The sequence below is a fragment of the Macrosteles quadrilineatus genome, unplaced genomic scaffold, assembly GCF_028750875.1.
Source record: "Macrosteles quadrilineatus isolate MER2022 unplaced genomic scaffold, UCM_ALF_1.0 Scaffold_9__3_contigs__length_116548681, whole genome shotgun sequence".
Lineage (NCBI taxonomy): Eukaryota > Metazoa > Arthropoda > Insecta > Hemiptera > Cicadellidae > Macrosteles > Macrosteles quadrilineatus.
The window spans coordinates 61654415-61716685 of NW_026542602.1; the positions used below are offsets into that span (position 1 = coordinate 61654415).

Consider the following 62271-nt stretch of genomic DNA (forward strand, 5'->3'; position numbering starts at 1 on the left):
GTCCAGAATTTTTTTTGTTTATCAAAACTAAACTGTGAACCCATTCTGTAGGTTCATTTTCTTTTACAATAATTCCATTAGCTTCCATTAATTCAAGTTCATTTTTCAAAGGATTTAACAAAGCGAATGGTACTCTACGACATGGTTCAATAATAGGCTTAGCATCTTCACTTAATGACAAATGAACTGTTGTAGGAATGTTACCAATACTACCATCAAAAAGTGAGCTGTATTCATTCAAAATGCTACTAACAGAATGTACACTTTCATTAGGCCTATGCATATTTTGACCTAGAGCAATATTATTTACACTTTGGTTCTTAACATCAGACAATACCTGACCATTGTAGGCTGCTATAAGACCTAACACGCGACAAGAATTTAAGCCTAAAATTGGCGAACATTTCACATCAACTATTACAAAAGTAATACAGAACATTTTCCTGTTGAAAGAGCAATCTAAATCTACAATACCTAGTACCGGTATTTTTTCACCAGTTAGTGTACTAAGATTTATATTTGAGGTGCGTATTAATGCCTTTGATAGGCCTAGCCTATTAAACAAATCAATTGGGATGATATTTGTCTGAGCACCTGTATCTATTTTAAAAGATATTGTGTGTTCCCTAATGTTCAAATTCTCTAGCCATTCATTAGCCCTGGATTTACACATGTAATTTTTAGGAACAGAATCATTAACTGAACATATATTACTGAATAAAAAGTTTTTGTCAATCACGTAATTAGATATAGATTCAGACGTGAGCGATACCGTATCAATTGAAAAATATTCTTGTGCACAAGTACTTTTAGAAGAACTGTCTTGCCTACCTTGCCTTATAGCTACATCTCTCGAATTAGAATCTAAACTTAGGCCTACTTCACAAACCTTTTTGGCTGATTTGCATACACTGGCAAAGTGGTTGTTTTTACCGCACTTATAGCACACTAAGCCATACGCAGAGCACTTGTTAATACCGTGATTTTTCCCACAATTACGGCAGTTTGAAATAAACTTCTTAGCACTTGTACTTTTGTTAGGCCTACCTGTCCCAGTTGATTTCTGCTGTGATGGTGGATGAAATTTGTTCCGTTGGTCCTGATGAACCTGTTTCTGTCTGAACGTTTGTGGTTGTTGGTAACCCCTCTCTCGTTGCTTATGGACGTTTACTGTATGGACATTATGTTCTGCTTCAAGTTCTCTGATGTGTTGTTTAGACAGTTCAGCAGCTTTACAGATTGCTAAAGTCTTCTCCAAGTTAATCTCCGGCTCTCTCAATAATCGTTCCCTGACATTCTGGTTTTGAGAGTTAAGCCCTGATATTAAGACATCGCAAACAAGACTTTCGCGGACAGAGTCAAATTCACAAGCGAGGCTCAAGTTAACTAAGTCTGTATAGAAACTATCGATGGATTCAGATGGCAGCTGTTTCCTATTTAGAAATTTATGTCTCAGAACCGTGAGGTTTTTCTTAGGCGAGAAATGGTTTTCAAATTTACTTACCACCACGTCGTACTTTTTTGCATCTTCGGATGAGAGGTTGAACGAATTGAAAATGTCTATGCATTTGTCACCCAAATTATGTAGTAGTAGAGCAACCTTCCTAGCGTCATTTTCAGAATTTAGGTTAGAAGCCAAGAGATAAATCTCAAATTTCTGATACCAGTGCTTCCAATTTTCGGCTAAATTGCCCTCGAAATTAAAATTCTGAAGATTGCATGGAACCATTGTGAAATTTTCAGTTTTTCTAGACACAGTCCTTTGTTCAGTTTGTTGAAGCACGTTTTCATCTTCCGACTCACTCATTGTTATAACACATTTTTATGTTAATTTATTACTCACGCACTTGAATTTATTTGTATCCCACTTATAAGACACCATGTTTCATGTTTTAAATAAAAACACAATTGAAGTTTCAATACTATTTATTATAAATTGTATTTAACATCGACAGAAATACATTTAGGCTGCAGTTAATGAGCCGACATATTTTATTCTGAATCGGAAATCAAATACACTTAAAAGAGAATACACAAAGACCAAAGAGTAATACCTCTAAACATGGACTTCACTATATACATATATCAACAATAGCTCATCGGGAAGTTAGTATAAAATTGATTGCAAAATTTGTACCGGACAAGAAAGCGAGCTAATAAAAACGTTTTAAAATGGCGAATGGCGAAGTGCAATTGCATTGCAGGTGAGCAATTTTTCGTCTAAAAACGCCGTGCGATTTCGCGACTATCGTTCGTTACTCTATCGAATCACATCATCTATACTACTATACTATCGATTCGATTCTTCGATTGTAGTTGTCGTTTGTTTTGTCGTCTGTTACGGCGGATCTGTCAGAGGCTTTATTTGCATCGAGCGTAGCGTACAATGTTTTGTAAGGACGGATATAATTAGAATTCCTTTTAGGATCAATATTATTTTTTTTTTATAAATTCATCCTGATCACACTTTGAAATTAATCGGCTAGTTTGTTCTTCTCGCCAAATTTAAGAATAATTTAAGCAACTGAATAAATATTGATCAAATCCCAATCATCAAGTTAGGCTATGAAGAGTAGAATGGTAGATATACCTAATTTTCTCTGGCAACCACTCACAATAGTTGGAGTAAGCTCTAGTTGAAAAATTGAACATTTAAAGGAGCCTGGAGAATATGATATTTTGTGTTAGGTCATAGACAAAAAGAATTGTCTATGGTTAAGTTACAAAGAGCCTACACGAGTGTTCCTTGAACAAGGCCAAGACCTAAGTTAAAGAGCAGAACTGATAAATTTTTTTAGTCCACTATGTACTGTTAAAATTGTATTACTGATGATAATATGCTCATTTATTTTTCATTCTATCTTACAAAACGTTAATCTAATATATAAAATTCTCGTGTCACAGTGTTTGTCTGCAAACTCCTCCGGAACGACTTCACCGATCGTTATGAAATTTTGTGTGTAAATTCTGTAGGTATGCGAATAGAAAGTAAACTATTTCCCGTTTCGAAATTCTTAAAAGGGCTCCGCCCCAGTGGCTCTGGAGTTTCCCATGTTAACCTTATGAGAAATGGAATTAATGAATCTTAACAGCTGTTTCAATTAAACAAGTTGGTTCTGTTCTATGATGTTCAATAGCATTAAAGTTACAAGGATTACCAACAGGGTGCAGCACTATTATTTCTTTTACATTTATGACAACAGCTAATTTGCAACCAAAAGGTGAGTGAGCGTAGCGAACGAACTTCAACCTGGAGGCGAGTTAGCGTAGCGAACGAGCTAACCTGAAGGCAAGTGAGCGCAGCGATCGAGCTCCAACCTAAAGGTGAGTGAGCGTAGCGAACGAGCTCCAACCCAAAGGTGAGTGAGCGTAGCGAACGAACTTCAACCTGGAGGCGAGTTAGCGTAGCGAACGAGCTAACCTGAAGGCAAGTGAGCGCAGCGAACGAGCTCCAACCTAAAGGTGAGTGAGCGTAGCGAACGAGCTCCAACCCAAAGGTGAGTGAGCGTAGCGAACGAACTTCAACCAGGACGTGATTGAGCGATGCGAACGAGATCATCTTGAAAATTAAACTTAACGGTACTTTCTTTCCATCGGTCTGTCTTAGGGGAAACCTATAACTTTGGCGATACGAAGTTCGCCGGGTCAGCTAGTTTAATTATAATAATTCATATTCATTATTATATTTTTTAATTTACCAAAGCAATAAATAAGTTAGTTATTAGGTGGTATCATGCAATAAACTATAGCTGAAAATCTTTAGTAAACACTTTTTAATTATTAGCAGAACCAACATCCATTGCAGGAAACCTAATTCTCATTTTTGAATCCAGTTTTATGTCCATGAATTAAGCTAAGTACATTAGAACCCCAGAAACTCAACACCGTCAGGACTTAAAACAGCGTCAGCTTTTAAAAATTTAAAGTTTACAAAAGTGACAGGTTATAGAGTAACAGCAATATTTTACGATTTTTTCTGTTTTAGTGATGGTTAAGAATGTATTTTAAAAGATAATGCCAGAGCTAGGCCTATACATATTCACTCTACACGGATATTACAGCAATTAAATTTCATTTTCGTAAAAATATTGTACGGTACGTAATAATGTTTTAGTTTAGTCCTTTCAAAGGAAAATATATGTCAGCCTTATTTCGAAACCTTAAGAAAGTGCCAAAGTGTCCCATAATGTACAATCACATATTTTGATTTCCAACCACCTCATTTGTAGAAAAAAATAATACTTAACCAAAGGGTTCCAATACAGTACAGCACATGAATTGATCAGAAACATGTATGTTAAAATCATAGGCCAAACCAAACTGAACCTAACTCCTCAGACCTTGACAAAATTGTTCCATGAACACAATATGCTTTCCATTGGTTTGACGCTTATCACATTCTGATGTATTTTTCATATTACTGAGCATGTATGGAACTTGGTAAATGCAAGATTAATTCTAGACTGTCAAGACTGCTCGACACCCTCACCCTGTACAACAATAATCAGAACAGCGTTCTGGTGATAGGTTGGTGAATAAAATTAAATCTAATTTAAACCAGTTTTTTTATTTAACACATCATTTATTCATTATTATTAACATATTTACAGGGTTTCTACAGAGTTTAACAATAATTCAATTCGGTAGAATCAAAATTCTAGGCCAAACATTAATCTAAGCAGTAAGAACAAATATTTTGAAATCTTAAAATAAGTGATGGAAGAAATTGCTACAGTAGGTACGCCAAAAGGCCTCCTTTAAGACTGTAAGTACTTAAATGATTTACTCAAGTCACACAGTTTCATATACAAAGTTTACTACTAATACAAATTATTCTACTGGATGGATTTACATACATAGCAATATGAAAATGAATTAATTAAAATACTTTTTGAATTATTAAAACTTCAAATTCCCTGAGGGTTTCTACCATCAGGGAATTGAAATTTAGCCAGGGGAAGTGAGGTAAACCTGGTCAAAAGATAGTTTTGTCACTAGTTTTGTTTCAATAAGAAAATGAATATAGCCTACGATAGGAAAACTGTAATCTATGGGTTTATTTACAATTAAGTTTATCATACGGCCTTAATTTTTAATTTATACACCCACAGATTACAGTTTTCCTATTGTAGGCTATATTCATTTTCTTATTAAACAAAACCAGTGACAAAATTATCTTTTGGCCAGATTTTACTCACTTTCCTCAGCTAAATTTCAATTCCCTGATGGTAGAAACCCTCAGGGAATTGAAATTCTCATACACATTAGTTTACAAAATAGTTAGTTTAGCATGTCAATTTTTGTACGTTTTGATGGGCTGCAATCTTGTTCAGTTATAGTAATGATGCGGGCTGCTTTCAGACAATCTGCAGTAGTCCCCACTCTACTGCTCTGACCTGAAAAAAGTATGCCAACATTAAGCATGGAAATTGTTATACTTGAATTAGGGATGGACGGGACAGGATGGCATTTTATTTCCCTAAATCATCAGGAAATATTCCTTCACAAATTTAATCAAAATTACCGTTTACCGTAAATGGTATTAACAACCATTTAATGATACAATCTGATAAGAAACATAAATATCTGTGTTGCAGCAGACCTGCATACTCAGCAAATTTCAAATGCTTCAACAAATAATTAAAATGGAGCCTCACATCAAGTTTTGTCATTTTTTGTTCATAAATAAGCATTCAAAAATATCCTCCATAAGAATAACATGGGAAATGAGTATGCATGTTTACAAAGTTTTCCATAAGAATAACATGGGAAATGAGGATGCAGGTTTATCAAGTTTTATTAAGATATCTTTAGAAATAAGGAAAATATACAACTTTATTTATTCCCCATTTAGGTTAATATTGGGACAACGTACTGTGTTTACCTCTATCAATATCTCGGTAGGTAACCACTGGATATATATAAATTTGAACGAATAGTGTTATTTGTATCTTGGGGCCCCAAAACAAAAAATTATGATGGTCCCGGGTTTAAGTCTTACCATGAGACCTACGGTAATAGCTTCTTCCCTAAAGGGGTATTTGCTAATAAATACCCCTAATTTTTACAATGATCAAAAAAAGAATGATTTTAACCATCTGTTAAGCTAATCAAAAAAATAAATGTACTTATTATTCATTTTACACATTTTAAAGAACAGTGGACTATAATACCATAGATAAAACATACTCCCTTAGTAGATTTCTCATCCTTATGGAACAGCTGAAGACAATTTTATTGTTAGTTCATGTACGGTTTATGTAGAGGTCGTGTTTTGTTTACAATTTGTTTCCCGTTATTACAGTCATTTAAAACCTCGTTTAAACAAATAATACGATCTAATCATAAACAATAACTTGTCCCCTAGTTATATAACCAAACAGTAAAGCACAAATCAAGAAATTAACCCAAAAATAATGGAAACAAAGTTTCATCGACACTAGGGCCTTTGTGTCACGTACATGAACTAGAGACGACAAACGTGCTTCAAAATTTACAATGGGATGAGAAGTCTACTTGTGTTGGTTAGTCTATGATAATACCCTAACTAAGAAAACTCTTACAAGTCAATAAAAAAAAAGTTGAGTTAAAAGTTAAGACAATTCTAAACTTTTCATGGGAAAACTTATATTTGGTTGTTATTGTTATTTATTTGGTTGTGCAGCCAGATCATGATGGGCATGGTACTAGGCCCTACTCGAGAGCTCTTCATTGATTCCAGAACAGCCCTACAATTACAAACAACAACAACAGCAAACTGTATTACCAATGTATTTGTTCATCCCTAGTAGTTAGGATAAAATACTGTTGTCAGATAAAATTTCATATACATATTAGACGGGCAAAAGTTTAACAAAAATATTATAGCCTAAAGAAACAATAACTGTACCTTGTTTCTTATGCAGACTCAATTTTCGGTAATTTTTTCTTTTAATGCTTTTTCCATTAAAGGTTTCTTCATGCGCTTGAATGGGCAAACCATTGCTTTCATCATTTGAAACTTTGGAGGTCATAAATTCCAGACATCCCTGCAGAATCTCGTTTCCTTTCTGTAGGCTTTCCTCATCCAAGTTCCACATCACCGATTCAATGGAGCGCCAAGTTGCCTTTGCTAAATTTAATAGGTGACGTTTGTTACTCCCCCGTCGTTGAAGTTCAGAGTAATGGGTGTTCAATGGAAGTTCTTCAATGTCATGTCTATGGTCCAAGAATTTGTCATGAATGGTACAATTATTACTATTCTCATCCTCATAATTGCTCAATTCATCGTCACATTTAAAAATGGGATTATCAAATAGCAATTCATGAACTAAGTTTAAATCAAACTTTTGGTAGTGAATGCTGATGAAGATCATGTGTTTGCATATTAATCTCTCCTTTCTAAAGTCTGGGCAGGTACAGCTAGATTTCCTATTGTTTAGGTCAAAATTGACATCGTACGTCATGGTTGAGTGGATTTGAAAATGGATTTCAGAAACAGGCACAATAACACAACCATGTAGACTTTCAGCTGAAGTTAGTCTATCCATGACATGAGTTACAAACCACTTAGGACGCCCGTGTAAGTACTTAGGAATTTCTTCAGAGTACATTCTACAGCTTGATGACATTGTTAAGTTTTCCCTAACATATGTCAAATACCTTTCGGGTAAGAACTGGCTCAATAAAACCGAGACAATCTCACTCAGAGAACATCCTTTGTACCCTTCTAGGTACGTATATTTTAATTCTTTATTGAGTCTTTCAACTCCGTTGTTTGAGTTGATGAACATTTCTAATGGTTTGTAAGCTAATGCCCAACGTTTGATCTCGGGATACCATGTGTTCTCAAAATAGTTTTTCAACGTTGACTCTTTATAATGTTTCCACTCTTTCAATGTTTTTACAGCCTCTTCCATTTTTGCAATGTTGGGGGCATTAGCAATTTTCCTTAATAAATTTAAGGCTTCTTTACGTGGAATTGACACATTTTTAGATTTTGATAACCATCGGCTCCAAGCCTGTTCCCGATGGAATGAACAGATGAAAACATTGATATTCTCGAAAACTTCTTCAAGACTGACAATTTCTTCCATGGCGAAATCCACCATTCCATACTGTGGGGTTATGTCTGGGTTGAAGGAGCGGAAAATGTTTAGCCCTTCAGTAATCGATTGAGTCGTTTCAAACTGTGTAATCATCACACCAACGACTTGGTAGTTCACGTTAGTTTCCACAACGATAAAATATAGAGGTAAAGCATACTTGCATGTTCTATAAGTCGCATCTAACAATATCGTGTTCTTTCCATACTTTCTGTAGAGGCGTTTCATGTCTTTATTTTGGAAAACAAAAAGTAAATGACTTGAAGTGGCATCCATTTCTTCTGCTGGGATACTGTTGTCATCATCCTTAAAGCTGTACGGCCGGAAGAAAATGTTATTGCTTTTGTCCTTTTGAAAATCTTCCAGATATTTTAAACAATTTTCCTGATCAATTGGACTCCTCTTAATTTTAAGTTTTGTTGAGGATATTATATTTCGAATTGTTTTCATGTCTGGAAAAAACTTTCTACGGGACCGATCACATTCATTGAGCTCGTTTTCAGCAAAAGCGTTTGCAAGTTTGGCTATTACTATGGAATTCCTTTGGCCTTTGACAACAAGATCAGAAATGAATTTCCTCACTCTTTTGTCGACTGGTTCAACTGCATCAGCTTCTTCTCCAATCAGATGATTTTTGTGCTCATCTTGAGCTGGCAAGTTGTAAAAATAGCCCTCTTCTCCTAAATCTGTCTCATCCGATATTGATTTCTTGATTAACTTGGAGGCAGCTCGTTTTTTCACATCTGTCATTTCATCAGTCACCTAAAAGCAAAAAACACTTAACAATGTAAAATTGTTTAAACCTAACAAATTATGCGCTAGAGACAGTAGAACCCTGCTAACCTGTCACCCAAGCGACCCATTTTTGAACCCTAAGGAGAGGAGGAGGACCTCCCCACTGGAGGAACATAAACCGTAGAAATAACAGTCATCCCGTAAGAATCAATAATCGTTTAACATTGTAAGATTTTGGATTACATTGTTGAATTGGGATAGATTGTTAAGGCTAGCGGTCAAAGTTTAATAAAAATGTATTATTGTTTTGTTTTTTAAATACCAGATGACTGAAACCAGATGAACTGAAAGATGGTGCTAGGCTTATAATTGCTCTAAACAAATTCACGTTGCAAAAATACTCAATATATAAATAAAAAATTTGAAAGTTGTAAAGAATTTATCATTTGGCTAGGCCGGGCTACCACAATTTTTGAAGGTCTTGGTTGAAAGAATTCAGTGCAACAATCATAGAAATCTGCTTAAGATATCTGGATCAAAAATTTCAGTGGTTTATGACAAGTCTGCAGCTGTCAAAGCATGAGACACCTACTCAGTATGTTGATATGATGTTACACTTCTTTTTACAGGATAAAAAATTTAGCATATTTAAATTTATATTTAAAATCTGCTAAAAAAAAGTTTTTAAGACTATACTGAACTCAACCTTTTTCGGACCGTAATATGAAAACTTAAAGGGATAAAATAATTGCAACTGAATAAATGGGGTTGATCTCTTTTTATTAATGACTATTGCAGTAACGGGCTGTACCCTGCCAGTTTAAGTAGTTAGTGGCTTTAAAGATGTAACCTCGCAAGGAAAAATAAGTCTGAAAAGAATAAAAGTTTATTAAAAATGCCTGAATAGTTAAAATTTATGAATAATCAGTGATCATGGATAAAGAACAATATTGTAACAGAAAACATAATTCAAGCCCAACAAGTACGTTCCTTACCTGGTGATTCATAAATCGGACTACTCTCTTGACAGTAATTTTTGCAGGACAGTCTAGTTTTTTTGTTGTCTGAACTTTTTTGTATCGCTTCACAAATATGTGGTCATCCATTGCCTACAAACATAAACAGGTTTCAAATTAGGTATACAAAAAGACTAAGGTATAATACTTCAAAATAGTAATTAAAACATTAATCTATCAGGAATTATGTTGTGTTTTAGTGGTAGTAGTGCAATGTAACTAAATGTGGGCAACAACACTGTGTAATGGGTCCAATAAATAATTAAATAAATAGTAATGATCGAGTAAAAACAAATGATTAATTATCGGAACGGTACGGTAATCAAACAAATTAATAATATTCAATTCAATAATGGACGCTTAGTTAGGTAACATGGTGGTTAAATTAGAGTCAAATGGTTTTAAGAAAAGGATTAATCATAAATGTTCCAAGAGGGCTAGATGAGAGCCCTGATTGTCGTTGACGAAGACGAAGGGCAGGATTAGACACAAATCGGTATTCTGGGCATCCAGTTGGATTGGGTTGAGAACTACTGTAACGCTTTTGAGCTCAAAAACAGAAATTTTCCGTTTTCATAGTATTCACAGTTCCAGGGTTGAGCAACCGACGCGCAAGCTCGATGACGAAGCAAGGCTTCATCACTTCTTCACTGATCTTGACACCGTTAGCATCTACGACAACTTTTACTTAATTAACATCGTTCCGTTACCAATCTTTATGTAATATACCATCTACTGGTGGTTTAATACCTGCAGTTTCGTCCTTTCGTTTTCGTTATTTTTTGGATACCTATAACTTAGTTTTGTTAAGAAAATAATTTTGCTCAGGTCTATATTCAATTAAAAATCTTATGTCGGTTAGAATTTCAAGATCTAACTTTAATATTCTTAACATTGGCCTTATGGAGTGAAAATCAAAATCAACGAATTGGTGAAAACAGCGGTTTAAATTCATCACGAGGTAACTTCAACAATAATTGACTGGAGAGTGTAGTGTTGGTTCAACAAATATGTATCAACAAATTGTTTACAAGCCAGCCAGTTAAATTGACTGTAATAGTAGTACTATTAATAGGCCTAATACAATTTATTCCTTGGTTTTATGAAGTGACGTATTACCGAGAGAATTCTCAGTCAACCGGAGGTACTTAGTTTTATCTCCTTAGTTTACTCTGTGAAATCTGTTACAGGACTGTGAAGTTTTATGTTGAAAGATTTTTTTATGTAAACATATGGTTAGGTAGTCTACCTTTAAATCTCGTTGAGCAGCATACTTCTTTTTTGCACAGGCACCAATGTCTTTTCCTTGATGGCATACGTACAATATGGATTCCAACCAAATGTATGGAATGTTTTCCTGCCATTGAACCCTCGAAGTTGGCTTGGAGATCGCAGCTGTAAAGTTAATGATAAACAAATCACTCTGTAGCATATTTTATAATATGAAAAAGACAGGCCTAGGATGGATCCTGACCTAGCTTTACAGCTTAAAAACCTCTTTATGTTGGTTTCCTAATGTTGGAACTTTATAATTATAAAAAATGTCATGGGTAATTAACAAAATCTTTGTTTATCTCATATAAAAGCTAGGCCTAACTTAATCCTCTAATTGTGTTCAGGGTGAAATGTTACACAAGGTAAGTAGACTTACCAATTAGGCCTAGTTAACTTAAGTTACGGTAGGGAAAATCTTAAGTTTAAAGGCCTATTCCTTACTTCACCTCAAGAGGGCAATTTCTTTACTTCAGTGTACCTTAAAACCTATATATTTGTTTCTTTTAATACTCATAATACTTTTTTATGAAATGGCGACCATACATAGCAGGTATTTTAAGCCAAGTATGAATGGAGATGAGTGTGGGATGAGTGGCGCGATCTTGTAGTCTTGTTAGTGACTATGGCCGAGATTCCTTAGACACAGCTGTGAATTAATAGCCCATACAGCTAATGGCAACTAAGGGACCTACAGTTTATACCTAGTGGAATCCGAACCACATTTTTTTTGCCTTGGTATACACGAATTGGTCTAATTTTCTCTTAGGCTACACACAATATTCCTCAGATTACAGCAAATCTCATTAAACAATCACATTTAAACTCACAACAATGCCTAGGTATTGTAACTTCAGTTAAGTTAGGCCTTACTTAGGCAAACCTTCGGAATTCGTCTCCACCAAAATGAATTTGATTGTTTCTACTTCTTAGGCCTATCGATATATCGATTAACTTACTGTTTGTGCAAAGTGGACTGAAGCATATAAGATGGTAAACAATGTTAAATCTTAAAGGCCTAAATTTTAAGCCACAAGTTTATTAAAGTTACGTCATCTTAGTTGAGTTAAGTTTAACCTATTTATTACGTTACATTACGTTAACTCGATGTTTTGATTAGTTCAACTTAATGAGTTAAGTTAGGTAGTTTAAATAGTTGAGGCCTAGTTAACTTATTAAGTTAGGTACCTTAGTTTTGATTATATTTCGGTTATAGCTTAGATAGTGGATTAAAACAATCGATTTAACAGGGTGTTAGACGAATTCCGAAGTTTTGCCGTAACTTAACTTTGACAAATAGGCTAGGCCTATAATGCTTGATTCACCAACAATGACTTTCAAACAAATAATCTCTGACCTGTTGGTAGTCTTTACGCAATTCTATTACCTATGCCTAACTTAATTAGGCATAGGCCTAACTTATGCAATATGATAAAATCAAAATCATTAAGCAGAACTTAGGCTACGTCAAGTCAATAGCCTAAGTGGGGGCTGCACTTTACTTTAGGTCCTAGCCTACACTCATTCGAATGAAAGTATCGATTATTCGTATTCAATTGTTTCATTCAATATATCGTTTGGTTAGTTAGGTTAGGTGAACCTTACCTAACTAACCAAACGATAGGCCTAACTTATATCGAATAATCGATATATCAAACGATATTTTCATTCGAATGAGTGTAGGACCTAAAGTAAAGTGCAGCCGTAGTGGGTACAGTTTCTTAACTGGGCTATGCTAATATCGATTAAAACTAAGTTATCAAATTCAAAATATTGATTAATCGTTAATTTTAAATAGGGATCTATTATAAAATTAAACTATCATAACCTAACCTAACCAACCAAACTTGCTGATGGTGAAAAATTCGCATGAAGGTTTACTAATCGAATCGATAGTTTCGATCGATATTAGCATAGCCCAGTTAAGGGCTGCACTTTACTTGACGTCCTACACTCATTCGATTGTTTTTTTTCGATTCGATATTTTCATTCGATATATCGTTTGGTTAGTTAGGTTAACCTTACCTAACTAACCAAACGATATATCGAATGAAGCAATCGATTAATCGATATATCGATCGATATTTTCATTCAAATGAGTGTAGGACGTCAAGTAAAGTGCAGCCCAGTTAAGAAACTGTACCCGCCTAAGGTATAACACAAAAAGTTACAAGAGAACCTGGAAGTTAGGCCTAACATAACTCAGTTTTTTAGTTGGGCTTTTTTTGTAATTTTATCGAACTCGAAATAAATAGGCCTAGGCCAACAACTTGTGTAAGTTAATGAGCATTTGGGAAGAGTTACAATAATACCTTCACGTTCGAATTAGAACCACCAATTAGGCCTAATAATTGAGAAAACCAATTAGTCGACTCACCTTTGACATCTAAAACTTTCTTAGTACATGTGCGAAGGTTGAACCTCGTTCTGGTAGTTGTTTCCATTTCAGCTAGCCTCAATGAAAAATCTTCATAGCTATTAGAGATGAAACATTTAGGCCTAACTACATTTTCTTTAATTCCACTTCCCATATCTAATTCCGAGTCCGAATCCATTTTGTCGAATAAAACATAGACTACACAACACCACAACCCCTTACCCTTAGTACTCCGCCATTTAGCTTTACACGTTTAGTAAGTTTTAGTTTACTTACTGTACTTTGTTCTTTTGTTTCGTTTAGCTTTCTCTTCTCTTCTCAATAATCGATTGAATCGAACCCATTTGGTCCGAAATAATATCGATACTTAGTATTTCGATATTTAACCGATAGTGCACGGCGTTTTTAGACGAAAAAATGCTCACCTTCTTAACTGGGCTGCACTTTACTTGACGTCCTACACTCATTTGAATGAAAATATCGATCGATATATCGATTAATCGATTGCTTCATTCGATATATCGTTTGGTTAGTTAGGTAAGGTTAACCTAACTAACCAAACGATATATCGAATGAAAATATCGAATCGAAAAAAAACAATCGAATGAGTGTAGGACGTCAAGTAAAGTGCAGCCCTTAACTGGGCTATGCTAATATCGATCGAAACTATCGATTCGATTAGTAAACCTTCATGCGAATTTTTCACCATCAGCAAGTTTGGTTGGTTAGGTTAGGTTATGATAGTTTAATTTTATAATAGATCCCTATTTAAAATTAACGATTAATCAATATTTTGAATTTGATAACTTAGTTTTAATCGATATTAGCATAGCCCAGTTAAGAAACTGTACCCACTACGGCTGCACTTTACTTTAGGTCCTACACTCATTCGAATGAAAATATCGTTTGATATATCGATTATTCGATATAAGTTAGGCCTATCGTTTGGTTAGTTAGGTAAGGTTCACCTAACCTAACTAACCAAACGATATATTGAATGAAACAATTGAATACGAATAATCGATACTTTCATTCGAATGAGTGTAGGCTAGGACCTAAAGTAAAGTGCAGCCCCCACTTAGGCTATTGACTTGACGTAGCCTAAGTTCTGCTTAATGATTTTGATTTTATCATATTGCATAAGTTAGGCCTATGCCTAATTAAGTTAGGCATAGGTAATAGAATTGCGTAAAGACTACCAACAGGTCAGAGATTATTTGTTTGAAAGTCATTGTTGGTGAATCAAGCATTATAGGCCTAGCCTATTTGTCAAAGTTAAGTTACGGCAAAACTTCGGAATTCGTCTAACACCCTGTTAAATCGATTGTTTTAATCCACTATCTAAGCTATAACCGAAATATAATCAAAACTAAGGTACCTAACTTAATAAGTTAACTAGGCCTCAACTATTTAAACTACCTAACTTAACTCATTAAGTTGAACTAATCAAAACATCGAGTTAACGTAATGTAACGTAATAAATAGGTTAAACTTAACTCAACTAAGATGACGTAACTTTAATAAACTTGTGGCTTAAAATTTAGGCCTTTAAGATTTAACATTGTTTACCATCTTATATGCTTCAGTCCACTTTGCACAAACAGTAAGTTAATCGATATATCGATAGGCCTAAGAAGTAGAAACAATCAAATTCATTTTGGTGGAGACGAATTCCGAAGGTTTGCCTAAGTAAGGCCTAACTTAACTGAAGTTACAATACCTAGGCATTGTTGTGAGTTTAAATGTGATTGTTTAATGAGATTTGCTGTAATCTGAGGAATATTGTGTGTAGCCTAAGAGAAAATTAGACCAATTCGTGTATACCAAGGCAAAAAAAATGTGGTTCGGATTCCACTAGGTATAAACTGTAGGTCCCTTAGTTGCCATTAGCTGTATGGGCTATTAATTCACAGCTGTGTCTAAGGAATCTCGGCCATAGTCACTAACAAGACTACAAGATCGCGCCACTCATCCCACACTCATCTCCATTCATACTTGGCTTAAAATACCTGCTATGTATGGTCGCCATTTCATAAAAAAGTATTATGAGTATTAAAAGAAACAAATATATAGGTTTTAAGGTACACTGAAGTAAAGAAATTGCCCTCTTGAGGTGAAGTAAGGAATAGGCCTTTAAACTTAAGATTTTCCCTACCGTAACTTAAGTTAACTAGGCCTAATTGGTAAGTCTACTTACCTTGTGTAACATTTCACCCTGAACACAATTAGAGGATTAAGTTAGGCCTAGCTTTTATATGAGATAAACAAAGATTTTGTTAATTACCCATGACATTTTTTATAATTATAAAGTTCCAACATTAGGAAACCAACATAAAGAGGTTTTTAAGCTGTAAAGCTAGGTCAGGATCCATCCTAGGCCTGTCTTTTTCATATTATAAAATATGCTACAGAGTGATTTGTTTATCATTAACTTTACAGCTGCGATCTCCAAGCCAACTTCGAGGGTTCAATGGCAGGAAAACATTCCATACATTTGGTTGGAATCCATATTGTACGTATGCCATCAAGGAAAAGACATTGGTGCCTGTGCAAAAAAGAAGTATGCTGCTCAACGAGATTTAAAGGTAGACTACCTAACCATATGTTTACATAAAAAAATCTTTCAACATAAAACTTCACAGTCCTGTAACAGATTTCACAGAGTAAACTAAGGAGATAAAACTAAGTACCTCCGGTTGACTGAGAATTCTCTCGGTAATACGTCACTTCATAAAACCAAGGAATAAATTGTATTAGGCCTATTAATAGTACTACTATTACAGTCAATTTAACTGGCTGGCTTGTAAACAATTTGTTGATACATATTTGTTGAACCAACACTACACTCTCCAGTCAATTATTGTTGAAGTTACCTCGTGATGAATTTAAACCGCTGTTTTCACCAATTCGTTGATTTTGATTTTCACTCCATAAGGCCAATGTTAAGAATATTAAAGTTAGATCTTGAAATTCTAACCGACATAAGATTTTTAATTGAATATAGACCTGAGCAAAATTATTTTCTTAACAAAACTAAGTTATAGGTATCCAAAAAATAACGAAAACGAAAGGACGAAACTGCAGGTATTAAACCACCAGTAGATGGTATATTACATAAAGATTGGTAACGGAACGATGTTAATTAAGTAAAAGTTGTCGTAGATGCTAACGGTGTCAAGATCAGTGAAGAAGTGATGAAGCCTTGCTTCGTCATCGAGCTTGCGCGTCGGTTGCTCAACCCTGGAACTGTGAATACTATGAAAACGGAAAATTTCTGTTTTTGAGCTCAAAAGCGTTACAGTAGTTCTCAACCCAATCCAACTGGATGCCCAGAATACCGATTTGTGTCTAATCCTGCCCTTCGTCTTCGTCAACGACAATCAGGGCTCTCATCTAGCCCTCTTGGAACATTTATGATTAATCCTTTTCTTAAAACCATTTGACTCTAATTTAACCACCATGTTACCTAACTAAGCGTCCATTATTGAATTGAATATTATTAATTTGTTTGATTACCGTACCGTTCCGATAATTAATCATTTGTTTTTACTCGATCATTACTATTTATTTAATTATTTATTGGACCCATTACACAGTGTTGTTGCCCACATTTAGTTACATTGCACTACTACCACTAAAACACAACATAATTCCTGATAGATTAATGTTTTAATTACTATTTTGAAGTATTATACCTTAGTCTTTTTGTATACCTAATTTGAAACCTGTTTATGTTTGTAGGCAATGGATGACCACATATTTGTGAAGCGATACAAAAAAGTTCAGACAACAAAAAAACTAGACTGTCCTGCAAAAATTACTGTCAAGAGAGTAGTCCGATTTATGAATCACCAGGTAAGGAACGTACTTGTTGGGCTTGAATTATGTTTTCTGTTACAATATTGTTCTTTATCCATGATCACTGATTATTCATAAATTTTAACTATTCAGGCATTTTTAATAAACTTTTATTCTTTTCAGACTTATTTTTCCTTGCGAGGTTACATCTTTAAAGCCACTAACTACTTAAACTGGCAGGGTACAGCCCGTTACTGCAATAGTCATTAATAAAAAGAGATCAACCCCATTTATTCAGTTGCAATTATTTTATCCCTTTAAGTTTTCATATTACGGTCCGAAAAAGGTTGAGTTCAGTATAGTCTTAAAAACTTTTTTTTAGCAGATTTTAAATATAAATTTAAATATGCTAAATTTTTTATCCTGTAAAAAGAAGTGTAACATCATATCAACATACTGAGTAGGTGTCTCATGCTTTGACAGCTGCAGACTTGTCATAAACCACTGAAATTTTTGATCCAGATATCTTAAGCAGATTTCTATGATTGTTGCACTGAATTCTTTCAACCAAGACCTTCAAAAATTGTGGTAGCCCGGCCTAGCCAAATGATAAATTCTTTACAACTTTCAAATTTTTTATTTATATATTGAGTATTTTTGCAACGTGAATTTGTTTAGAGCAATTATAAGCCTAGCACCATCTTTCAGTTCATCTGGTTTCAGTCATCTGGTATTTAAAAAACAAAACAATAATACATTTTTATTAAACTTTGACCGCTAGCCTTAACAATCTATCCCAATTCAACAATGTAATCCAAAATCTTACAATGTTAAACGATTATTGATTCTTACGGGATGACTGTTATTTCTACGGTTTATGTTCCTCCAGTGGGGAGGTCCTCCTCCTCTCCTTAGGGTTCAAAAATGGGTCGCTTGGGTGACAGGTTAGCAGGGTTCTACTGTCTCTAGCGCATAATTTGTTAGGTTTAAACAATTTTACATTGTTAAGTGTTTTTTGCTTTTAGGTGACTGATGAAATGACAGATGTGAAAAAACGAGCTGCCTCCAAGTTAATCAAGAAATCAATATCGGATGAGACAGATTTAGGAGAAGAGGGCTATTTTTACAACTTGCCAGCTCAAGATGAGCACAAAAATCATCTGATTGGAGAAGAAGCTGATGCAGTTGAACCAGTCGACAAAAGAGTGAGGAAATTCATTTCTGATCTTGTTGTCAAAGGCCAAAGGAATTCCATAGTAATAGCCAAACTTGCAAACGCTTTTGCTGAAAACGAGCTCAATGAATGTGATCGGTCCCGTAGAAAGTTTTTTCCAGACATGAAAACAATTCGAAATATAATATCCTCAACAAAACTTAAAATTAAGAGGAGTCCAATTGATCAGGAAAATTGTTTAAAATATCTGGAAGATTTTCAAAAGGACAAAAGCAATAACATTTTCTTCCGGCCGTACAGCTTTAAGGATGATGACAACAGTATCCCAGCAGAAGAAATGGATGCCACTTCAAGTCATTTACTTTTTGTTTTCCAAAATAAAGACATGAAACGCCTCTACAGAAAGTATGGAAAGAACACGATATTGTTAGATGCGACTTATAGAACATGCAAGTATGCTTTACCTCTATATTTTATCGTTGTGGAAACTAACGTGAACTACCAAGTCGTTGGTGTGATGATTACACAGTTTGAAACGACTCAATCGATTACTGAAGGGCTAAACATTTTCCGCTCCTTCAACCCAGACATAACCCCACAGTATGGAATGGTGGATTTCGCCATGGAAGAAATTGTCAGTCTTGAAGAAGTTTTCGAGAATATCAATGTTTTCATCTGTTCATTCCATCGGGAACAGGCTTGGAGCCGATGGTTATCAAAATCTAAAAATGTGTCAATTCCACGTAAAGAAGCCTTAAATTTATTAAGGAAAATTGCTAATGCCCCCAACATTGCAAAAATGGAAGAGGCTGTAAAAACATTGAAAGAGTGGAAACATTATAAAGAGTCAACGTTGAAAAACTATTTTGAGAACACATGGTATCCCGAGATCAAACGTTGGGCATTAGCTTACAAACCATTAGAAATGTTCATCAACTCAAACAACGGAGTTGAAAGACTCAATAAAGAATTAAAATATACGTACCTAGAAGGGTACAAAGGATGTTCTCTGAGTGAGATTGTCTCGGTTTTATTGAGCCAGTTCTTACCCGAAAGGTATTTGACATATGTTAGGGAAAACTTAACAATGTCATCAAGCTGTAGAATGTACTCTGAAGAAATTCCTAAGTACTTACACGGGCGTCCTAAGTGGTTTGTAACTCATGTCATGGATAGACTAACTTCAGCTGAAAGTCTACATGGTTGTGTTATTGTGCCTGTTTCTGAAATCCATTTTCAAATCCACTCAACCATGACGTACGATGTCAATTTTGACCTAAACAATAGGAAATCTAGCTGTACCTGCCCAGACTTTAGAAAGGAGAGATTAATATGCAAACACATGATCTTCATCAGCATTCACTACCAAAAGTTTGATTTAAACTTAGTTCATGAATTGCTATTTGATAATCCCATTTTTAAATGTGACGATGAATTGAGCAATTATGAGGATGAGAATAGTAATAATTGTACCATTCATGACAAATTCTTGGACCATAGACATGACATTGAAGAACTTCCATTGAACACCCATTACTCTGAACTTCAACGACGGGGGAGTAACAAACGTCACCTATTAAATTTAGCAAAGGCAACTTGGCGCTCCATTGAATCGGTGATGTGGAACTTGGATGAGGAAAGCCTACAGAAAGGAAACGAGATTCTGCAGGGATGTCTGGAATTTATGACCTCCAAAGTTTCAAATGATGAAAGCAATGGTTTGCCCATTCAAGCGCATGAAGAAACCTTTAATGGAAAAAGCATTAAAAGAAAAAATTACCGAAAATTGAGTCTGCATAAGAAACAAGGTACAGTTATTGTTTCTTTAGGCTATAATATTTTTGTTAAACTTTTGCCCGTCTAATATGTATATGAAATTTTATCTGACAACAGTATTTTATCCTAACTACTAGGGATGAACAAATACATTGGTAATACAGTTTGCTGTTGTTGTTGTTTGTAATTGTAGGGCTGTTCTGGAATCAATGAAGAGCTCTCGAGTAGGGCCTAGTACCATGCCCATCATGATCTGGCTGCACAACCAAATAAATAACAATAACAACCAAATATAAGTTTTCCCATGAAAAGTTTAGAATTGTCTTAACTTTTAACTCAACTTTTTTTTTATTGACTTGTAAGAGTTTTCTTAGTTAGGGTATTATCATAGACTAACCAACACAAGTAGACTTCTCATCCCATTGTAAATTTTGAAGCACGTTTGTCGTCTCTAGTTCATGTACGTGACACAAAGGCCCTAGTGTCGATGAAACTTTGTTTCCATTATTTTTGGGTTAATTTCTTGATTTGTGCTTTACTGTTTGGTTATATAACTAGGGGACAAGTTATTGTTTATGATTAGATCGTATTATTTGTTTAAACGAGGTTTTAAATGACTGTAATAACGGGAAACAAATTGTAAACAAAACACGACCTCTACATAAACCGTACATGAACTAACAATAAAATTGTCTTCAGCTGTTCCATAAGGATGAGAAATCTACTAAGGGAGTATGTTTTATCTATGGTATTATAGTCCACTGTTCTTTAAAATGTGTAAAATGAATAATAAGTACATTTATTTTTTTGATTAGCTTAACAGATGGTTAAAATCATTCTTTTTTTGATCATTGTAAAAATTAGGGGTATTTATTAGCAAATACCCCTTTAGGGAAGAAGCTATTACCGTAGGTCTCATGGTAAGACTTAAACCCGGGACCATCATAATTTTTTGTTTTGGGGCCCCAAGATACAAATAACACTATTCGTTCAAATTTATATATATCCAGTGGTTACCTACCGAGATATTGATAGAGGTAAACACAGTACGTTGTCCCAATATTAACCTAAATGGGGAATAAATAAAGTTGTATATTTTCCTTATTTCTAAAGATATCTTAATAAAACTTGATAAACCTGCATCCTCATTTCCCATGTTATTCTTATGGAAAACTTTGTAAACATGCATACTCATTTCCCATGTTATTCTTATGGAGGATATTTTTGAATGCTTATTTATGAACAAAAAATGACAAAACTTGATGTGAGGCTCCATTTTAATTATTTGTTGAAGCATTTGAAATTTGCTGAGTATGCAGGTCTGCTGCAACACAGATATTTATGTTTCTTATCAGATTGTATCATTAAATGGTTGTTAATACCATTTACGGTAAACGGTAATTTTGATTAAATTTGTGAAGGAATATTTCCTGATGATTTAGGGAAATAAAATGCCATCCTGTCCCGTCCATCCCTAATTCAAGTATAACAATTTCCATGCTTAATGTTGGCATACTTTTTTCAGGTCAGAGCAGTAGAGTGGGGACTACTGCAGATTGTCTGAAAGCAGCCCGCATCATTACTATAACTGAACAAGATTGCAGCCCATCAAAACGTACAAAAATTGACATGCTAAACTAACTATTTTGTAAACTAATGTGTATGAGAATTTCAATTCCCTGAGGGTTTCTACCATCAGGGAATTGAAATTTAGCTGAGGAAAGTGAGTAAAATCTGGCCAAAAGATAATTTTGTCACTGGTTTTGTTTAATAAGAAAATGAATATAGCCTACAATAGGAAAACTGTAATCTGTGGGTGTATAAATTAAAAATTAAGGCCGTATGATAAACTTAATTGTAAATAAACCCATAGATTACAGTTTTCCTATCGTAGGCTATATTCATTTTCTTATTGAAACAAAACTAGTGACAAAACTATCTTTTGACCAGGTTTACCTCACTTCCCCTGGCTAAATTTCAATTCCCTGATGGTAGAAACCCTCAGGGAATTTGAAGTTTTAATAATTCAAAAAGTATTTTAATTAATTCATTTTCATATTGCTATGTATGTAAATCCATCCAGTAGAATAATTTGTATTAGTAGTAAACTTTGTATATGAAACTGTGTGACTTGAGTAAATCATTTAAGTACTTACAGTCTTAAAGGAGGCCTTTTGGCGTACCTACTGTAGCAATTTCTTCCATCACTTATTTTAAGATTTCAAAATATTTGTTCTTACTGCTTAGATTAATGTTTGGCCTAGAATTTTGATTCTACCGAATTGAATTATTGTTAAACTCTGTAGAAACCCTGTAAATATGTTAATAATAATGAATAAATGATGTGTTAAATAAAAAAACTGGTTTAAATTAGATTTAATTTTATTCACCAACCTATCACCAGAACGCTGTTCTGATTATTGTTGTACAGGGTGAGGGTGTCGAGCAGTCTTGACAGTCTAGAATTAATCTTGCATTTACCAAGTTCCATACATGCTCAGTAATATGAAAAATACATCAGAATGTGATAAGCGTCAAACCAATGGAAAGCATATTGTGTTCATGGAACAATTTTGTCAAGGTCTGAGGAGTTAGGTTCAGTTTGGTTTGGCCTATGATTTTAACATACATGTTTCTGATCAATTCATGTGCTGTACTGTATTGGAACCCTTTGGTTAAGTATTATTTTTTTCTACAAATGAGGTGGTTGGAAATCAAAATATGTGATTGTACATTATGGGACACTTTGGCACTTTCTTAAGGTTTCGAAATAAGGCTGACATATATTTTCCTTTGAAAGGACTAAACTAAAACATTATTACGTACCGTACAATATTTTTACGAAAATGAAATTTAATTGCTGTAATATCCGTGTAGAGTGAATATGTATAGGCCTAGCTCTGGCATTATCTTTTAAAATACATTCTTAACCATCACTAAAACAGAAAAAATCGTAAAATATTGCTGTTACTCTATAACCTGTCACTTTTGTAAACTTTAAATTTTTAAAAGCTGACGCTGTTTTAAGTCCTGACGGTGTTGAGTTTCTGGGGTTCTAATGTACTTAGCTTAATTCATGGACATAAAACTGGATTCAAAAATGAGAATTAGGTTTCCTGCAATGGATGTTGGTTCTGCTAATAATTAAAAAGTGTTTACTAAAGATTTTCAGCTATAGTTTATTGCATGATACCACCTAATAACTAACTTATTTATTGCTTTGGTAAATTAAAAAATATAATAATGAATATGAATTATTATAATTAAACTAGCTGACCCGGCGAACTTCGTATCGCCAAAGTTATAGGTTTCCCCTAAGACAGACCGATGGAAAGAAAGTACCGTTAAGTTTAATTTTCAAGATGATCTCGTTCGCATCGCTCAATCACGTCCTGGTTGAAGTTCGTTCGCTACGCTCACTCACCTTTGGGTTGGAGCTCGTTCGCTACGCTCACTCACCTTTAGGTTGGAGCTCGTTCGCTGCGCTCACTTGCCTTCAGGTTAGCTCGTTCGCTACGCTAACTCGCCTCCAGGTTGAAGTTCGTTCGCTACGCTCACTCACCTTTGGGTTGGAGCTCGTTCGCTACGCTCACTCACCTTTAGGTTGGAGCTCGATCGCTGCGCTCACTTGCCTTCAGGTTAGCTCGTTCGCTACGCTAACTCGCCTCCAGGTTGAAGTTCGTTCGCTACGCTCACTCACCTTTTGGTTGCAAATTAGCTGTTGTCATAAATGTAAAAGAAATAATAGTGCTGCACCCTGTTGGTAATCCTTGTAACTTTAATGCTATTGAACATCATAGAACAGAACCAACTTGTTTAATTGAAACAGCTGTTAAGATTCATTAATTCCATTTCTCATAAGGTTAACATGGGAAACTCCAGAGCCACTGGGGCGGAGCCCTTTTAAGAATTTCGAAACGGGAAATAGTTTACTTTCTATTCGCATACCTACAGAATTTACACACAAAATTTCATAACGATCGGTGAAGTCGTTCCGGAGGAGTTTGCAGACAAACACTGTGACACGAGAATTTTATATATTAGATTAACGTTTTGTAAGATAGAATGAAAAATAAATGAGCATATTATCATCAGTAATACAATTTTAACAGTACATAGTGGACTAAAAAAATTTATCAGTTCTGCTCTTTAACTTAGGTCTTGGCCTTGTTCAAGGAACACTCGTGTAGGCTCTTTGTAACTTAACCATAGACAATTCTTTTTGTCTATGACCTAACACAAAATATCATATTCTCCAGGCTCCTTTAAATGTTCAATTTTTCAACTAGAGCTTACTCCAACTATTGTGAGTGGTTGCCAGAGAAAATTAGGTATATCTACCATTCTACTCTTCATAGCCTAACTTGATGATTGGGATTTGATCAATATTTATTCAGTTGCTTAAATTATTCTTAAATTTGGCGAGAAGAACAAACTAGCCGATTAATTTCAAAGTGTGATCAGGATGAATTTATAAAAAAAAAATAATATTGATCCTAAAAGGAATTCTAATTATATCCGTCCTTACAAAACATTGTACGCTACGCTCGATGCAAATAAAGCCTCTGACAGATCCGCCGTAACAGACGACAAAACAAACGACAACTACAATCGAAGAATCGAATCGATAGTATAGTAGTATAGATGATGTGATTCGATAGAGTAACGAACGATAGTCGCGAAATCGCACGGCGTTTTTAGACGAAAAATTGCTCACCAGTTAAGAAACTGTACCCGCCTAAGGTATAACACAAAAAGTTACAAGAGAACCTGGAAGTTAGGCCTAACATAACTCAGTTTTTTAGTTGGGCTTTTTTTGTAATTTTATCGAACTCGAAATAAATAGGCCTAGGCCAACAACTTGTGTAAGTTAATGAGCATTTGGGAAGAGTTACAATAATACCTTCACGTTCGAATTAGAACCACCAATTAGGCCTAATAATTGAGAAAACCAATTAGTCGACTCACCTTTGACATCTAAAACTTTCTTAGTACATGTGCGAAGGTTGAACCTCGTTCTGGTAGTTGTTTCCATTTCAGCTAGCCTCAATGAAAAATCTTCATAGCTATTAGAGATGAAACATTTAGGCCTAACTACATTTTCTTTAATTCCACTTCCCATATCTAATTCCGAGTCCGAATCCATTTTGTCGAATAAAACATAGACTACACAACACCACAACCCCTTACCCTTAGTACTCCGCCATTTAGCTTTACACGTTTAGTAAGTTTTAGTTTACTTACTGTACTTTGTTCTTTTGTTTCGTTTAGCTTTCTCTTCTCTTCTCAATAATCGATTGAATCGAACCCATTTGGTCCGAAATAATATCGATACTTAGTATTTCGATATTTAACCGATAGTGCACGGCGTTTTTAGACGAAAAAATGCTCACCTGCATTGCATTGCAAGCAGAAAGCAGAAGCAAAGCAAGCCACTATCCAACTATAGCAAGAAGAAGAAGAAGGAAGTGGATGGACTGGACTGGACTGACTGGACTAGTGGAATGGAAGTGAGTTGGTGTGGTGTGAGGGATTGAGGGATAGGTGAAGTTGAAGTTGTCAGAATCAGACAGAGACAGAATCTTTATTGTCTGTAACTTAAATATTTTACAATAAATGTAATAGACACCAAGTCAATGGTTGTAGGATACTAATACAATTTAATTTATAAACTTAAAAAAACCGTTGTCGGGCACTGTGGTGGTAGGAAAACGTATAACCAAAATAAGGCATCATAAGTTAATTATCTTTATTTTTGTTGTGTATTTTTAGGCTAGGGCCTACATCAGCGTGAAACTGGCAATAGAACAGCAATAACCCATTCCACTTCTCCTACCGCCCCTCCGACGAATATACGTCACAGTAAAACGTCACAACAATGATGGCGTCACAGCAGGATTCGTCACAAAGCAGCTGACATAACCTCCAAAATATCAAGTGGCGGGAACTTTTTTAGGCGAAACACGGCAAAGATGGTGTTTGGCGGTACACGCACAGCGTTGATTATGAAGGTTGACTAATATGTATGTATAAAACTGTACAATACGCTGAATGAAATTAAACTACTATTTCATTATTTAGAGAATAAAGGACAGTATTAAAGACGTTTGAGGTTATTTAAAGTAGTAACCACCCTCAATTTTTTCCAAATGATAAAATTATTAACTGACTACCATAAAAACCTATTGCTGGCATCTCCCCTTAGTTTTTCTCTCGTTTTTCTTTTGATACATGTTAAACACATGGTTATGAACAAAAAATGACGTATTCAAGGTTAGCCCACTCTTTACTAGTGTAGCTATGTAGCCTGGAATGCACTTCATGTGACCTTGATTGCACGACGACGCTATTACTAAAATTCATGTTTTATATGTCTATTTACATTATGTAGAGCATATTGCACAACACTAAGCACTTTTTAGCTAATTAAGTAGTTACCGCATCGATTTGAATCCAAATGAAAAATTACCTAAAATTACTATTTGACTACCATAAAAACCTATTGCTGGCAATTCCCCTTAAATTTTTCTTCAGTTTTCTTTTGATACGCGTTAAACACATGGTTATGAACAAAAAATTACCTCTTCTAGGTTAGCCCACTCTTTAATAGTGTAGCTATGTATCCTGGAATGCACTTCGTGTGACCTCGGTTGCACGCCGATGCTATTACAAAAATGTATGTTCTAAATGTCTATTTACATTATTTATCTGGTATTGAACAATACTGGGCACTTTTAAGCTTATTAATGTAGAAATCACCTTGATATTAATACAAACTAATAAACTACCTAAAATTACTAACTAATTATCGTAAAAACCTATTGCTGGCATCTCCTCTTAAATTTTTTTCTCGTTTTTCTTTTGATATGTGTTAAACACATTGTTATGAACATAAAATGACGTAGTACAGGTTAGCCCACTTTTTAGTAGTGTAGCTATGCAGCCTGGAATGGACCTCATAATAGAATAATAAATTACCATAAATTTCTATTGCTGGCCTATCCCTTTGGCACGATTTTCTTTATTCTTTCAAAATATGTTTATTACATCATTACGAACTAGAAAACACGTCGCCTAGGTTCGTACACTCATTTATAGTTGAGATAGGTAACTTTGAATTAAACTGGTGTGACCACGGTTCCATATGAGCCTAACTTACTAAAAATCAACTTTTTTCGTTTATACATGTTAGTTACACCTTAATAAACAATACCTAACACCATTTCGATAAAAAATATTATTATTTATCAATTTAATGCATTATTTAAAATCTGCCTCAATAGAACAATAAATTACCATAAATTTCTATTGCTAGCCTAAACATATGATGTAATAAACATATTTTGAAAGAATAAAGAAAATCGTGCCAAAGGGATAGGCCAGCAATAGAAATTTATGGTAATTTATTGTTCTATTGAGGCAGATTTTAAATAATGCATTAAATTGATAAATAATAATATTTTTTATCGAAATGGTGTTAGGGATTGTTTATTAAGGTGTAACTAACTTGTATAAACGAAAAAGTTGATTTTTAGTACATTAGGTTCTTATGGAACCGAGGTCACACCAGCTACAATCAAAATGGCCTATCTCAACTATAAAGGAGTGGGCTAACCTAGGCGACGTGTTTTCTAGTTCGTAATGATGTAATAAACATATTTTGAAAGAATAAAGAAAATCGTGCCAAAGGGATAGGCCAGCAATAGAAATTTATGGTAATTTATTGTTCTATTGAGGCAGATTTTAAATAATGTATTAAATTGATAAATAATAAGATTTTTTATCGAAATGGTGTTAGGTATGGTTTATTAAGGTGTAACTAACATGTATAAACGAAAAAAGTTGAGTTTTAGTAAATTAGGTTCTTATGGAACCGAGGTCACACCAGCTACAATCAAAATGGCCTATCTCAACTATAAAGGAGTGGGCTAACATAAGCGACGTGTTTTCTAGTTCGTAATGATGTAATAAACATATTTTGAAAGAATAAAGAAAATCGTGCCAAAGGGATAGGCCAGCAATAGAAATTTATGGTAATTTATTGTTCTATTGAGGCAGATTTTAAATAATGCATTAAATTGATAAATAATAATATTTTTTATCGAAATGGTGTTAGGGATTGTTTATTAAGGTGTAACTAACATGTATAAACGAAAAAGTTGATTTTTAGTAAATTAGGTTCTTTTGGAACCGAGGTCACACCAGCTACAATCAAAATGGCCTATCTCAACTATAAAGGAGTGGGCTAACCTAGGCGACGTGTTTTCTAGTTCGTAATGATGTAATAAACATATTTTGAAAGAATAAAGAAAATCGTGCCAAAGGGATAGGCCAGCAATAGAAATTTATGGTAATTTATTGTTCTATTGAGGCAGATTTTAAATAATGTATTAAATTGATAAATAATAATATTTTTTATCGAAATGGTGTTAGGTATGGTTTATTAAGGTGTAACTAACATGTATAAACGAAAAAAGTTGAGTTTTAGTAAATTAGGTTCTTATGGAACCGAGGTCACACCAGCTACAATCAAAATGGCCTATCTCAACTATAAAGGAGTGGGCTAACCTAGGCGACGTGTTTTCTAGTTCGTAATGATGTAATAAACATATTTTGAAAGAATAAAGAAAATCGTGCCAAAGGGATAGGCCAGCAACACTAAGGGAGTATGTTTTATCTATGGTAATGGTAATATGGCGTGGTCTGGACTGGACGGGTCCGTACTGAGTTAGGAGTGAGGAGGACTGAGTGAGAAGAGCAAAAAAACTGTTTATACTTGATCTAATGCGGAATGAAATCAAATCAATTCGTTTTGATTTTTGAAACCAAATAATCAGTTCTTATTTAGGCATGTGAGGAAGGTAGGTCGGGTTTTTTTGCGGATTCGTGACTGTATTAAGTGTTTTGAAGTGAGGTTAGATTAGGAAGGTAAAGGTTAGGTTATAATGAACCGACTCATTAATTTATGCAACTTCCAGACTGTTTTTGCACAATTAAATAGTGGATGAAACACAATAAAATAACTTTAGTTAACGATATAAAAAATGCGCAAGCACAACCACAACCCGATGTGGACAATTACTTTTGTTCTCACCGCCTTGTGGGTATTTTGGATTTGTTAAATCGCCGAAGAACGTTTGAACTTCGGCATTTGAGTAAATCGGTTTACCCACAACACGGTCTGGGCATTTCGCTTTGGCCAATGACCGAATAAAATGCTCACTCCGCGACGTGGGTATTTCACATTGTCCACATCGCGAAGTGGGTACAAATTTCGGACATTGTCCGAATTCAGAGTTTGAGTGTAACATATATATATATATCAATTTGGTAGCCCCCTAAGTTATCAAACACTTTAGTTGATGGCCCCAATAGTACGGTAAGTTATCCATAGCTCACAATAAGTCGTTCCAACTTATTAAAAAAGTCTTTCCGACTTTCAACTGAAATCAGTAATGTAGATCATCATAATCTGTCTGGGGCTCAATTTCAATTTTCAATTTCAATTTTGTCATGAGAGCCGAAACCCCCTGACTGCATACCCGGTACCTATCCTTGAGGACATACCCGGGCCCCATGATGTAGGCCGAAGCTTACGCACCAACCTTTGGCACATCATGGGCGGATGACTTAAGGTCATCAACCTCACCGGCTGCCGAAGCAGGCCCTTCGGAAAGAGGGTTGCCCCTCAATCCTAACCAGGGATACCGGCTACTTGTTTAAGCGTCACTCCAGTTGGGTTCCACCAGGTACAAGGCCCTGGAGGGTCATAATGGTCATAATGGAGCGCCCCGACGCATTTAGTGCAAGTGACACACGGGACCTATCTAATCCCTGACAGGCAGAACCCGCCATCATAGCCGAAAGGAAGGGGACCGTCAGCGAGCTGACGGGGGAACCCCAACCTCCCATTTACACCACTACCCGATCGAGGCCTTACCCAGTTGCTGGGAAACCAGAGATAACCAGAGCGATAGATCCCCGGATAACCCTGGCGCTCACATAAACTACTATGATTTTGATTAGGCCTAATAACTGGCGAACACCTTAACTTAAAGGGGATGGAATGTCTAGTGTATCAATAGCCAAAGCTATGATACAGGCCTAGGCCTATTATTGGACGTATGTAATTTTCATTCAATTTAAATATTCATCCAAATATTTCTTTTAATGTAGGCCTATGTCTAGGCCTATTGATTTTCTGATATAATTATGAATCAATTCAAGAAGAAGGCCGCCTGCCACTCTTTAACAGTTTGCCCTGGCGTAGGTCTATATAGGCCTAGGTTAGGTTGGGGCAGATCAGTTTGTGTATGATAATAAAACTTAATTTAAATGGTAGAAATTATGTCTCAGATTGCTGATACTGTTTATTTGTATGTGTTTTAGGCTAAATTTTAGATTGAAATATTTAAATTAATGTATATTTCACTGTACATGCCAACTTATAGTTAACTGGATTAATATTCTGTTATTGTTTCAGGATAATTGTTATGCTCAACCGTTATCAGTCACTAATGCAGAGTATGAGCATGCTTAGTAGGCCTACGATTGTAACCAAGATCATGTAAAAAGATAATAACACAGTACCGTATGCCTAAATAGGTTTAGGTAAATTATTGAACCATGGATCAACAGGAGGCTGACTTAAAACAACTTTTCCCTAATCTCGTTATCTACTTAAGTGCAAAAGAAGATAAGAAGTTGTTTGGGTCATTGTCAGCCAGTTTTAAAGAATTTGGTTATGGCCTTCTCTTAAAAAAGAGAGAGACGTTCTTTGACGAAGTGACAGGCCAAGAAGAGTGGTATGTATGTTTTTATAACTAGGCCTAAGTGTTCTTTTCTTATAGAATAGTAGTAGGTTACCTAAGGTTGTACGTAAGCTGGGGATTCCGTGACTTATTTGGTTTCTTGATAGACTTAGCAATCATGGCAATCATTCCAGACAAAATTGTTATACGCTTAGTCTGCAGGTTTTCTGCAGCAGGGGTATTTTGAGAAACTAATTCTTACCCCATAAACCCCTGATCATGCTGGTTGGCAAGCTCGTTTGAAAGAATGTGGGTTTGCACATACCGTATATAAATTTCAAAATGCAAATTTAATCAAAATTGAATCTTTTTTGCTTGAGTTGATTTTTGTTAACGAACATATTTGTGCATATAAATTTAAAGGGAGCTGGAATTGACAATATACCGCCATCTATGCTTCATCACTGCCGATCTCTCTTAGCTGAACCCCTCACAATGTTGTTCAACGAATCACTTAACAAAGGAATCTTCCCTAGCTCTTTAAAGTTGGGCTTCATCATTCCTTTACATAAAGCAAATGATCCCAGCGACATACGGAACTACCGTCCAATCACTATTCTGCCGGCAATTGGCAAAGTTTTTGAAAGTATCGTGGTAGATAGACTGAATCCTTTTCTATCCAAAATAATCCATCCTTCCCAACATGGTTTTATGAAAGGCAAGTCTACTGTCTCCAACCTCCTGCTCTTTCAAGAATATGTCTTGTCTGCCTTTCGCAAGAACTACCAAGTTGATACAGCCTACATCGATATGGCAAAAGCCTTCGACAAGGTCGACCACACAATTCTTGTGTCTAAGTTGCTGGGCTACGGAGTGGCTGAACCTCTTTTGTCATGGATTTCTAGTTATCTTCAAAAACGCTCTCTTGTCGTGAGGATTGGTTCTACCACTTCCACTCAGTTCTCACCTTCTTCAGGAGTTCCACAAGGTTCTTTGCTGGGACCTTGCCTCTTCAATGTTTTTGTCAATGACCTACTGGACAATTTAACTGTAAAGGCCTTACAATTTGCTGACGACCTGAAGATTTTCACTACTGTGTCTACACCAGAAGACTCTCAAGAAATTCAAAATAGCCTTTCTGAAATTGAGGATTGGTGTGTCAGGAATAACATGTCTGTAAATCCCAGTAAGTGCTCTTGTATAACCTATCACCGCATCAAATCCCCAGTCATGTACGTATACTCCATTTCTGGTACATCCATTCCACGGTCCCAGTGTATAAAAGACCTAGGCGTTATATTTGCCAACGACATGGGATTTTCTGGACATATAGATCACATCAGTAACAAAGCAAACAAGATGCTTGGTTTCATATCAAGATTCTCCAGAGGCATCGACAACCCTTCTGCTCTTCGCTCTCTGTATTGTTCCCTTGTGAGACAGCTCGTGGAATATGCAAGTCCCGTGTGGTCGCCTTACACTGTTGGCAATAGGACGAGACTGGAGGCTCTACAAAGGCGTTTTCTTCGCTTGGTTGGTGTCCGGCTGGGTTTTGCCTATCTTGATGTGCCTGTGGAGGAACTGTCCAGCAATCTGAACTTGTCACCTCTTGCCCTGCGACGTGACGTGGCTGATGTTGTTCTTCTCTGGAAGATAGTGAATGGTCACATGAACTGTCCAGATCTCCTAGCTGAAATCGACCTCAGAGTTCCTACAATCACAAGATCTCGAGATCTGCTGGGTCGAAGATACCACTCAACCAACTTCGACTTCAACAGTCCATTCGCAAGGTTTATTCGCCTGGGAAATCGAGTTGCGTCTGAGTGTGACCTGTTCTTCGATGGACTTCACCAGGTTCGTCGGCAGGCCTCCTCTCTTCTTCTTTCTGGGAAAGACTAGTAGTTAATTATTGTTGTTTGTTAATCTTTATTTTCTGTTGTTGTTATGTTTGAGTAATTATTGTTGTTTGTAATCTTATTTTTTGTTTGTTGTTATGCTTTGGATATTTATGACCTGTTATATCTTTGAAAACTTATATTTATATTATCAAATTTTGTATACCTTTTTTTGTTGTATCGTATTCACCATCATGATTGTCTTTGTAAATTGGCTGCTGCCGTTGGAAATAAAATAAAATAAAATAAAATAAAATAAAATAAAGGCATAGTGTTTTTGTCAACTGGGAATATCAAAAGAAAAAAATCAATTCGGGCCTGGGTCCAGGTCTTTCCATGAGACCTTCCTTTAATGGCTTTTATTCCCTACGTAAGGGATTCACTATAAGAACATTTTCATTACTTTACAATTATTTTTAGTTATGTCTTTGTGTCAATAATTAATGTTTATAGGCCTACACATATTCTTATGAAATATGAAAATTTAATAGTAACTAAACTTTTAACGGTTCTAGTTGGTGTGGTATAATGCAAGGTGGACTACATTCCCCTGAGACTCAGGTCTTACTGTCAGAAGGAACTGGTAGACTGCATTGCGATGCCGAAGAGAAAGCTATTCAACGTTTGTTCGACAAGCTGCTAGACTCGTTTTATGTTATTTGGGTAAGTTTTGCTGGATCGTGGGATGCGGTGGCTCGTAACAAGGAATTAGTTACCAATGTCACATGTGAATCAAATTTTAGCTGACTGTTACGCCATAACAGCAGTTTGAGTATTCTAAATGGGATTTCTAGTAATTTTCGGACATAATCCTCCAGATGACATCATTCTATGGAAATTTCTACCATGAATCACCATTGACTCACAAAATTTTACATTTTGGTTTACAGTATAGACACTGCTAATTCGGCACCTTCGAGACTTTGGCAGTACCAATTTATTGAAAATGCTGTATTACCAATTGTCCTCTCAAAACAGCTGTTATTGCAAGACTAATACAATTTTTCTAGCATCTGTTGATCGACCAAGTGTCTGTCTTGACTTTTTCTCGACTCCACCGATAAGTCTTAACTGTGCCAAACTTGCTAACACGGCTTAAAACTAAATTGACAAATATTTGTAGCCTTTTAGACAAAATCGGATAATTGAAAGTGACGGATCTTCGGATGCTTGGTTAGCGGGCTTTTACTGTACCTAATCTTTCTCACTAACAGGAACGCCTGCGTGGGTGCGTTTGACACATATAGTGAGTCTTGACATAGTGATCGTGTAAATAAGTACTAGACAATTATTTCAGTTCCATTGTGTTTATATAATTTTCATAGTGATCTGGTGTGGATACTGACACAAGTATTTTATCTAAAGTGTTGCTCAATGCACTAACTACCTTTTTTTAAATCTCTAGACAAGAAACATTGCTTGCTGTATGAAAATGTGAATATTTTGTAGGTTTGGTGTACATCACCATTATTCCTGTGATGTCTTAGTCTGAACATTTTTACACTAACAATTCTCCTTTAAGTAGCCTATTTACGACTTCAATTTAAGTTTTAGTTTTAGTTTTAGTTTTTGGAACAGTTAATCAAATAAGTTCATAACCACCTCTCTAAAAGTATGTATTGGGTTTTATTTCAGAATAATCCAGAGTATATAAACAAGAACCAAGTTCCGGACTGTGCTCTCAATCCGGATCCTAACCTTAAACATATTTATCGGTATGTATTTATTTAAGACGAATAGGTTTTAATGGTAATGGTAAAATGTGAATCTGATTTAGGCTAACAATTGTAATTGTGTGTTATTCTTGGTTAACACCCTTTAATACAAAATATCTATTAAAATGTTCATTGTATTAGTGGACGCAGTGTTTAACATTGACCGTTTCACTTTTGTAAACACCTTTGTTATGCAATATTAATATTGTTTATCCACTGCAAAAAATAATAAGTTATTTTCGTGTTTTAGTACAGTTTACTTGAAAAAGAATTCTGAGGGAACTGAGTTCCCCAAGCCAGTGACAGGACCGGTTGACTATGTTGAAAACTACAACAAACTGATGAGTTACATCCAATATCACATCAAGAACGGAACCAAAGCGGATCTTTTTGTTCTGAACATCGTGAAAGATGACAGAGCTGCTATCAGAAAGTAAGTAGGCTACTTTTTTAGTTCAAGAGAAATAATATCTAGAAAATTGTAATTTTAAATAGGCTAATTGGTAGTAGTTTGTTGGTAAAAGGTTAAGTAAACCTATTCTTTGACTGGTGGCATTGAATTTTGCTAAATATATATGAATTTGAAGGAATGGCGTTTTTCGCCTCTGGGGACATCAAACGGGGGAAAGATCGGTTCTGAGCCTAGGTCTCACCATGAGACCTAGGTTTTATGGTTTATTCTATAAAAGGGAAAATTGCTGAAATTAAGTCAACTGAACTTTTTTGTGGTTAAGTGCAAATTTTTTTCTCTGTTTTTCATCTACTCTTATAATAATTCAGTTTTACAAATCTTTGTACAACTAAATCTACAGTTCTACTGGACCGATTGTATTATTAATGGCTCATTGGAATGCTCACTTTCTGTAGATTTGCAAATTACTATGAAAGTTAGTTTATGTTAGTATTTATAGTGAAAAATAAACATGTTTTCCATAAGGAACACATTTAAAATGGGGGTTTTCATATTTTTTATTTGCAACTTTTGGCTGCCTTTATTCAATATTTTCAAGAAACGAATGTAGGACATTTTATTCCCTTTTAGAATATTAACTTCCACTTTGGTCGATTTCCTCACCATTTAAAAGCTATTACATTTGCAATAAAGCTAAGCAACCCCAAAATTAATAGTTGTGAGATAGTACTGAATTAGTTATGTTTTTGTTTAACTTTGTACAGCTAAATCTACAGTTCTACTGGATCGATTTTATTCTAATAGGTCAATGGAAGGCTTTATCTGTGTGGATTTGCAAATAATTAAATGAAGTTTGATTTTTTCTAGAGACTATTGTATTTAACCACAATGAGCCCTGTTTTCCATAGAGTATTGTAATGTATTTTAACTGACATGTTGTGTTGTAGAGTGTGTCAGAAGAAAGGAATGACACTCACCCCTCTAGTGGGCTGCTCCAACAAGGCAGTGAAGTTACATTATGTAACACCAACGAACGCTTTACTACGGGGTCTCTTGAATGACGGTGGCCAGAACATCAAATGTCGTCTGGTCGGACCACGAGACAAGTAAATACTTAATAAGTTGATTCAAAATACCTTTACTATTGTCATTGTAGTTTCCGATTATTTTAGTTTTAAAGCCTCGAATGTATTGTTACTTGAATACTTCGTCTCTGACCGGAATCCCGGTGTGTCACTCATTATCTAATGGTGAATCATTCACTTAGTCATTTCCTCTGTTAAACATTTGTAGAGGTTGTACAGCGTTTAGTGCCTTGTTTTATATTTAAAATGGGTTAACCATCCTGCATATAAGATGAGGCAGTGAAATGGCACGATAAAAAAAATCACAAATAATTAATTTATTTAGAAGTTACGTTTAGTTGTTTTAACATAAATATTAAGTAGCCTACATGATTGTAAATTAATGGTTTAACCAAAAAATAATTATTTTTTGTATAAAATGCCAGACTGTAAAGACACTTAAAAAACATGGATAGTAATTTTTAGTTTAATACTCAGCGTGCTTTCATCTTGAGATCATTCTACCCATGCCATCAATCAAGGAAAGCTATCCTGCATTGGGCAAATAACAGTAGGGTTCCGTAGCCCCTGATAGGCTGACAAAGTATTCTCCATTTAATTCACACTCAAAGCATTAGTTTCTGACCTACTGTACTTAATATATGAGGAATTTATCAATTGAAATCTCAGAAAAAAATAAGTATTTAACATGGAGTATTTTTCTGACCTTCTATCCATTTGTTTCAGATATGCTGATAATTTTGAAGTAATGCAAAAGGTAGCTGTTATACCCAAAGCCATTGCAACAGGTACGATTCGTGTTTGGAGTTGATATAACTTGTTTTAAACATTAGACCAATTCCACTTGAACAAAAATATTATATTTTTATTTTTGTACCTTGATGAGATGCTATAATTGCCAAGGAACGACAATTTCTTGTATTGACTCATCTATGGTTTTGATTTTGAATAACCTTGTAAAAGTAAAAAAAGACTAGGTATTATCAAATTAGCTATTTTAAATTCAATTAGTCATAAGAAATAAAAAATAAAGAAACAACAAAATTCAGTACTCATTGCAAAAAGACACTGACATTAAAATTGAGATCTCAACTATTTCCTAAGATATACCAACAATTTTACCATTCGTCTGTAAAGATTTTAGTATTTAAATTGACAATTATGAGGTATTTACGTTGAATTTTTAAAAGATCTATTTTACTTAAGCTTATAATCCTAGATGGGAGGAACTTTTGTTTGGTAACCAAACTAACTTTCATCAGCTAATTTTATTGCATGAAATGTACATGTTTGTAGGTACCTTAAATGAAGACTCAACCGCAGATGAAGGTGATATCGTGATTAGCCCTTGGATTGCTGATAACTTTATTCTCATGGATTATTTCACGGAATGGAACGAGCTGGTGAACAAGAGAGAAATACTCTTCTGTTCGGTGAGGGATAACCCTGACACGGAGGAGTTTATAATAGAGAAGAAGAGAAACCATGTCGGATTGATGTAGGTGAACTCTCCCTCTTGCCTACGGGCTTTTGACAGACTTTTAACTAGTTTTTCTGTCCGTGCCCTGCCACGGGGAGAGAACACAGAGAAGATATGTTGGTTCTCACCTCGTCCAATGAAAACTGCTGCATTATTAGGCGTTCTAGAAGTAAATTATCATCAATTAAATCAATGTCCATGTCACAAGAGTACTCTACAGATGAAAAATTTTTTAAGTTGAAATAAAAACTATTCTTTCGCTCAATTGTGATTTTGAGGATCACGCTTATGTATTAAACACGTTTGCTACTATAGTTGACACCAGACTTTTAGTCACTACCCTAACCTGCAGGCCAGATTTCCTGTTTGGGAAACAAACCCAAAGACCAATCTTTTCTATTAGTTTTTCTGATCACTTAGAGTGTAAATAATATTTATTTAGTCAACTATAGTTGACATCAGTCTATTTCTTACTTCATAGTATGTATCAATGTCTTTTTCTAAGACACAAAAAAGTTTATAACAAACACACATTAAATCTTTTGAAAAGGTCTGGGTCAACTAACACAACCTGTAGAAATTTGTGTGCAAGAGAAAACTTCCCATTGTACGGGAAAAAATCACCATGCAAACCACAGTAACAGCATATTTAGCGGTTATTCCATTAGACCTACAACTAACAAACAAAATAAATGATCAAATTAACCGTACATTTGTGACAAGCCATAGAGTGTATTAATTTTGGCGTCAACAATAGTTGATGTCAGTCCAGTTAGCTCAGACCACGCGTCAACCATACTTAACACTGGCTTGTGGTGGAGGAATATTATTTTTGAACATGTCTATAGCGAAAGTGTTAATAGACATTTTTGATCCATCACAAAAAAGCGTTGTATATTTATGGTTTGGCTATCATTAACAGTTATGCTAATAGGTTAAAAGCTTGAAGTATGACCAAAATTTGAACGTTTTGTTTACTTCATGCTTAAAGTAGGTTTGTTTCATGATTAAAGAACGAGAAACTAAAAAAAATAAGTTCATTGTATCTTGTAGTATAACTTAAGGCTGAGATGGGTAGAATAAACAATTGGTGATTGGAATAGAGAATGACAGATTATCTGATGTGTACCAAAGGGGGGGGGGGCGGGGGTAAATATCAAGACCCTGAATTACATTGGAAATTATTGCCCTTTTATGGATCCTTTTGGAGGATTGTCCAGTTTTAATAGCACCATTGAACAGTAGATTTTAAGGATGGATCTCGTGTACTATTTATTTTTAACCTGCAGAAGAAGCTATTTTCATTAGCGTACTTTTGATTGTGCAAGCCTACTTTCTAATACATGACTTTTGTTTTTCAGTTTTTTTGAAGCAATGATTGACAGAAATGTCGTTGGCAGAAGTAGAGGCTTTGGACAAAGAGCAGGAAAGATGAAAGCAGTTGAAAATGCAATTGTGAACCTAAGTAAATGCTGTTATTCAATTAAGGTGATTTTACTATTTGTTAACTTCAACCATGTTACTATCAGTGGTTTGTTAGCTTATGAACCTGATTTTGGATACTGAATGAAGGACTGTAAATCTGGGTATTTTTCGTTAAGAAAACGTGACTTGTTTTGAGTCTAACTTTTGATTACAACAAAGTTTCAGTAGGATGATAGCAATGTCTTGGTTTCAAAAGTTATTAGTCAAATTGTTAAGACAGAATAGCATCTAATTGGGGAGTTCTACTGTAAAATGTGTGGCCTGGGACCCGTTAAAAGGAGATAGTTGTAGTATTGTATATTTGTATTTTAGTTTTTTACTTAAATGAAATTGTAATTTCCAGGCAAAGAAATCTTATTTTGGTACAACACGAGAAACACCTGATTTTCTTCTAAACCCAAACGCCAAACGCCAGACCAATCTTTACAGGTTAGTGTTTTTTTTGGTTATTTATAGAAATTTGTTGATATACCAAAATGTATCGATTCCCGATACCTATACCATTTATTTTTATACAAATTTTTCTCTACAGATTGGTTAAACTAAATAGACCAATTCATGTCTTTACAAAAAATTTGAGGTTTAATGGAGTGTTTTCAAAGTTACTAAAATAATATTAATGTAACAATGAAAAACTCAGCCAAAGCCAATTCAAATCCCAATCCTTCTAAACGTATTAAATAAATAATAAATACCACATAAAAGGTAAAAAGGCAAACAAATAAAAAATAAATTTTACTTTAACTAGAGATGATACAACCTAAGATTTTTGATCAAGCAGAGCTCAAGGTAATGTTGTGATCATTTCCCATGATCATGGAGACTTCTTCATCGTTGTCCTTGATCGCTGCAAAATCCTAAATATCTTTCTTAGTCGCAGAAACATTATCACTGCCTTCCGTGATCCTAAATAAACTCTAAAAATAAAATAAAAGGTAAAATAAAGGGTAAGATAAAGGGTAAAATAAAATAAAAATAAAATCCTAAATATCGCTCTTTGGTAATAATAATATCACGATCATTTTCCGCCTAATCCTGATCATCTCCCGTGCTCATGTCCCACGGACACACATATTTATTTTTTTATTTCTCAACGGTTTACACCAGCTTACAAAATGATTGAAATATTAACAAGATTGCTAACTATTCATACAAAAGTGGTAACAGCAGGAACGTAATAAAAGAATAACAAGTAATAAATTAGTACTATATCAATACCCGATCTTCACAGACTTGTCGAGTATCAATATCGATATTGATTCTTGACAACTGATTCTCAATACTGATATCAATGTCTAGTTAATGGATCGACACTTCCTTAGTTACACCTTGTTCACATGAGGACAATAGACGCCACGTTGAGCGCACGTTAGCAAAATGTGAAACCGTATACATGACAGTGGTAGACGCGAGGTGTTATTTGAACTACTGACTATGGAACTAGAAGCAAGCGTGGCATTTAAAGTGAAAACTTTAAGCACTGTGTTTTGGTGACGTTGGTTCAAAGCACACCAAGGTAGACTATTTGGCTAATGTGCGTTTTACAAACGCTGCGACTAACGCCCTCGTGTGAACCAGCTGTTAAATGTATTTCAACATTGAATTTGCATGTGATTAGTTAAAATTAAAGGAAGGCAGTGATTTTAAGTAAGCAGCAACACCTAAAGACTGAAAGTAAATGAATGCCTTGAGGCAAATTTTTTTAGCTGGGTGAGAATCGAGTGGCCAGGTGGTTTGAAGTCTATCTATCTTGAAGAATTCTCTAATAAGAACTTTCCCTATTGGAGAACTACTCCCACTCAAAGCTTACCATGATAATTATTATTAATTACTGTTCTTTGATGAAGGCTATTGTATTTATGAATGTTGAATTTTGTCTTTTGAAAATGTTGATGACTGATCATTAAACTACAGCTACAACATAGCAATAGGCTGCAATTTATATTTTTATATTTATGGAAGCATTTTTATTTAGGATTGCAGGCAAACAATTCGGAACACCTCTCCACATTATAAAAAACTTCAAAAAGTCTTGTCACGAAGATCTGTATTTTAGTGATGAATACACCGGAGAAGAAAGGAAGCAAATTTCTGAGTGAGTAATGCTGAGTGAGTAAGCTGAGTGGTTAATTCTAGGTCGTTTGTTGTTTAACAAATATTGTTTTCAAGGATTTAAGTTGTGAACATCATGTTGTTAGTTTTTGTTGATGTAAAGTACAAAAGATCTAAAAATTCACAAATTTTAGAGGCTGAGATAAATTATGAGATAGATTGATTATGAAGTTGTTTTAAAATTGAACTAATATCTCGATAAATGAGTTTGTTTAGCAAATTCATTACTTACTTAGCCTAACATGTGGAGAAGCATAATGTTGACACCTAACAATATGGATAATAAATTCAACTGTTGTAGTTTGCTTGTCTATGAACACATTTTGATCAAATTTTAGCAAATTTGTTTATTCCATACTAAGCTATCAACATTTGAATAAAAAAACTAGGGATGGTCAAGTCTCGAAATTTCGGGAAATGTTCGGGAAATTTTCAATCTCGTTACACGAGACGAGATTACTTTTTGGCCGAGATTTTTATCGAGACGAGAATAAAAAAAAAAAAAAAAAATTAAAAACGCCTGCAGAAAGTCAATGCAATACCCGCAATACAGGAGCTTGTTGTAGTTGCGTTTCCTTTTCGAAGGCGTTCTTATTTAATTAATTCTTTTAATGTAAATATTACTTTAACTCTTTTAATGTAAATATTACTTTCATTATTTTAATAATATTACTTTAATAACATTTGAGAAGTTTTGTTAAGTGTAAGCAGTGTGAGGAATGTTTTATTACTATAAAAAAAGTCAAAACAAGTAACTATTTTATAAAAATTAATATTGCTTTTATTTTATGATTTATTTTATTTTAGGATAAGTTGAACTCTATCCTAACTGATATCACCATGTTTCCTAATCGTAGGCATTTTTAATAAGTTAGGCGTGATTAATAAAAAAATGTTATGCTGATGTTATTTAATGAAAGATTGTAAATATTCTTGCCTATTATCATTATTTTAGTATTTAAACAGTCATCTAACAATGTTACAAAATCAGGTAAAAATTTCGAACGTGCATTTCCCGTTGTGTATGAGAAGAGAAATCTCGTCTCGATCTCGTCTCGAAATTTTATGAGAAATAAAAAATCTCGTCTCGTCTCGTCTCGAACTAAAAATCCAATCTCGTCCATCCCTAAAAAAAACACAACTTATTATCTTCTCTGTAGCAGCAAACCTAATTACTTGGTAAACTAATGGTAGTAGGGAATAAGTAGGACATTTTCATTGAGATATTTTAGTGAGATATATCAGCTAGTGGCAATTCACTTGGTCTGCAGGTTTGCTTCTGCGGGGGTATTTTTAAATATGTTTGTCAAAGATTTTGGGAATCCATCGGTCTAGCTACCATATAAGGTTCATCGCCATCTTTAAATTGATTGCAATTGCCTTGGCCAATCTCTTCCATCTTCTACAGACTTTTACTAATATGTGCCAGGCTCCGATTTGACACAATTATCAAATATTTACGTTCAAGATGTGCCTCCGTTAACACAGAAGCTGGTATAATCAGGACTCTAGTGCACTTTAAATGTTCAAATTCAAATGCTCACATAATTTAGCACACATAGTTTATAATTTATAGTGATGGACTAAAAAAAATGTAACGCCAGATTAATATGAGGAGGGAGGAAAAAACTATCGATGCTAAGAATGAGATTAAGGGTGATGGAAGCGATGCACAAGGTAGTTACCAATGTTTATAGTGTTGTACTGGATTTTTGTCCTTCTGGGGTTTGTTCAATTGGGTCCCTTTCTGTCACATCAACTGGCTTACCTATCAAGAAGGCTGCACATTAACACTTATCTGGTTTTTTATAAACATCTCACTTGTTTTGGCAACAACAAAATAAAATATGTAGTATCTTTGCATTTTCACATATTTTTAGCTCACATAGGCTATGTTTTCATTTTTAGCATGGCAAAGCAGATGGGTTTGTTCATCAGATGGATTGGAACGAGTCATATTCTGTGTGTCTACAAAAAGAGAAAACCCAAAGACATACTTGAGGAGCTCTTAATCAATGCTAAGATTAATGAGAAATATAAACTCATCAGACCACCATCAAAGTATGTATAGCTTAGCGTTATACTCAAAACGTTTTTATTGAATTTTCAGTTATAAAATTAGCATATTTTGTGGCCATTCTGAGGGTCACAATGTTTGCTGAACCCGGATTGTTACTGTTTCAATAATGATTACAGTAGACTCCTTCTTATCCGGACTACATTCGGCGGAAATGAAATCTCTTTAACCAGACAATTTTTATCAGCACATTGATTTAACCGGACTAGATCGGCAGGAAGTGGGCAGTACTGAAACTACTGTTCTCGTGGGAAAGATTTGAGACCAGTTATCACGTGTCTAAATACAATGCTCTCCTAAATTTAAGTCGAATATCACAGTAAACAGTCCATTTTAACATGTTTTTGGGGACGTCGGTTTAGCCGGAAAATCGTTATCCCGACTGGCCTTGGTCCCAAGGAGTCCGGATAAGAGGGAGTCTACAGTACTACCAAACGTTTTTTTCACTTTTTGAAATTTTGATTTTTAATGGCGACTTTCCAATAAAAACCCATAAAATACTGAAAAAACCAAACCATCTAAAAAATAGCCTGAGCCACTTTAATTCAAATTTATTATGTTATAGCCCTTTAAATTCTGAACAAAGTGGTAAAAACTCAATTCTTGTAAAAATTACTGTTAAAAATTTTTGTAACTTATGTTATTTTCCCCATAACAATACCATAAAGTAAAAGAAAATCGGATTTGAGGAAAAAACCGATTTTGATTCAAATTTAGTATGTTATGGTTCCTTGAATTCTGAATAAAATGGTACAATTACCATTCCCGTAAAAAATACGGGTTAAAAGTTATTATAACTGATGTTATATTCCATTTACTAAACTATACAATTTAAAAAACTGGATTTGTTAAAAAAACCCGGGATTCATTCAAATTAGTATGTTCCTGTAAAAATTATTTCTCAAAAGTTATTGTTACTTATGTTATTTTCCCATAAAAAACACATAAAATGTATAACTCCCACCACTCACCCATATTAAAGGATTGCTGATACCGTTTTTTTAATGTGGGTTTTTAAAATCTTTTTTTATTTTTTTATCTTTTTTTTAGTATTAGTATTTTAGTTTTTTTAATCTTAGCATTTTAAATTTTATTTTAAGTTGCCTCATTTTTGTTAGTACAAATAACACCAATAATAATGGAAATAATATTTTTCCAGATCCTGTAATGGAATTAAAACTACAAACATGGGTAGGCCTATCGAGGAAATGCCTCAGAGGCCACAAGAAATGTCCCAAAGTTCACCAGAATTTTCCCAGAGGCCACAAGAAGTGCACCAAAGTTCACATGAATTTTCCCAAAGGCCACAAGAAGTGCCCCAAACTTCACAAGAATTTTCCCAGGGGCCACAAGAAATGTCCCAAAGACCACATGCATTTTCTCAGAGGCAAGGACAAGGAATGCCCCAAAGACCACAAGGAATGCCCCCAAGACCACATGCATTTTCTCAGAGGCCACAAGGAACGCCCCAAAGGCCACATGCATTTTCTCAGAGGCCACGAGGAATGCCCCAAAGGCCTCATGCATTTTCTCAGAGGCCACAAGGAATGCCCCAAAGGCCACATGCATTTTCTCAGAGGCCACGAGAAATGCCCCAAAGGCCACATGCATTTCCTCAGAGACCACAAGGAATGCCCCAAAGACCACATGAATTTTCTCAGATGCCACAAGGAATGTCCCAAAGCCAATTCTACAATCCACAAGCCAACAGCGGTCAAAATTCTCTCTTTCTTGCAAAAACAGAGACAAAAGTCTCAAATCAACAAACTCCAGGCAGTGATCTAGGAAGTGTGTCAGAGTCACTTGGAAGTGACAACGAACCAAGTTGGGTTATGAAGTTTATAGAGTCGGCGCCACCAGACCCTCCCAAAAAGCCCCAAAACAAATGTGTCACCTTAACAAATCCTCAAAGAAAAAGAGATGACGTGTATAACAGATTTCATTTTTTTGCACCCAAACCAAAAGTTGTTTATACACCAAAATCTAATCTCCAGGAAATTCAACCGGAGCCAAAAGAACCACTGGAAACACATATTGACGATGAAGATCCAGACCAGAAGCTCAGCTTGAGTGAGCGTTTATCAAAAGTGTTGCAAGGTGGTCAGCAAAACGTAACAACTTCAAATACAACCATTAAGAGGGAGCATGATCAGGGAATTAGTGATGAAGAGGGCGGCGAACCTTCAGCAAAATATAACAAGCCATCTCTAGATAATCGTGGCTTTAGTTTTTCTGGTGACCAGAGAAGACTCACTGAGAATCCAAGAGATTTTCAAAGCAATAGTTCTTGTGGAAGGATGAACTCGAGCATGAATAGAGAAACACCAAACAGTTTTTCTGATGACCAAAGAAGATATTCTGGGGATTTTCAACATAGTAATTCTAATGAAACAATGAATTCAATCATAAAAAGTGAAACTTCAAACAGTGTTTCTGAGGGTCAGAGAACTTTATCAAGGGAAACTCCTGGTACTAGTAACGTCAACTTTAAATCCGAGGGACGATCTAGTACTGATGATTACAATAGATCTTATGAAGACTCTTACGTCAAAGATGAGTATGACTCCCAACATAGTTCATACTCGAGATTTGGCGCTCACGATACTTCACAGTATAGAAATCCTTATGATGGTCCAAGAGTCAAGCCAGACGTTGATGGTGGTGACTTATTTTACAGGAGACAAGATTCTAGAGACGGAGATTCTGGTGTTCACAACACTGCACAGCATAACGCTGATGAAGTTCGGGCGGCAAATATTGAAAAAGATTCTGACAATCTGTTCTACAGAAGGCCACAATTAAATGATAATGTAAATCAAAATCAACTTTGGGATAATAATACTAAGCAGCAATATGACCAAATACCAAAACCATCGACTGGTCCCAAAGATTTGACAAGTCTCTTTGACATACCTGAAGACAGAAGATCTCAAGGTAATTTATATTGTATTTTATGGGGGGGGGGAGGGGTTAGGTTCCCGGCACATCACTAAAGCTTATTGTGCATGCCCTACTTGCCATTAACTAGATAAGCCTATATGGTAAGCAGGCCTAATAAATAGATAAATGGATTTTTATTCTTACTTACTTACTGCCGTGGCTCCACAAATCTCAGTTGATTCTTCGCCTCAAGTACCAGCCTCTTCCACCCTTCTCTGTCTTCTGCCAAGTTGACACTTGCACCCATTGTCCTGATGTCGTTCAATACTTGGTCAGTCCATCTCAATTTCGGCCTTCCCAATGGACGTTTACCTCCAGGTGTGGCTCTCCAAACTTCATACAGTCTTGTTCCTTTCTCTCTTCTTAGCACATGCCCTATCCAACTTAACCTTCTTCCTTTAACTATTGCAACAATATCTGGGTCAGTGTATAGTGATCTTAACTCTCTATTTTTCCTTATTCTCCACATTTGTCCCTCCTGTACTGGACCAAATATTTTTCTTAGTACTTTATTTTCAAACACCATGAGTCGGTTTTCATTTTTCTTGGACAATACCCATGTTTCACTACCATATAACAGAATAGGTTGAATTATTGTCTTATATAACTGTATTTTGGTTCTGTGAGATAATACTTTAGATGAGATCAACTTCTTGCAGGCTCCCCAACACTTATTGGCATTTGATAACTTAGTTAGTATGTCTTCGTCTTCTGAGTTTCTACTATTTACAGTTACTCTTAGAAGTAACTATTTTTATTCTACAAGAGTTATTTTTCTCTATGAATATTCAAGATTCACACATTTTCTGAGTAATTAACTTACATTATACACTTGTTTGTAAGCAAACACAACAGTGTAGCATTTTATCATGACCAGTTACCTTTCTAATCTACATTGTTAATTGTTAAGTAATCCTAGGATATGCATTTCTTCACTCTACTCTATACCTATAAAGGCCTGGGTTATTCAGAGTAATCATGTAAGTTAAATGACTGATTGGGAGAGTCTAATTCAAAGAGCTACTACTTTAAATAAACATAAATTAACATCACACCCTTAGATTTACAATGATCAATTCACTGACTGGGTCACAAACTCATTAATTATCAGTTGAGTCACTGATTCACCTTATAATGAAGTTTAATTGTTTATTTACAGAGTTCAGACCCGTTTCTCCACCGAAATTTAATCGATACAGAATGAATCGCAGGTCCAAAGGACACAACTTTACCAAACTGGCGAAATACGGAAATAATCGAGGAAGGCCTTACTGAACGCTTGGAGATTGCAAAACAAATCACTTAAATATAATAGGAGTTGTATTTATTTCAAGATTTTTTATTTATAATTTAATGTACATTGTATATATTTGTTTAGCATTCAAACTGATTGTTTTTACAGTAGTTTTCACTGAGAGAATACTATTATGTCTTTGTTGTTTTTACTTTATAGTATAATAGGATAGGTCTGAGTGTACAAAGTTTTAGAAAATAGGTTGTATAGGTAGAAACTAGAAAGTAAAACAAAAATTGTTATACAGTTGAGGAAATACATATAAAATATGTACAAGTTCTGTGAGATGGTAAAATCAGTATTTTGGCCTATTTAATTGGTCGGGTGTAAATGCGCCTTTTTACTTGACTATAGTAAAACGCAGGTAAGATTGAGGCAGAACCAGTCGACTGTGACTGAACTAATGGTCTTATCCCTTGAGTCAATTGTGCATGGCATGGGGTGGCTGAGGCAGATGGTGGGTTGGTCAGCGAGTCATATTTCTGGCTCTACTATCTCTGTGTAATATTTTTTAGTTGAAGAAATTATAAAAACCCGATGGTATAGACAAATGTACTTAAATTTCTTCATTTTGATACCAAATTTTAAGTGAATCTGTGAATCTTTACAGAGTGATAACATTAGGTATTAGCATATAGAAATGATACTCCCTTAGTAGATTTCTCATCCTTAGGGATCAGCTGAAGACAATTTCACTGCTTGTTCCGCCACTAGGATCGTGTTTTTGTTTACAATTTGTTTATTGTTATTTCTTTACTTATTTAAAACCTCTTTTTCCCAATGTTCAATTATAAACAATATCTCATCTTCCCATTACATAACCAAACAGTAAAGCACAATTCATAAAATTAGCCCATCATAAAAATAATATCAACAACATTTCATAGACACTAGTGCCCAGTGTCATCAACAAGATTGAGCTTCAAATTTTACAATGGAATGAGAAGTCTACTTGTGTTGGTTAGTCTATGGTATTGGTATGATAAAGCATCAGAGAATAACAAGTTAAAATTCACCGATTTACCTCAAATTTGGTATCGCAATGAACAGGAGATCTACCTGAGCAGCTCTAAGTGTGCACAATAGAAAAAAAAACAAAATACAATAGAACAATAGAAAACACACAATACAATAGAAAAGGGTTAAGACTAATGGGGTTTGACTGGTTTCTCTCCACTCTGACCTGCATTTTACTTTAGGGCCATAGGTTGCTTTGCTACCCTCTACTGTTAATAGGAATTTCTTTATTTTTTTTTTGCCTAGCAGTGATGGTCTTAACCCTTTCCGCTCAGTTCGTCATGGCCGCACAAACTCTAATGTCGGGCCGGGCCCGCCCATTAATATGACAACGTAGGCCTATTATGCTTGTATTTTGATTTTTGAAATTTTATATTTTTTATTTTTTGTAAGTAAGTTATTTAGTAAAAGATTACCAGCCTTCTATAAATCAAGACAATATATTTATTTTTTTTGTAAACAAATGAAATATGAAAATTTGGCTCAAATTAAATGGAGCTGGTGAGAAAATATGCCTCCCGTAATTGGAGAGGAAAGGGTTAAAGATATAATTGAGCGGAGCGAAGCTCTTGTACTACACTCCTGCTTTTGTTTTACAAATACTCCTCCTGAAAGACTGAAGCGATCTGCAGAAATTTAACATTGGCCTTTAGGGTTAATTGGTCACCATGACATTTTTTGCGAGATAAATAGAAAGGTAAATAAGAATTGCAACATGTGTTAGTCAACGGATCATCTAAAATAGCACATTACAAATACCGTACAGAGAAAAAGGGAAGAAAAATTGAATTAATAGCATGGAGCATATTTTACTACAAAATGAATAACCAATAATTAGGGTCGCCGAAATTAGGCTGATGCACCATTGACTTTAAATACTCTAAATAGCCATTCCATTTATGTGAACCAAATATAGGCCTACCATTGAGTTTGGATACTGCAAGTAGTCTTTCCATTTTTGTGCACTAGATGTACCATTAATGCAGACTTTGAATAGGTACTGCAAATGTAAATTCCGTTAATGTGAAGAAAAAAAAACTATTTAGTTTGGATATTGCAAGTATACATTCCCTTGGCGTAAACCAGTAATTATCAGTCCAGAAGAATTGTCTGGAGACTGCAAGTAGACAATTGCGGTAATTTACATAATCCAAATAAATGTGCCATTGACTTTGGTTCCTGCAAGTAGAAAATTCATTTACGTGAACCAGACTTGTAATTGACATTGGATACTGCAAGTCTATATCTCATTTTTTGGAAACAGATGTAGCATTGACTTTAGAAAAGTATTGGATTAATTTAGCTCCCCGCTCAATATTGCAAGCAGACGATTGCATTGTAAACTATTATTGAATAAACTGCTTTAAAGAATCAAGTGCTTTGATTAAAATGAACAATAATTGAATTGTTTTACTTTTTTGGAAAGTGATAAGAGTTGAGCTATCTTAACTAAGAAAATTAAATTTCAGGGTGTTAGAGTAGATACACAATATACCATCGGTATTTATCTTGCCGCAATGTCCTTCAATAGTACATTTTACAATAGGACACAAATGTGACGATTTTTACTCAGAAGTACAATTTTGTATAAGGTTTACATGTGAAGTGCTATGGGCCTGAGAGATTAATGTACCCTCTCCACATTCTTTGTGGGAGATTTTTTCTCTTCCTTCCTTCTCCCCCCTCCCCCCTCTCACAAACCGTAAAACCTCTTGGGGCCCTGTTTTGTAAGATTAAATGTTTGTGTGATGTGATATAAATATTATAACTTTAAGTCAACATAAAGTTATAGCTAAATTATTAAAATTAATTTGTAATTAATGTTGTCTAATATTTATTAACCCATAAAACACGAAAGCTATCACAATATGTGACAGGGATTTATTTATTAGCCGAGAATACTCATAATATGTGACAGCTATTTATTTATTAACCGAGAATACTCATAATATGTGACAGGGATTTATTTATTAGTCAAGAATATAATATAATAATAGAATATAACAGGGCATAAGACCTTGTGAAAAAAGGTATTGAAATATTAAAAACAAATATCACACAGTCTTGGTCTTCGGGGTGATATCAAACAAATATCACGAGCTATCACAAATGAATTACAACAAAAAACTATCAGAATATATAATTAACTATGTCACATATGGAATCAACTCATAATACTGTTTAAGAATAAGGTTCAAGCTATCGCTTAAATCGAGAGTGCATAATTATTTAAAGGATTTATTTTTTGCTTTACTATGAATATATATTTTTTCTATTCAATAGTACCGGTACTACCAAAGCCCAAAAATTAAAATGTAACTTCGTTCATCTACTATATTCTTCTAATTATAATTTTTTTAAACCTGAAATAAAACATATTTTTTTATTTTTGTCAATAGTGTTCTAGATATCCAAAACCCTTCATGTTTTGGAATGTTTGCATGTGCTTTTACTTTCAATAATATATCTCTATCAGGTTTATAAATTTTGGTATCAGGTTAAATTACTTTTTGGATGTTCAGTTTAATACTCTAAATACTGTGAGAGCTTTAACAAAATGAAAATATAAATGCATTTCCTTTGTGTCTCGAAGAATCTGGACGCTCTTCTCCAAACATAGCCTAATTTATTCCACTGTTCAAATTGTTTGTATTATCAACTTATCATCAGCTGGACTGAATATTTAATTCTCAGGTGTTGTGGTCTGCAATCTTGACCTGAGGTATACAATCTATACCTCCCCCCCCTTTACTCGCACTTTTCCTTGAAGATCATTTTACTCTCATGCTCATGAATGCATAGTCCAAACAGGTTTGTGGCAGTTTTTGTATTCTAACTTTATCTCTGGTAAAAACTTTTACCTAAAACAATAGAACAATTTTCCTAACTATGCCCCGCTATCTTAATCTTATAACTTTGCAAATTTTTCTTTTTAAAATTTAAGATTATATCCCTTTGTGCTAAAATATTACTATTTGTAAACGCAATCCTCCAGTTTATGTAAAAGTTTTATTCTGCTTTTTTCCTATTGGCTGTTTAATTACAATTTTTGATAATTATAATACTAGTAGATAAGTTTTTTTTATGTTTTTCTACGCTTTGAATGCATTACCTAATTGTTCAATATTGATCAATATAATACTGTATTGCCTATTGTTGTAAACCTAACCTAAAAGTCGTGTCAATTTAAAAAGGTATTAATGATACAAGATACCTACGTGATTACAGCTATGCGCCCAAAGATTTTGCAGAAATTACCAAGAATGTTTTGTTAAATCTACTAGAGAAAATCCAAACTAAAATATTAACGTAAGTGTCAACTGTAGAAAATTCATAAAAACTAAAAAGTTGTTATTTTTCAAGAAAGGGATCTTATATGTAATTGGTGCGCAAAATATCTTTGCTGCACTCAAAAAAGTGAAACAAAGTGTTACATTACATATTGATCACACAAGTCCTTATTTAACGTTAAATGAACATTTAAGTTTAGGTGAGTCAAATATAAATATACATTTTTTTTTACAAATGAGATAGCTACTACTAGCATCAACAAAACTACACAACATTAGTGAAGAGTTTGATAATATCTTGTCTTCCTAAACTTGAACCGACAATTAAATTGTTGGAAGGTCAGCGATGATAAACTTATGATAAACTCACTACAAAATAGTTGACATGAATGAAGAATAGCGTTGGGTAAGTCTTGTGTTTTAAAGATTAGTATAAAACACTGGAACCCTGAAGTAGGAAGTATTCTCTTCTTGAATAGTTATGTTGCATGAATAGCCAAAATATTACTTTTAAAAAACACAATAAACTGTACAGAATAAAACAAATTGCAGGAAATTATAAACTTTTAAAGTAAATATCCAATGGGATCATGACTGGCATTTAGTTAACAAGCAAAATTAGATAAGATAGCATTGAAAGAAGGGAGAGATTACTGAATTTACAGAGAGTTTCATTGGGATACAACCACCAAGGGCTTTACTATTCCATACTCAAAAAAACCTGGTATGTATGTTTTCATTTTTTACTAGATTTCTTACATAAGTTATTCTGATTTTATTTATTGCTGGGTTAGTATTGTAATTTCTCTGTAATTTATGTAAAAGTTGTGAATCCATAAACAAATTATTTGAAATCAAATTAAAATATTACGTTTTTATTCAAAGAATTGTAATTATTTTTCATGAAGAATATATTTATTATGTATAAAAGTAGGTAATTTATGTTGTGAATGTGACTAAAATAAAAAAGTACCAATAATTGCAATGGAAAATTCAAAATATAATAATTGCTGATGATTTTCCATCCCAAAAGACATTATTTGTCAGTATAATGAGGACATATATCAATAATTAAATTATCTGTAATTGTGCTATAGTCTGTATGATGGAACCTGTCTCCTGATACTCCATCTACCTGGGGACTATGGCCAGTGGTTTTAGGCAGACGGAGGTTAGGAGACATGTTTGATGATACAGACTATAAAAGAACCAGCAAAATATTTTGTCTGATAACAATAAAACTAGTGACTAGGAGGTCATTGAACTTAACTTAGATTCTGTTTTGTCCATTTTATCTAAAAGGGAGGTCGGGTGCTAAGAAATAATGCAGAGTTTGATTCTTTCCCTGAAATTAATATTATAAATATTTATTACATTGACTGTTCGGCCTTCCTGTATAATGGCTTCAAGTAAGGATGGTATAAAATCTCCACATGAAAATTCATAAAGCAATTGGAACACGCAGCAAACTCAAGCTAGCTGTAAGAGCAGAAGTACTTTCGTTAAATACTAGGCTACATGTAAGTAACAATCACAGTATTGCCAACCTGAGTTTTAACTAGGAAATACAATTTTCAATTAATTGTTATATAGGTGCAATTATCCACTTGTTTTTATGTTTTTGGTTTCTAAACTGGTTTAAATCTTATAGAAAGATGGGATTAGCAGACTATAAAGATGCTATTGGGACTGCTGCCAGTGCTTCATCTTTTGTTCTCTTATTATCTCCAGTGTAAGTTTGAAAATTAATTTTAAGATTCAGCTTTATTTATTTAGGAGGTTACAGAATTCATTTTTTAAGTTTAAGTTTCTGATTATTAGTGTTAAGGTACATTTCTTCTCAGGTATCTTTAAGGTGGTATATAAAGATGTATTATCTATCATTGACTATTAAGGCATATAAAAAAAAACAAAAGAAACACATAACACTACTGTATTTGAAATGTTATTATTTTATAAGATTTTTTGTTTTTATCCCCTTTGGTTCGTAGTAAGCTTAAGTAGTTGAGTTCTGGTTTTTTTCAACTAATACACAATACAAACACTTTAAAGCTATCCTTAATTTTTAATTCAGCCCAAAACTACCAAAAACTCAAATATTGTGATACCATTCATCTTTGAGAAATCTATATCTTTGTCTTTGAAAATAACTGTCTTGGTTGTTTTTTTTTTTCATTCTGTATTGTTTTACTGAATAAACATAATAGTTTCTATGATTTCAGGTTTCTTTGCTTGAAGATATGGAAGAACAAATCCTCTCAAGGAATTCCATTCTTTCCTCTCATGGAGATGATGGCAAGGTTAGTAATAACATAGACAAATAGAATAAATATACTGTCAAAGGAAGCTTCCGGCGCCCACCGCTAGGAGTGCCATGTAGTTACGGCGCACACCGCTGCAGGCAAGGAGCACAGGAGCCGTATGCTACCAGCAGACGCTGCAGTGGTGTGTGCCGTAACTACATGACACTCCTGGCGGTGGGCGCCGGAACATATGCTAATCGCAGCACTGCTGCCGGTCTATATTCATTCTATTTGTCTATGGTAATAAGTAATCACTTTATTTTGTTGTCTTCTTCTTGGAAAAATTAAATTAGTAGTTTTTAATTAGCTTTGGAAAGGAAAGCATACTTATTTTACCTCTTTGATGTAGGTAAATCACTCTTTTTGCATGGATCCACAATCAACATAATAATATTGTAGTTAAGTAAATGTAGGTATTGTATATTACATTTTTTCAGCAACGAATTAATCTTTAGGTAAAAGGGGATTGCATAGTTTGTTAATGCAGGGAGACAATCCCATCTACTGTCACAAGAATTTTGAAACAATTGTCGGAAAAACAGGTATCATAAGAGTTGTAAATTTTCTTGAACTCTATGAATCAAGTTTATTCCTACCTCAGTACTACTTTAAGATATCAATCAAATGTTATTTTATGAATGTAACCTTGGATAAACATTGGAAATTTGTCATATTTTATACCTAGTTTATTGCAGGAGTGTTCTACTAGTCCAGCAAGGTCTGTTGATGAAGGTCAAGCCGATGGTTTTCACTCATTCAATCGGAATTATGCTCAACCTGGTGTACATCACTGTATATGTCGCCTTCACGAAGGATAAGGTATGTTTGAAGATAATTTTTTTAAAGTTGTTGGAGGGACCATTTATCTTGAATTTGCCTGTCTACATGGGCCAAAGAGTCCTGTGAGAGAAACGTCCAGCAAAGCAAGGAGTGAGCCGGTACAGTACAAGGGTTAACTGTAGTGATGAAAAGTGAGGGTACCAAGATCCGAACCCACGATATCACTGCATTGGGCCCGAAGTCTGTATTGCTACCAACTGAGCAACAGACTCACCTAATTATTTTAATATCCTCATTTTTAACCTTCGTACAGATTAGACACTAGGCAATTAGGAGAACGCAGGCTTAGACAGTTAAGACAACAGGTCAAGTCCTGCACTATACACATCACCATTGTCGACCACAAGTCTTCAAGCCTGTATTGTACTAAGCAACACAAATATTTTCCATTAATGGATCTCCCAATAATAGGCAATTGTTCAGAGAATTTTCCGACTGTGTGGAGAAAACGGGTCCGCGGAATTGGCTAACTCTGGAACTCGCTAACCCCATGTTAAATGCCCTATCTTCAAATTTGGTCGATGAGAGGAACTCGCTAACTTGTTCGGTTTCGGAATTGGCTAACTCCGGAACCCGCTAACCCGCTCTAGAGCCGGGTTAGCGAATTCCGTCCTCGCACGGAAGTCGCTAACTCGGTCCCTCGGCGGAACTCGCTAACTCCCAATCAGAAGCCTCGCGAGCCGTCCAATGGGAGCCAAGCACGAATATTTTTGGCCAGTGTTGCCGAAAGTGTAGTACCTATATCGTATCGGTACCATAATGTCATATCCTACGATTAATTAGGAGTAAGAGCAACGTAGTCGATAAAATAAATATATTTAGAAGTATGTTTAACATTATTCCTATGATTATTATTGTGGAAAATGCATTATAGTCTTACCATAGACTAACCAACACAAGTAAACTTGACATCCCATTGTAAACTTTGAAGCTCGTTTTTCGTGTCTAGTTCATGTCCGGTGACACTGATCGCTAGTGTCGACAAAATTTTGTTTCTATTATTTTATGGTTAACTTCATGATTTGTTCATTACTGTTTGGTTATATAACTAGGGGACGTGTTATTGGTTGTGATTAGAACGTTTTATTTGGTTAAACGAGGTTTTAAATTACTGAAAACAAGAAACAATTGTAAACAAAACACGACCTCTAAAGACAGTGCACCGGACAGAACTAACAATAAAAGTGTCTTCAGCTGATCCATAAGGATGAGAAATGTACTAATATAAGGGAGTATGTTTTATATGTGGGTTTCTTACTTAAATAGTAGCTTATTGGTATGCAAAAAGATAAAAATGCACATTTAATTTGGATCTATTACATGTTATGAAATATCTATTTTTGTAGTCCACCATTTGTTTCTTTTATTCGAATAAATACCATTTTGTAAATTTCTGCAAATAAAATTATTGAGTTCGTATTTTATATACTAGGCTTGTAACCTTGAATCATAAATCATAATAAAATTTACACGTTAAACGTCACTAAAGAATTACATTGTAGTGATAATGTATTTTTAAATAGAGCTATTGAATTTAAATAAATATTTATCAATACATTATAAAGTGGTAGGCCTAATGTATTCATGGATTGCATTAAAAGTTAGTCTATGCATAAATACAACTTGTAAATTTTTTTTTATCGTAGGCTATTAGTGTAGACCCGGAGTCATCCTCTTAATTTTGTTGAATTACGTCTTTCAGTAGGCCTACTTTTTAAAAGTCTGGAGTTTGTCTCTAGGCTGATTCTAAATGGACGCAGGCGTTCTTGTTTGTTACAATTCTATTCTATGAATTGGTGGCCATAGCTAAAATTACTTAATCTTATCCAAAAACAAAGCTATTGTCTATTGTGAAGCTCAGGACTGGGCAACGGTGAACCGAGCAATGGCTTGGTATAGTTTATATCGATTGTGAAAGCAATATAAAGGAAACCCAACACTCAAATCAGGAAAATCCGTCAATTCGTTTATTAAGAATCGTGAATTAAAATTACCGTGTAACGTTTTATTATATGAATATTATATCTTCTACTATTTTTTACTAGTGGTGCTTAGGTGTACAATCTAAAAACGGTTTTATAACATGTAACATACATCTGTTTCCGTGTTTAAGAACTTGCGTGTATTTTAGCTTAGTTTCGTAGAGGATTATTTAGTACCAATTAAACTGAAATTTCAATATTTTTCATATCCTATTATTTTCTTTTATACTGATGGCATTTATATTTAAGATCGAAATCATAAACATTTAACTGGCCATTGTACAGTTTAATAAAAAAAACACTTTTTCATGATTTTTTAATTGTCTTTTGAATTACTTTGGGCTAGTTATCTGTTAAAAGTGGAATTGATAACAAAAAACAATAACATTTACTGTATCTTTATTGACACTGACATTTTGAAATACGGCAGTGTACGATTATTTTGTCGTACAAGGTTGGCAACGCTCCGTGCAGTGGGCGCGGCCGGGTTAGCGACTTCCAGAGTTAGCGAATTCCGCCGCGAGACAAAATCGAGTTAGCGGGTTCCGGAGTTAGCCAATTCCTGACTGAGACGGTTAGCCAGTTCCGACACACGACCGAGTTAGCGAGTTCCTGAGTTAGCCAATTCCTACGTCTCGAGAAAACTTATTCGCTATGAATGATCCTGGTAAAAGAAACAGCTGATGTTAGTCAGTAACAAAGCTAAAAAAAACAGATCATCTCATGCCATTTTACACTCATATTCAGTTTTAACACATAACCTTTTTTCAGAGGGATGTAAAAAAGAGCCTTTGGCGACTGGTGGCTTTCCTTGCACCTCTAGTAGCCTACGCTCACTATGAAGACAAAGCTTTGGTTGAATACAGGTTCGGAAATATCACAACAACGTTGACAATTTTGTTGATGTTTTATCATCTGTATCACCTTGTAAGTAAATCATTAAGTATTTAAAAAGTTTAAAGTGTTTACAAACTTGCCAGTTTAAACATATCATTTGGATGTTCACTAAAATATAGGATGATAAATGATCACGTAGAAACTGCAGGGAACATTGGTGTTTTCGATTTTTGTAAATGCCTTTATATAAGCAATTTAACCCTCCAGAACACGCGCGGCTAATAGTGACACCAGTACACGCGCATGGACTGACAGTCCGTGTTACTTCTTACTGGAAACGCTCTTTTATATACCTAATAAAGTTCATATAGCATCAAAATTTCAAATACCCAAATATAGGTAAATAGATACAGATAAATTTCAAGATAATTACAAATATTTCAAATTGAAAATGTCCTGTTGAAAACCAATCAGTCAATTGCTGGCCTGTTCTTCATCCTCTTGAAACATGACACGCCTAACTTTACACCCTCGTAGCTCAGGGCCAACTGACGCTAAGATGGTCAAAACACCGCCATTGTCCTTGGAAAGGTAGTGAAGGGAATTCGCTCACGGATATCCTTATTTCGGCACGCTTTTTCAAATGTGCGGACTCTGAGTCCGTGGAGCGTGTACTGGAGGGATAAGTGCTAAATTAATTTAGAAATTTCCTTAGCTTTAGGTAGCAAGTATCTGCTATGCTAATAGTTGGGATTTTTAACTTATTATATTAATTAGACAATAAATTTAGAATTTTAATTTAACTCGCAATAAATTATAATGTTCTACACACAAGTACATTTTTACCTGTTCTTAGCAATCAAGGGAAGATAACATAAAGAGAGGATAGTTGTTCTTTGAAGCGTTAGATTTGCAGATAGTTAATTATACAAGCTTAACTTTTGCACCTTACGAATTTCTCATAACATAACTGGAATATAAACATTGGAAACAATAACATATGTTTTATAACAATAACATTGTAAATATAACAGCTGTTTCAGACATTTTTAGTATGTAAGGAACAAATACATGAACTATTTAATAATACAATAATATAAGAATTACACCTAATTTTTCCAGTAGTACAGATTTTTACCAAACATTTTTTCACTTTTCCAAAATGTTTCAGAAACACGTGTTCAAAACTAAGGACACCAAGGATCTGCCCTTTCCAATCCTTGTGGCAGCAGCGCTGGTGACATTTTTGTGGACACTTTACGGAACAGCCATCAACAAACCGTTTATTCAGGTAAAAAATTGTTTGTGTAACTTCTATTTGTTTATTTTACTTATATTAGCTCAAATTTGAAATCATGAGTATGCATTTTGAGCATATGGTATTTAAATTCATGGATTCACTTCTCGATATTCTACTCTAATCAGCATTTTTCTTCATTTTGTTTCAGATTCAGACAGGTTTTGGGTTTCTCGTGTGTTTGTTTGAACTGAGTCTGTTTTTGGTGTTTCCTAGCAAACCTGAGCAGAAGAAAACTAACTGATACACTTAAGCCATTTGTGTTTTATAAAAATGTATGTAAATATTTTTAGTATAAGTAATTTTTTGTTGACTAATACATATTTAAAGTTATAAATCAGTTTTGGCTATTTTAGTTTTTCAACTTTTCTATTTAATTAATCATTCATCATCAGGTTAATTATTTACCGACAATAGTTTTACAAACTCACTGAAAAACAGAACAACTTTGACAAAATATTATAAATTTGATTTTAAGCTGCAAAGTTTGAATTAGAGCTTGGAAAAAAATTAAGTAGAATTAAATATGTATGTTTTGACACCTATTGTTGTGTAATAAACGTTTCAAAATCACTTACCAACAGTACACTTTCTCAAGTTTGGAATTACAAAACTATATCTGGAGACTATCTGTTTTATCATTTTTGTGATAAAAATTACTACAAACTATTTCTCAAAAATTAAAAGCTTAAACAAGCCCAGTAAAGAGACAATAAAGTGATGAAATAATGAAAGAGTTGATAAGTGTGAAAATGAATCTAATAGACATGTTGTATAAAAATATATATTTATTAGACAGTAATATTATAAGCCTAAATTGTATAACAAGGCTATTGTATAACGATTTTGAAATCTTAAATTCAATCACAAAAGGAAAGAAACAATCCAAAACAACTATCCAAATAGTACTTAGATGATATTTGTATTTAGGGTAATCTACTAAGATGAGTTAACACATTCACAACAATCCAAGACAGTTACAAATATTCAAAAATAGATTCTATTGTAAAACCACGCTTGAGAACAAAAAATAGTTATCTACGTATGATTTGTAAATAAACTAAATCTATCGAAGATATGCATTTATTTACTTAAGGTTGCCTGATTTCACAATTTTTCGCTACACTACGGTTTAATTCCCTGTTTTCGTCATATGTTTATCACCTGTAAAAATTCATCATTACATTCTTTCATACGTAAAAAGAATGTTATGCAAAAGTAATGTTTACCATTTTTTTCCTACATAACAAACAAACGTTATTGTTACATCAACTGTTTCAATTTGCAACAACCAAAACTGTACAATCAATGTCAATTTAAATAAAAGGCCTAAACTAAAAAAATGCTATTAAGTTTTTAAAAGTCCCTAATTTTAATAAAGAATTATCCCAATGTCTTGTTTTAATTGAAAATTATTACAGTAGTTTTTGTAGTGTAGCGAAAAGTAATGTTCTAAACACGAGTGTTAGTGGGTCATTACATATTCTTTCTTGATCATCTTTAAAGGGCGAGATTTCTCAATTAACGATGATTCACATTCTACTCTTGCTATGAAATATACTATTATTCCAAGATCAAAAATCTCAAAGGGTTTGACAACTAATATGCTATTTGGGAAATATTATATGTAATTAAATTTTTGGATATCAGAAATTTAGATATATAAATAATAGTTGTTATGAGAAACCCTACTTATTTTTTACATTCAAATCACTCTTTTTTGGAGTGATAGCCTAACTAAATATAATACTTTAAGGATGCAACATAGAGCACAAGGGCCTAGGTTTTTAGGATTCTTTTGATAGGTAGCAGGCTTATCTGAATGGGAAAGAGTCCAAACTGGTCCAAGAAACACAAAACTTAGAATATTTCACTGTCACTGAGAGCGTTTTTTAACTAAAGAAAAGAGAGTTTTTTTAGGTCTAATGGTGGCCAGGGAGTTCTTCGAACAGTATTGCCAATATGTACACATTAAAAACATAGTTTCAGTTGGCAATACTGTTTAAACTCCCTGGCCATTATTAAACCTAAAAAAAAACTCTCTCTTACTTAGTTGGAAAATGATTTCAGCGACAGTGAAATTTTCAAGTTTTGTGTATAGGCTGTAGAGTAAAGTTTCGTGTTTATTGTGCCAATTTGGACTATTTTCCTTTAAGGTAAGCCTGCTATCCTTACAAAAAAATCCTAAATATAATACTTTGTACTAATAGCTGCAAAAAATAAAATCTTCAAACAAAAACAGAAAGAAGGACATACACAATTTAAATTTACCAACACAACGTATAAAACTTAAGAAAAAAATATTTACAAAATACACATAGTACATAATTGAGCGCAAGTAAATGTTTAAAAGTGTATGAGTAAATTAATTTAATATGTACTACAACCATAATTATAATCAATAGTGTTAAGTATGCAATATCACCATATTCACCCCATGGATTAATATGAGTACAAACTACGTTAATCGTAATGATATGTAATATGGTAAATGAGAAGAAAGCACTAAATAAGGTTAGTAGGTACCAGAAGTACTGATTACATGGTATTTAATCTCCATACATAGGCTTTTACGGCTGATGTTACGTTGTTTTTTTGTATCAACAGAATTTCTAGATAAAATTCACTGCCAGATTTTTTACTCTAGTGGCATCCTCAACACCTAGGGTGAGACTAAATCTACTAGTCCATTTAAGGTAGGGAGGGAGTGATATTATTGGTAAGCTGCAATGCAGAAATACGAGCTGCCCTGGGAGCTAATACAAAAGTTTTTCTATCATCAGCATTCCAGTACCTGGCAAAGAGGAACGAGCTGGTCTAGTGGTAGAAGACAGGTTTCGGTCCCTGAGGTTCCGGGTTCAAATCCCGCCAATCACCAATGGGTTTTATCAAGTGATAATGCCGCGACCCCTAGGTCTATCCTAAAGTAAATTGAAAAACCAATCCCAACTACACCCTAGCTAAGGATGCCATTTCATAATGGAGTGTGACGTCTGACAGTGAAATTTGTTTGAAAACCGAATTTCAATAGTGTTTAAAAAACTTTAAATTACAAAGTTTCAAAATAAAAATCAACATTTTAAATTTTATGATTGTATGAAAGTTATTTATGATATATTTTCAAACGTTCGTCATACAAAAATAACTACGGAACTGTATTCCTTCTAAAAGTACTAGATAATTAAATTTAACACTACAAAATCGCTAAATTCTAATATAATCTTTAC

General features: G+C 34.4%; 5 protein-coding genes across 7 annotated transcripts; 3 read left to right on the forward strand and 2 right to left on the reverse strand.

Annotated features, from left to right (window-relative positions):
• Positions 1–5155: 5155 nt before the first annotated feature.
• On the reverse strand, positions 5156–7974 carry LOC129004291 (uncharacterized). The gene is made up of 2 exons (XM_054432818.1): positions 6890–7974; positions 5156–5396 (listed from the first exon to the last, which is right to left on the reverse strand). The coding sequence occupies exons 1-2, from the start codon at positions 7896–7898 to the stop codon at positions 5281–5283; spliced, it is 1125 nt and encodes a 374-aa protein (XP_054288793.1). The 5' UTR covers positions 7899–7974; the 3' UTR covers positions 5156–5280.
• Positions 7975–8104: 130 nt separating this feature from the next.
• Positions 8105–13688, reverse strand: LOC129003497 (uncharacterized). Its single transcript, XM_054431793.1, has 5 exons — positions 13485–13688; positions 11085–11230; positions 9815–9928; positions 8667–8846; positions 8105–8110 (listed from the first exon to the last, which is right to left on the reverse strand). Exons 1-5 carry the CDS (start codon positions 13660–13662, stop codon positions 8105–8107), a joined length of 624 nt encoding a protein of 207 aa, XP_054287768.1. The 5' UTR covers positions 13663–13688.
• Positions 13689–19179: 5491 nt separating this feature from the next.
• On the forward strand, positions 19180–21998 carry LOC129004480 (uncharacterized). The gene is made up of 2 exons (XM_054433081.1): positions 19180–20264; positions 21758–21998. The coding sequence occupies exons 1-2, from the start codon at positions 19256–19258 to the stop codon at positions 21871–21873; spliced, it is 1125 nt and encodes a 374-aa protein (XP_054289056.1). The 5' UTR covers positions 19180–19255; the 3' UTR covers positions 21874–21998.
• Positions 21999–28944: 6946 nt separating this feature from the next.
• On the forward strand, positions 28945–50316 carry LOC129003779 (uncharacterized). Of its 2 annotated transcripts, none has more exons than XM_054432079.1 (14): positions 28945–29093; positions 30716–31037; positions 33394–33541; positions 34514–34593; positions 34844–35026; positions 35953–36111; positions 36817–36878; positions 37387–37588; positions 38932–39058; positions 39399–39484; positions 41031–41150; positions 43076–43228; positions 44404–46178; positions 47344–50316. In XM_054432079.1, the coding sequence occupies exons 2-14, from the start codon at positions 30859–30861 to the stop codon at positions 47457–47459; spliced, it is 3390 nt and encodes a 1129-aa protein (XP_054288054.1). In that variant the 5' UTR covers positions 28945–29093; positions 30716–30858; the 3' UTR covers positions 47460–50316. The 2 variants fall into 2 exon arrangements, with proteins under 2 accessions (XP_054288054.1, XP_054288055.1); XM_054432080.1 differs by lacking the exon at positions 28945–29093 and adding an exon at positions 29408–29611.
• Positions 50317–52180: 1864 nt separating this feature from the next.
• Positions 52181–60118, forward strand: LOC129004280 (sugar transporter SWEET1-like). 2 transcript variants are annotated; one of them, XM_054432804.1, is made up of 7 exons: positions 52181–52191; positions 53437–53517; positions 54008–54085; positions 54784–54907; positions 57682–57837; positions 58919–59038; positions 59196–60118. In XM_054432804.1, exons 2-7 carry the CDS (start codon positions 53441–53443, stop codon positions 59286–59288), a joined length of 648 nt encoding a protein of 215 aa, XP_054288779.1. In that variant the 5' UTR covers positions 52181–52191; positions 53437–53440; the 3' UTR covers positions 59289–60118. The 2 variants fall into 2 exon arrangements, with proteins under 2 accessions (XP_054288779.1, XP_054288778.1); XM_054432803.1 differs by lacking the exon at positions 52181–52191 and adding an exon at positions 52222–52509.
• The last annotated feature ends 2153 nt before the right edge of the window (positions 60119–62271 follow it).

Excerpts from the sequence above, each read along its gene's own strand:
- LOC129004280 (XM_054432804.1), top strand. The coding sequence starts at position 53,441 with ATGGGATTAGCAGACTATAAAGATGCTATTGGGACTGCTGCCAGTGCT. Across the intron at positions 57,838-58,918 it reads TTTATCATCTGTATCACCTT|AAACACGTGTTCAAAACTAA; the intron begins GTAAGTAAATCA and ends AAAATGTTTCAG. Across the intron at positions 59,039-59,195 it reads TCAACAAACCGTTTATTCAG|ATTCAGACAGGTTTTGGGTT; the intron begins GTAAAAAATTGT and ends ATTTTGTTTCAG.
- LOC129004480 (XM_054433081.1), top strand. The coding sequence starts at position 19,256 with ATGGAAGAGGCTGTAAAAACATTGAAAGAGTGGAAACATTATAAAGAG. Across the intron at positions 20,265-21,757 it reads GAGTCTGCATAAGAAACAAG|GTCAGAGCAGTAGAGTGGGG; the intron begins GTACAGTTATTG and ends TACTTTTTTCAG.
- LOC129003497 (XM_054431793.1), bottom strand. The coding sequence starts at position 13,662 with ATGGATTCGGACTCGGAATTAGATATGGGAAGTGGAATTAAAGAAAAT. Across the intron at positions 9,929-11,084 it reads CTGCTCAACGAGATTTAAAG|GCAATGGATGACCACATATT; the intron begins GTAGACTACCTA and ends TTATGTTTGTAG. Across the intron at positions 8,847-9,814 it reads TCCGATTTATGAATCACCAG|GTGACTGATGAAATGACAGA; the intron begins GTAAGGAACGTA and ends TTTTGCTTTTAG.
- LOC129004291 (XM_054432818.1), bottom strand. The coding sequence starts at position 7,898 with ATGGAAGAGGCTGTAAAAACATTGAAAGAGTGGAAACATTATAAAGAG. Across the intron at positions 5,397-6,889 it reads GAGTCTGCATAAGAAACAAG|GTCAGAGCAGTAGAGTGGGG; the intron begins GTACAGTTATTG and ends TACTTTTTTCAG.
- LOC129003779 (XM_054432079.1), top strand. The coding sequence starts at position 30,859 with ATGGATCAACAGGAGGCTGACTTAAAACAACTTTTCCCTAATCTCGTT. Across the intron at positions 36,112-36,816 it reads CTGGTCGGACCACGAGACAA|ATATGCTGATAATTTTGAAG; the intron begins GTAAATACTTAA and ends CATTTGTTTCAG. Across the intron at positions 41,151-43,075 it reads GAAAGGAAGCAAATTTCTGA|CATGGCAAAGCAGATGGGTT; the intron begins GTGAGTAATGCT and ends TTTCATTTTTAG.